This window comes from Anomaloglossus baeobatrachus, chromosome 4 (genome assembly GCF_048569485.1).
Source record: "Anomaloglossus baeobatrachus isolate aAnoBae1 chromosome 4, aAnoBae1.hap1, whole genome shotgun sequence".
NCBI classification, from domain to species: domain Eukaryota; kingdom Metazoa; phylum Chordata; class Amphibia; order Anura; family Aromobatidae; genus Anomaloglossus; species Anomaloglossus baeobatrachus.
The window spans coordinates 440,387,795-440,459,883 of record NC_134356.1 but is presented as its reverse complement, the minus strand read 5'-3'; the positions used below and the strand labels follow the sequence as shown (position 1 = coordinate 440,459,883).

At 45.0% G+C, this 72,089-nt stretch overlaps 1 protein-coding gene across 8 annotated transcripts; it reads left to right on the top strand.

Annotated features, from left to right (window-relative positions):
* Window positions 1-13,866: 13,866 nt before the first annotated feature.
* TPM1 (tropomyosin 1) lies at window positions 13,867-66,298 on the top strand. 8 transcript variants are annotated; one of them, XM_075345521.1, is made up of 10 exons: window positions 13,867-14,103; window positions 14,785-14,910; window positions 15,105-15,230; window positions 42,677-42,810; window positions 43,702-43,819; window positions 43,912-43,982; window positions 45,607-45,682; window positions 46,821-46,883; window positions 46,971-47,040; window positions 65,089-66,298. In XM_075345521.1, the coding sequence occupies exons 1-10, from the start codon at window positions 13,990-13,992 to the stop codon at window positions 65,169-65,171; spliced, it is 981 nt and encodes a 326-aa protein (XP_075201636.1). In that variant the 5' UTR covers window positions 13,867-13,989; the 3' UTR covers window positions 65,172-66,298. The 8 variants fall into 8 exon arrangements, with proteins under 8 accessions (XP_075201636.1, XP_075201631.1, XP_075201637.1 ...); XM_075345516.1 differs by lacking the exons at window positions 15,105-15,230; window positions 65,089-66,298 and adding exons at window positions 47,480-47,558; window positions 57,920-58,100; XM_075345522.1 differs by lacking the exon at window positions 65,089-66,298 and adding an exon at window positions 47,480-47,562.
* The last annotated feature ends 5,791 nt before the right edge of the window (window positions 66,299-72,089 follow it).

Below are 72,089 nucleotides of genomic sequence, written 5' to 3'. Positions count from 1 at the left end.
CTTCTCCCCAAGCTAGGGTCTGTGTACCCTGCCATGCCTTCGGTCCCGGACCGGTGATAGGACCAGGCTACTGACCGTCCTCCTTGACAGGTCCAGGCACCTTGCCTCAATCCCCTGCGACCGGGGGTCCGACTCCTCTAGGTCCAGATTACCATCAGCAACCTAGACAGCTTCTCCTGGGAGCCATCACTCCCAACCTCCTCTGAGCTCCTCTCAGCTCGAGGGTTACTTCACTTCTCTTCTCCTTCACTCCTCTACACTACTCACCTCCCCTCCCTGACCCCCCCAGGTGGGTGACTCTATTCCACTCAAGCCGTCCACTGGTGTGCCTGGTGGGTGTGGTGCAGTGTGTATCTAGGATTTGATTTGCTGTTGGAGGCAACACTGTAAGATGGGGACCCAGAACCATGAGGGGCTCGGATACTGCACGGAAGGTCAGTTTGTGCAGTACCCTGTGACGACCTGATAGTCCAGGGGCGTCACACTTTTATCTCATAGCAACTATTGTGTGTGTGGGTGGGCGGGCGGCAGTGCAGCAGAACTGACAGCATTATGAGAGGAGAGTTGTAGCTGCAAAGGTGAATGTAATTAGACATTGCTCAGTTTTGCTGTACTCCCTTCACCCACACTGTCTTCCATGAGATGAATGCTGAAAGTTGCATTTTCTGCTCTACTCTACTACCGCCTGTTTGTAATCATAGAGAGATCAGTGAGAGCAGACTGTTTGTTATTACATGTCTCATACAGGGGAAAGCATGTACTAAGACGTTGTGGGGCAATTTTATATTTTGCCTGTATGTTGCTGCCTGCTTAATGCTAGTCAATAAGGATGGGCAAACCCCCCGATGTTTGGTGTTCGGGAGACTCGCCCGAACGTTTTGTAAAGTTTCCGTTCGGGTTCTGATATAACACGAACTTGCGTCCGAACACCGAACTTGGACTTTACAGTTATGTGATGGGGCGGGGGGCTGTAAAATAAAGAATATAGTTAATAATAAACATTGTCATCATACTTACAGGTCCCGCGACGCCTCCTGCAGACTCTGTCTCCTGCCGCTTCTCCTTCTGATCATCGCTGTGCCCTCCCGGTAACCAGTAATGATGATAGGACCTTCCGTGACATCATACCCATGTGACCAGTCCCGTTGTATTACCTCGTTGGTTACAGACCGGTCACATGGCTATGACGTCCTGCTAGGTCCTGTCAGTGTATCTCGCCCTCGCCAGTACGCGGTGCTCGCCCAAGCATCTCAGTACTCGGTGAGCGCCGTGTACCGGCGAGATGCTAGGGCACATGGTCGGCTCTCCATCCCTGCATGTCGACGCTCTTTACAGAGTCAACCCACATGCAGGGATTGGCTGCCACAGACGGTGATGAATAGCAGCGTCAGGTGATCACCGTTGCTATAGTAACCCGGCGGTCAGGTTACTATGGCAACGGTGACGTCACTGCTTACCAACCTGCAGCTTCTCCTCACTCATTGAGTGATTAGACTGCAAGGGAGCAGCAGCGTTCTTCCTATCCCGTGCTGTCTGATGTAGCAGAGCTGCATGGGTTCAAGGAGAAAGAAGACAGAAGACCAGGATCGTGGAGGGGTGAGAGGGAGTAATAAACATGGAATCTCTAAGTGTGTCTGTGTATTTATTTCTAATAAAGTATTTTTTCTCTGTGTGGTGTCTTTTTTTTAACCCTTTATTAGAGATTCTTAATGGCCGGGTCAAACTTGCCTGACATTAAGAATCTCTGGCTTAATACTAGCTGGTAAAACAAAGCTGGTATTAACCCCTTGTTACCCAGCGTGCCACCCGGCACCAGGGCCGCTGGAAGAGTTGCATACAGCGCCAGAAGATGGCGCTTCTATGAAAGCGCCATTTTCTGGGGCAGCTGCGGACTGCAAATCGCAGCGGGGGGGGCCCATGAAATAATTAAAAAAAGGGCTTCCCTGTATTTTGATTGCCTGACATCACAGTACTGTAAAAATAAATGAGGTAATACAACATTCACACGTGGCTGGTCACATGGGTATGACGTCACGGTCACAGCAGGTCCTTTTAGCCAGAGGTGCTTACCAGGGGAACAGCAATGATCGGACGGATGCAGAAGCAGAAGCGCTGGGAGACAGAGTCTGCAGGGCACGTTGCGGGACCTGTAAGTATAATCATAATGTTTTTTTATTAACGTGCTTTTTTTAACAGCCCCTGGATCCAAACTGTTATACGAACTGTAACACAAACGTCCCAGAAAGCTCGTGCTCGGGGTCGTGTACACGAACACCATGTGATCGGTACGGACCCTGAACTTTACAGTTCGGGTTCGCCCATCCCTACTAGTCAACCTCATTTAAAGGAAGACATACACTGACAAGCAAAAGGGTAACAATGTTTTCAACTTTTGATTTTCAGGCTCAACTTTTCATCATCCACAAAAGCTTCAAATGTCAGACTACCTTCATTTTATAGACAATCATTTTGGTTATTTCATATATGAATTTGACTTGCAACTATTTAGCATTAGTTATGTAGATTCTAGAAATGTCACTTCATTGGTACTGTTTTGCTCTTAAAAATCTAACTGAAATTTTTTATTACTTTGTTATTATTTTGTAAATCCACCTTTGCCTTTTAACACTATCTGAATCCTTTTGGACATGATTACTCTAGATCAGATTCAAGCATGTCTCAACCAAAGTCTGATCCCAGGTCTCTTCTAAGGCCTAGGACACATGGCGAGTAAAATCGGACGATTTAAAAAATCGCATTCCACTCAGACTAATGTTACCCTATGGGGCTGTTCCCATCTGCAATTTTTTCCTCCCTTTGCTTATATGTTGTATGTCTTCTTGTGTAGGATATAGAGGATTTTAAATTTATTAAGTTAGACTCTGTTATCAAGGACATGATAGAGGCTCAGAAAGGAGCACATTATTCCTACAATCAGGACATCATTACTAGAGTTGAGCGAACCTTTGGAGGTTTGGTTCGCAGGGCGCACTTGAACCTTAGATAAGGTTCATTTTATGACCCTTACTTGAACTGAACCTCAATGGAAGTCAGTAATTGGACAGTTTATGTCTCCGCCCACATGCAGCCTGCCACAAGCAAAACACTTCCGGGGGCGGGGTTTTTCTAATTGTTTTTTGTGTGTGCACATTAAATTGGATCATGCTGATTTTAACCACAGTGAGAGCAATTCAAACACTGCACGTGGCTTGCACGGGGCTGAGCATCAATCATATCCAAGCTCAGCGCTGCTCGCTTGAGTGGTTTGCACTCGTAACACACTCACACCTTGACTCCAAACTTTGGTTTTTTTGGTAGTCGGTTTCTGAACCCAGACCTCGAACATCAGGTTCGCTCATCGCTAATTATGACTAGTAGAAGCCCAGAATGGGGGACATTATACTAGGAAGGGGACCAGGATGGAGACATTATACTAGGAAAGAGCCCAGAATGGGGGATATTGTGCCAGGATAGGGGACATTATTACTAGTAGGGGTCTAGCATGGGAGACATTATTAAGCGGGCTTTACACGCTACGATATATCAAACGATATGTCATCGGGGTCACGTCGTAAGTGACGCAAATCTGGCGCCGTTTGACATATTGTAGCGTGTGACAGCTACGAGCGTCTGTTAACGACCAAAAATACTTACCTTATCGTTGCTCGTTGACACGTCGCTCATTTTCTAAAAATCGCACGTCCTTCTCTGCGCCGGTTGTTCATCGTTCCCGAGGCAGCACACATCGCTCCGTGTGACACCCCGGGAACGCTGAACTGCAGCTTACCTGCAGCCGCCGGCAATGTGGGAGGAAGGAGGTGGGCGAGATGTTTACATCCCGCTCATCTCCGCCCCTCCGCTACTATTGGCCGGCCGCTGTGTGACGTCGCGGTGACGCCGAATGTCCCTCCCCCTTCAGCAAGATGATCTTCGCCTCCTACAGCGAGGTCGTTTGGAAGGTAAGTACGTATGACGAGGGTTTACAACTTTGTGCGACAGGGGCAAGAAATTGCCCATATCGCACAAACGATGGGGGCGGGTGCGATCGCAAATGCGATCGCACGAGAAATTGATACGTGTAAAGCAGGCTTTACTGAAATAGGCCCAAGTTGGGGGACAATATAACATACGGTATATATTTGTCCTGAATACGGCAGCCAGGATTGTATTTCTGTGCACCCGCTACACCGATTAGTCCACCTTGTGCCAATCATTGCACTGGTTGCCCATCGACCACGAAATACAATATAAACTTCTCTCTCCCATGCATAAAGCTCTCCACAGTTCTGCACCACCACACATATCTTTCCTCTTCCCTGTCTATCACCCTACCAGTGCTCTCTGTTCAGCAACTGATTTAAGACTAAAATCCTCAATAATCCAAATCTCCCCAAAACTTCTTTTGTGCAGCACTAGTTTTCTGGTTGCAGTACCCTGGACGATCTGATTAATCTCTTTAGACAGGCTTATCAACTCACTTCACTAATCTAACTCTCTTTCTATTCCCCTTCCATATTTTTCCTTAGACTCTGGTCCCTCTTCATGTGTTTCCACATCTTCCATGCAGCCAATAGTAGTTGGTACCTGTACTTAGACCGACACTGGCTGATGACTGATGACCAGCTCATACAGCTTTATATAATAAACAATATTTATTATAATGATGGCTGCACCATACATGACAAGCGCGTAAAACTTATTGTGTCCCCCCACCCCACTTCCTTATAAATAGTAAGCTTGTGAAAACGGCCCTCACTACCACTCGTCCTGTAAGTGATGACCTGTGCGTTACTTTGTAATGTCTCTATTGTCTGCACATGTACCTCTCAATTCCAACGTGCTGCGGAATAGGTTGATGCGATGTAAAAAAAATGATTATTTTTAAGAAGGGGCCCATGATGGGGAACATATATTTCTGGAAGGGGCCAGGGTGTGGGATATTTTTACTGGAAGGGGCCCAGGATGGGGAATATTATACCAGAAAAGAGCCATAGATGGGGGACATTATGCTAGGAAGGGGTCCAGTATGAGGGATATTTTGCCAGGATAAGGGACTTGATTGCTGATAGGGGTCCAGGATAGGCGACACTATTACTGGAAGAGGCCTAGGATGGGTCACATTACACAAGGAAGGGGCCCATGATGGGGAACATATGTTACTGGAAGGGGGAGATTCTTTCTGCAAGGGTACAAGGATGGGGGATATACAGTACAGACCAAAAGTTTGGACACACCTCATTAAATGAGTTTTCTTTATTTTCATGACTGAAAATTGTAGATTCACATTGAAGGCATCAAAACTATGAATTAAAACATGTGGAATGACATACCTAAAAAAGTGTGAAACAACTGAAAATATGTCTTATATCATAGGTTCTTCAAAGTAGCCACCTTTTGCTTTCATTACTACTTTGCACACTCTTGGCATTCTCTTGATGAGCTTCAAGAGGTAGTCACCAGAAATGGTTTTCCAACAGTCTTGAAAGAGTTCCCAGAGATGCTTAGCACTTGTTGGCCCTTTTGCCTTCACTTTGCGGTCCAGCTCACCCCAAACCATCTCGACTGGGTTCAGGTCTGGTGACTGTGGAGACCAGGTCATCTGACGTAGCATCCCATCACTCTCCTTTTTAGTCAAATAGCCCTTACACAGTCTGGAGGTGTGTTTGGGGTCATTGTCCTGTTGAAAAATAAATTATGGTCCAACTAAACACAAACCGGATGGAATAGCAGCCGCTGCAAGATGCTGTGGTAGCCATGCTGGTTCTGTATGCCTTCAATTTTGAATAAATCCCCAACAGTGACAACCAGCAAAGCACCCCCACACCATCACACCTCCTCCATGCTTCACGGTGGGAACCAGCCATGTAGAGTCCATCCGTTCACCTTTTCTACAAAGACAAGGTGTTTGGATCCAAAGATCTCAAATTTGGACTCCTCAGACCAAAGCACAGATTTCCACTGGTCTAATGTCCATTCCTTGTGTTCTTTACCCAAACAATTCTCTTCTGCTTGTTGCCTGTCCTTAGCAGTGGTTTCCTAGGAGCTATTTTACCATGAAAGCCTGCTGCACAAAGTCTCTTCTTAACAGTTGTTCTAGAGATGAGAAGGTGTGTCCAAACCTTTGGTCTGTACTGTATATTACTGGAAAGGGCCAGGATGGGGACATTGTACCAGGATGGGGGACATTATTACTGGAAGAGGACTAGGATGGGGGACATTATATCAGGAACGGGAACTGGATGGGAGATAATATTACTGCAAGGGGCCCAGGATGGGTGGCATTATAGCAGGAAGGGGGCCAGGATGGGGGACATTATACCAGGAAGGGTCGAGTTGGGGATAATATTACAGAAAGAGGCTAGGATGGTGGACATTATACCAGGAAAGGGCTCAGTATGTTGGATATTATTACTAAAACGGACCCAGGATGCCAGACATTATTACCAGAAGAAGCCCAAGATGGAGGATATTATACGAGGAAGGGGCCCAGTATAGGTGATATTAGTACATGATGAAGGACATTATTACATCATGGGTGAGGCGGACACATAATCCTTTATAGTATTTAGAACACCTAAGGGGTACTTCACACACAGCGAGATCGCTACTAAGATTGCTGCTGAGTCACGTTTTTTGTGACCTCATTAGCGATCTCGCTGTGTGTGACACTGAGCAGCGATCTGGCCCCTGCTGTGAGATCGCTGCTCGTTACACACAGTGCTGGTTCGTTTTTTTATTGTTGCTCTCCCGCTGATAAGCACACATCGCTGTGTGTGAAAGCGAGAGAGCAACAATCCTGAATGTGAAGGGAGCAGGAGCCGGCGTCTGACAGCCTGCGGTAAGCTGTAACCAAGGTAAACATCGGGTAACCAAGGTGGTTACCCGATATTTACCTTCGTTACCAGCCTCCGCAGCTCTCACGCTGCCAGTGCCGGCTCCTGCTCCCTGCACACGCTAAGTTAAGCGGTGTGAGCTGGTAACTAAGGTAAACATCGGGTAACCATACCCGATGTTTACCTTAGTTACCAGTGTCCGCAGCTTCCAGACGCCGGCTCCGTGCAAGCGCAGCGTCGCTTGCACGTCGCTGCTGGCTGGGGGCTGGTCACTGGTCGCTGGTGAGATCTGCCTGTTTGACAGCTCACCGGCAACCATGTAGCGATGCAGCAGCAATCCTGACCAGGTCAGATCGCTGGTCGGATCGCTGCTGCATCGCTAAAGTGTGAAGGTACCCTTAGTCTAAATTTTGCACCAGGGGCCATCAGACTCTAGTTACGCTATTGTCTCTAATGCTACTAGCAACCCACCAGTAACATGGGGCCCCTATGTTCAATTACATCATTCAACTACATTACACTCATTCACTAATGTATCTTTCTTCTATATAATAATAAATTGAGTATTTTGTTAAATGAATAATGAGATATTACTTCTATCTCTGTACATAGTGAATCCATACCTCCCAACCGTCCCGGATTCTGCGGGACTTGCACGACTTATCAGGGCTGTCCCGCACTCCCGCGGCTCACAGCTGATGTCCCGGCTCCTCCCCTCAGTGGAGTGAATAAATTAAATTAAATTATCATCGGCTCTGGATTTTCGGGGCGGCCGGGACTCGAACTCATGGAACTGTGAGTTCATTGTTTCAAAGGCAGCAGCTCTAACCACTGAGCTACTGCCTCTAATGAAACCAATAGGAAGATTTTGTTATCTTGACCTCTATACGGCAGGTGAGACACCAGAAGCAGGTTATTCAGCTGCAAAGATGGATGGAGGGATGAATGAATGGAGGGATGGATGAATGGAGGGATAGAGGGATGGATGGATGATAGAGGGATGAATGGAGGGATGAATTGAGGGATAGAGGGATGAAAGGAGGGATAGAGGGAGGGATGGATGGATGATAGAGGGATGAATGGAGGGATAGAGGGATGGATGGATGGATGATAAAGGGATGAATGGAGGGATAGAGGGAGGGATGGATGATAGAGGGATGAATGGAGGGATAGAGGGATGGATGGATGGATGATAGAGGGATGAATGGAGGGATAGAAGGAGGGATGAATGGAGGGATAGAGGGATGAAAGGAGGGATAGAGGGATGGAGGGATGGATAGAGGGATGAATGAAGGGATAGAGGGAGGGATGGATGCATGGATGATAGAGGGATGAATGGAGGGATAGAGGGATGGATGGATGGATGATAGAGGGATGAATGGAGGGATGAATGGAGAGATAGAGGGATGAAAGGAGGGATAGAGGGAGGGATGGATGGATGATAGAGGGATGAATGGAGGGATAGAGGGATGAAAGAAGGGATAGAGGGAGGGATGGATGGATGATAGAGGGATGAATAGAGGGATGAATGGAGGGATAGAAGGAGGGATGAATGGAGGGATAGAGGGATGAAAGGAGGGATAGAGGGAGGGATGGATGGATGATAGAGGGATGAATGGAGGGAGGGATAGAGGGAGGGATGGATGCATGGATGATAGAGGGATGAATGGATGGATAGAGGGAGGGATGGATGATAGAGGGATGAATGGAGGGATAGAGGGATGGATGGATGATAGAGGGATGAATGGAGGGATAGAAAGAGGGATGAATGGAGGGATAGAGGGATGAAAGGAGGGATAGAGGGATGGAGGGATGGATAGAGGGATGAATGGAGGGATGAATGGAGGGATAGAGGGAGGGATGGATGCATGGATGATAGAGGGATGAATGGAGGGATAGAGGGATGGATGGATGATAGAGGGATGAATGGAGGGATAGAGGGATGAAAGAAGGGATAGAGGGAGGGATGGATGGATGATAGAGGGATGAATAGAGGGATGAATGGAGGGATAGAAGGAGGGATGAATGGAGGGATAGAGGGATGAAAGGAGGGATAGAGGGAGGGATGGATGGATGATAGAGGGATGAATAGAGGGATGAATGGAGGGATAGAAGGAGGGATGAATGGAGGGATAGAGGGATGAAAGGAGGGATAGAGGGAGGGATGGATGGATGATAGAGGGATGAATGGAGGGAGGGATAGAGGGAGGGATGGATGCATGGATGATAGAGGGATGAATGGAGGGATAGAGGGATGGATGGATGATAGAGGGATGAATGGACGGATAGAGGGAGGGATGGATGATAGAGGGATGAATGGAGGGATAGAGGGATGGATGGATGATAGAGGGATGAATGGAGGGATAGAAGGAGGGATGAATGGAGGGATAGAGGGATGAAAGGAGGGATAGAGGGATGGAGGGATGGATAGAGGGATGAATGGAGGGATGAATGGAGGGATAGAGGGAGGGATGGATGCATGGATGATAGAGGGATGAATGGAGGGATAGAGGGATGGATGGATGGATGATAGAGGGATGAATGGAGGGATGAATGGAGGGATAGAGGGATGAAAGGAGGGATAGAGGGAGGGATGGATGGATGATAGAGGGATGAATGGAGGGATAGAGGGATGAAAGAAGGGATAGAGGGAGGGATGGATGATAGAGGGATGAATAGAGGGATGAATGGAGGGATAGAAGGAGGGATGAATGGAGGGATAGAGGGATGAAAGGAGGGATAGAGGGAGGGATGGATGATAGAGGGATGAATGGAGGGAGGGATAGAGGGAGGGATGGATGCATGGATGATAGAGGGATGAATGGAGGGATAGAGGGATGGATGGATGATAGAGGGATGAATGGAGGGATAGAGGGAGGGATGGATGATAGAGGGATGAATGGAGGGGTAGAGGGATGGATGGATGATAGAGGGATGAATGGAGGGATAGAAGGAGGGATGAATGGAGGGATAGAGGGATGAAAGGAGGGATAGAGGGATGGATGGATGATAGAGGGATGAATGGAGGGATGAATGGAGGGATGGAGGGAGGGATGGATGCATGGATGATAGAGGGATGGATGAATGGAGGGATAGAGGGATGGATGGATGGATGATAGAGGGATGAATGGAGGGATAGAGGGATGGATGGATGATAGAGGAATGAATGGAGGGATAGAGGGAGGGATGAATGGAGGGATAGAGGCAGGGATGGATGGATGATAGAGGGATGAATGGAGGGATGAATGGAGGGATAGAGGGAGGGATGGATGGATGATAGAGGGATGAATGGAGGGATAGAGGGATGAAAGTAGGGATAGAGGGAGGGATGGATGGATGATAGAGGGATGAATGGAGGGATAGAGGGAGGGATGGATGGATGATAGAGGGATGAATGGAGGGATGAATGGAGGGATAGAAGGAGGGATGAATGGAGGGATAGAGGGATGAAAGGAGGGATAGAGGGAGGGATGGATGCATGGATGATAGAGGGATGAATGGAGGGATAGAGGGAGGGATGGATGCATGGATGATAGAGGGATGAATGGAGGGATAGAGGCAGGGATGGATGGATGATAGAGGGATGAATGGAGGGATGAATGGAGGGATAGAGGGAGGGATGGATGGATGATAGAGGGATGAATGGAGGGATAGAGGGATGGATGGATGGATGATAGAGGGATGAATGGAGGGATAGAGGGAGGGATGGATGGATGATAGAGGGATGAATGGAGGGATAGAGGGATGAAAGGAGGGATAGAGGGAGGGATGGATGGATGATAGAGGGATGAATGGAGGGATAGAGGGAGGGATGGATGGATGATAGAGGGATGAATCTCTATTCATCCCTCTATCATGATGAATGGAGGGATAGAAGGAGGGATGAATGGAGGGATAGAGGGATGGATGATAGAGGGATGAATGGAGGGATGAATGGAGGGATAGAGGGAGGGATGGATGCATGGATGATAGAGGGATGAATGGAGGGATAGAGGGATGGATGGATGGATGATAGAGGGATGAATGGAGGGATAGAGGGAGGGATGAATGGAGGGATAGAGGCAGGGATGGATGGATGATAGAGGGATGAATGGAGGGATGAATGGAGGGATGGATGGATGATAGAGGGATGAATGGAGGGATAGAGGGAGGGATGAATGGAGGGATAGAGGGAGGGATGGATGGATGATAGAGGGATGAATGGAGGGATGAATGGAGGGATAGAGGGAGGGATAGAGGGATGAATGGAGGGATGAATGGAGAGATAGAGGGAGGGATAGAGGGAGGGATGGATGATAATGGGATGGATGGATGATAGAGGGATGGATGATAGAGGGATATATAGATACACGACAGATAATAGATAGATAGAGATAGAATCATAGATAGAATCATAGATAGATAGAATCATAGATAGATAGAATCATAGATAGATAGATAGATAGATAGATAGAATCATAGATAGATAGATAGAGGGATAGATAGAGGGATAGATAAATACTGTATCTCAATGTTGGTGAAAGAGTCAGATTCATTTGTTCCCATAAAACTACTATAAAGAAATGAGGAAAAAAATACAAATACAATTTTTTTTTTTATTTTCACCACCTTGGATTCAAACCAGCAACGTTCAAAACTTGTGTCCAGCAGCCTCCTAGCTTTCCTAGCTGCTCTAGCTGTTGAGCCACTAGGATTGATGATGTCAGAGGGAGGATTTCACATAAATGAACCTACAATGCAGCCTCTTACACAGCAGATTACACAGGACACAGCTACATTGTACAGAGCAGCATCTCTATGTCCTGTATTCTAGAGGGAGAGGAAAAGAGGATTTTTTTTCTTCTAATAAAGTTACTAAAAATAATAAAAAAAAATAGAATAATGTAATTTTATTGCACTTTTTTAAAAAATAATAAACATCACAAATCAGCAAATAACATGGACATATTTGGTGTCCCTGTAATCGTAATGACCTGAACAACACAGCGATCAGATTATTTATGGGGATCGGTAAATGGCGGGAAAAAAAAGGCGCAATTTATTATTTTTCTTTATTAAAACCCATAAAAAATGTAATAAAAATTGATCACTGAGGCCGTGTTCACACATAGCGTAAATGCTGCATTTTTTCTGCAGGTGTCCGCGCCACGAGTGCAATAACAATGTTCCCTGATTATTGCGTGTTTGCGGTATTTTTTATGCATTGTCCCTTATTTGATACATGTTTGTTGCTGATGTGAATCCTGAAGCTTATAAAGAAAGAAACACCAAATCCGCACAGTTCAGCGGCGTCTTTCCACGCACCAGGGGCGGAGATTTCAGGACGTCTCATCCACTTTGCTTGGACAATTAGTCCATATTCACATGTAGTGTAAATGCTGCATTTTTTTCTGCTGTTTTTTTGCACATTTATTCTGCTGTGTTTAATTGTCCAAGTAAAGTGGATGTGACTCCATGAAAAGACGCTCCTGAATTCTGCGGTTTTCGGGGGGGGGGTTCTCTGGAGGTTTCTATGTGGAGCTTAAAAAATGCAGCAAAAAGCTTCTCTGTACAATAAAAACACTTAAAAACGCAGATTCACATCTGAACCAAAAACGCATTAAATAATGGAGAAAAGGCAGAAAAAATGCAGCAAAAATGGAAAAAACAGAGAAGATAGTTATTGTGTAGTTTGGTGCAGACAGAAACAAAAAGAAACAGAATTTATGCAACGTGTGAACACAGATTGATAGGCACAAATAAGCAACATGCCATATAGTGACACAGAAATATAAAAAAATTCTGACTGCTATGAATATGAATGAACAGTCCGGGGCATCTGCTGAATGACCCTTACTGCCAAATGGGTGTGGCTAGGGGTGTGGCTAGGGGCGTGGTCAAAATTTGCCGCGGCGCACTGCGCACGCCGCATACTTTGTCCCTCTTTCCTTTCCTGAAAAGTTGGGAGGTATGGTGAATCATGTGTCTTGTGCAAACTACTGCTAATATAGTGTGGAGGTGGGCCCGGTCCTGTAAAGGGGCCCACCAGGGGATTCACCTGTTCCCTTGTGGGCTTTTTTGAGCCTGGTAACATCAATGTCCGAAGACAGAAATTCAGCAGTGGAGTATACAGTAGATATGACAGGACAGACAGCTTCACTTGTTTTTCATTAAACATAAAACATCTTCTTGCAGATATTGGTCAAAAATAATACATATTTACAGACTGATAAAAAAAAAATTATTGTAACATTATATATGTAATTCTGTAACAGAGTATGCAAATATTGTATGTAATAAACTCTGGTATTACAATGAAATCACTTCCCATTGTTAAACAATAAAACTGTGTCCAATGAAGTTTATATTGATAACAACCAGGGGCAGACATATCATTGGTGTAACCTGTGTGGTTGCACATGAGACCAAGAGGTAAGGGGGGCCATTTTCATCTCCAAACCAGGTGGAATTGTGCATAATAATGAGCTATTGGACTGGCTACAAAGGGCCTAAATATTGTCCTCGCACAGGGGCCCTTTTCTGTCTGTGTCCGCCAGTGATAAGAACAATAGTACATGTGTCATGAAGCTGGCTTTGATTGTGCAGAGCTTTCAGAAGTGACGGTTATGTATAAATTCAGCATTATGGACGCCTACAAAGTAATGCCCTCATCATCAGTGCTTGTGTCATTAGAAAGCTGCACTTCTCTCATCTCTAATCCCAGGGCTGCCTGCAGGAAGAATATCATTACTTGAAGACGTTATCCTGAGACGTCCCAAGTACAGAGACCTCCCCTTACAGCTTCATGCCTAGAGGTTTAGAAATAGGAACACACTGCTCCCCAGCCCCCTCCTATCCTCCCAATGTATGCCTCTGCCCATCACACCCCTTATATAGTCAAATGCAGTCAAATGGTCCGCTGCAGCGAATAGAAGGAGCTAGCCTTAAAAAAAGCCAGCACTGGGACAGGCTCCCAAAAAAGTATTGGGTATCCTAAGGAATGTGCCTGCCCCCCCTCTGCCTTCCCTGGTACATATTTCTGAGGCTGGAACAGCTGAGAGTTTGCACTCCAGCCCAGGGCTCAGAATAAGAGGAGCTGAACCTCTCTCTGCATCCTCTCAGGTCCTGTTCTCTGTCCCGTTTCTCTGTGTGACTACCCCCAAACCAAACACCAGCCATGGACGCCATCAAGAAGAAGATGCAGATGCTCAAACTCGACAAGGAAAATGCCTTGGACAGAGCAGAACAGGCTGAAGCCGACAAGAAGGGAGCAGAGGACAAGAGCAAACAGGTCTGCTTGGAACCTTTACTGCACTTCCCATGGCAGTGCCAATAGAGGACATCTTATGCCACCCTGGTCCTGCCTGTAGCCACAAGAACTTCAGTCATAATGAATACATAGTTCATTCATAGTCCTGGGAGAAAAGCTCATCACATGCCAAGTTACTATATATTATCCTCATTTATGGGTAGATGCTACGTTATTAGTATGAAAGTTATTGGAAAGACTGTTTTCCCTTCCTGGGTTGATGAAACTGGCAATTTCCCAATTATAGCAACATGTAGATATCTGTTACATGTCCAGCAGTACAGATTTGTGGTTTCATTCTCCTCACCAGTAACAGAAGAGTTTGGAAATATTTTTTTTTCTAGTTCTGAACTTTCTGTGGGCAGGGTTATCACATTTAATGATTAACGGTGGAATGAAAAGGCTTGTTCACAAAGGTGAAGGTGTATAGCAAGAAGGGACAATCTATCACTGAAGGTTTCTAACGTGGTTACCATGCTTGGTTATATGCAATTCCTCTTTGTGAATAAGCCTTTTTATTGTAAGTCACATAATTAATACACACTTTTTTTCATGTTAGAAAATAATTACAGTTAAATAAACCAATATTATATTAGTATATTATATATTAGTATAGTTTAAATATTTTTATTTTTTTTCTCCTCTAAAACTGAAACCACTTAGTTAGAGGAAGAGATTGCCCAACTGGAAAAGCAGTTGCGGGAGACAGAGGATTTGAGAGATAAGATTTTGGATGACCATCACCTGGCTGAAGAGAGCCTCCTAGCTGCAGAGGAGAAGGCTACTAAGGTATAAGGCTGAACAAGGTCAACCTGTCTAACTATCTTCTCTCTTTATCTCTCTCTCCTTGTGGTACCTGTTCTATCCTATCCCTCTGCACCTTTGTTGCCTGCTGCCACACCCTGTTGCCCCCATGTCACTGCCCTCGTCCATCAACCCACTACCCCCTCCACCCCTGTGGTACCTGTACAACCCTGTCTCAGCTGGAGGATGAACTTGTAGCACTGCAGAAGAAACTCAAAGGTACTGAAGATGAGTTGGACAAATATTCTGAAGCCCTGAAGGATGCCCAAGAAAAGTTGGAACTTGCCGAGAAGAAGGCCACTGACGTAAGTTGCGGTTGAACAAAAGTCCCCCAATTGATGCATAGTCCATGTTTTTTCTGCTATGACACTAGCTCTGCACTGGTTCCATTCAGATGTTCTTGCCCTTAATTATTCTGCATGCATCACAAAAGAGCACTGTACAGTTAGTTTTTCTTTTTCAATACTATTTGAATATACAGTAAATGTCTATAGTGAAACCTAAATGTGTAGAATGAGGAATCGGCTCCTTTAACAGAAACAGCGCCACTCTAGTAAGTTGGCTTTGCCTGGTATTGCAGCCCAGCCATATCCTTTTAAATGGAGTATAAAGTATATAAACTGGAAGCTGGCCATCCTATGCCTCAGTTAGTTTGTAATTCTGTAAATTACATATACGTGTGTGTGTGTGTGTGTGTGTGTGTGTGTGTGTGTGTGTGTGCGTGTGTGCGTGTGTATACACTGTATGTATTAGAAGTTGTATAAGTTGGAGTGTGTGTATGTAGAAATATATGTACTAGCATTTGTTTACTAAATTTTCCTATTTCTTTGAAGCAGAATGTGTTAATATACAGTTAATATGACTATAGATAGATACAAAGTGGAGGCCAATTTGTTACTGCCCAGTACATCCTATTATGGGAAAGACTGTCAATGACACAATGCCTCCACTGCCATTTCTCACTTGGGAGTGGTCAATAGGATACATTTCTTAAATGTATAAAAACATATATTTTTTATGTTGGTTTAGTTACAAAATCTCATTAAGTATCTGTTTATTACTATTACTATTTCAGGCCCCATAATTTCTAGTACTGGTCTTCTGTTGCCCTTTAAAGCTACTCAGCAGTTTAAGATCACCAGTCTCCTTCTGTAAGTGTCCAGTATCTCATAAAAAAGGCCATAAACTGCTAAATTTGTGCAATACCAATCTTGGAGGGGTAGGCAGAGCTTTCTTTGGCTTCAGCTGTGTCTATCTGTACAGGCTCCAAGGCAGTTGACAGCTTAGAGAAAAATATATAAAGACTTATGGACCTGAACCCTTACAGCTTGGACATGAACTATTACAGCTGGATGATAGCAACCATTGTTGGCTAATAAGGTCACAGAGATGAGAATCTTTCTAGTTGATGAAAGCCATATAAATTTTGCAGTGACCTCTTTCTTCCATGCTGTCATACATCTGCCAAGGAGAAATCTAGTCCTTACTGTAAAGGAAGGAGGAAGATGATACTTGCTGTCCCTGCAGAGTGCAGAGATAGGAATACACTTGGTTTATATATAACTCCAAGCTTTATATGGTATACACTCAAGACTCTGGCCCTCAGCTGTCTGCTCCCTGTCAAATGTGAAATAACTGTGCAGGGGAGGGTCTTACACTATACAATCACAGCATACATGAGGGCCCTGTACATGATTTAGGTTCTTCCTACCATCTAATCAGCACAAAATAAATATAATTACATATATAAGATTCATATTGAGCCACAATACAAATCTACTGAATATATATATTTTTTATATATATACATATATATATATTCAGTAGAGTTGTATTGTGGCTCAATAGGAATCTAATATATATATATATATATATATATATATATATATATATATATATATATATATATATATATATATATATATATATATATATTAGATTCACATTGAGCCACAATACAACTCTACTGAATATATATATATATATATATATATATATATATATTATATATATATATATATATATATATATATAAAAATATATTCAGTAGATTTGTATTGTGGCTCAATATGAATCTAATATATATATATATATATAAATATAATATTTACTTGGTGCTGATTAGATGATATATATATATATATGTTATACATGTTAAATGTTACATATATTTATTAATATACATAATCTATATGCCTGTGCCGTTACCTACTAAGGCATCCATTTATCTATCTACATGTGCTAATATATCTATATGTTTACCTGTCTGTTTATATAGGTGTATTTGTTTATGTATCTCTATCTATTCTATCTTTCTAATGTAGAGATTAATCTCACTAATCTCAGTATGAATGAAAGAGAACATTCTTTAATAATTAGTTCTAACAATGTTTCCAAACTAACGTGCATCCCACATTGCTGGTGTATAGCAGCTGGCATGGTGCGAGGTGTAGTGTGCAGGTCTGTGATACAATGGAACATTCTGTATTGTGGGGAGCCGTAGACTCATATGGATTCCAGACAGATATTCCTTATAAGGAAAAGTATGTCGACTATTTAGAAATCACTCTCTATGCACAATCCAGACAGCGAGAGCAGATTCATTTGGAAGTTTGGACTAAGAATAGTTATTGGTGTTTATTTAACAAAGTTAAAACTCTTGTAGTGACTTGTCTTCATGAATTGGTTAATTACAGGAAAGCCTAAAGCTATAGCAATGTAATATCCCGAATTAAATATTCCATAGACACGCTTCACACTGTGCCAGGATGTTACCTGTAAGGCAGGTATTGAAAGCTGGCACTGGCACAATAATGAAGACATACACTAATTATAAATACATTACAACACTTTATTTTAGGTTTTCACTTTTCATGTAAGGTGTATATTTTTCAGTCACTAGGAAATGTTGTGTGTGTGTACATATAACAATGAATAGTGGATGAATCCATGATTTCTGACTTCTCTACTACGCTCATGAGTAATGCTAGGCTAATCCCAATATTACACTCTATTCTCTTACAATTAAAGAGAAACTTTTACATGAGTACAGGAATCCATGATCATTATTATGTCTTAACTTTATCTTCCTTTCCGCAGAAGTATAAATAATTATGGACCACTTGCCCCTTATACCACAATGTGAGTGGCCATACTAAATCTCCATAAGAAAAGAGAAATCCAGAGTTATCACCCACAAACACACATTAGGCAACTTTGGCTGCTGCTATTGAAGCATAAGGCAAGTGAATAAGATTGCATTGTAACCCGCAAGGTATCACGTCAAGCAAGTTCAAAGAAATACAACTTTCTCAGACTTGCTTGTCTCAGTCACAGTACTTTGCAGGTAGCAATGCCACCTCTTCACTCTATAGCAGTCTTTGGCCACACGACCTGTGTTGTGGCCAACATCGGTGTAGTTACAGCCTTAATACAATGCATAATTACAATAGGAAACTCAATTTCTTATTACTAAAATTTTCTCTTAAAGGAGATCTTATTAGCAGAATTTCACCTCCCAAACTATATGTACATGTAGCTCTTTCAAATTGGAGTCCAGCAATACCTTTACATGATCAGGCCGTTCCTCCATTACTGAGAAATCAGCATTTGACTTAATATACAAATGAGGCTGATGATCTAAAGGTTCTGTCACTCCAGCTCTATTCCCGGCACCAGAGCTGCCTCCTCCAGCTTGTAAGATGTCCTCTATGCCAGAGGTCCCCAACTCCAGTCCTCAAGGCCCACCAACAGTGCAGGTTTTTGGGATTTCCTTAGTATTGCACAGGTGTTAATGTAATTACCTGCCCAGGTGCTGGTTCCAACAGCAGTGCAATGCTAAGGAAATCCTGAAAACATGCACTCTTGGTGGGCCTTGAGGACTGGAGTTGGGGAACCCTGCTCTATGCTGTGTGATTTTCAGCAAAGGAGCTGTCAGTCAAGCAGGAGGAGGCAGGGCTTTAAAAGAGCTACATGCACATATTAATAGATTGGAGGTGAAATCCTACTGACAGATTCCGTTTAGAGGGGTTATCCAGCTAAAATCTTATGAACAGGTAGTTGATAACTACCTGCGTCTTCTGCCCTGTGACAATCTTTTCAATTGTCCTGCTTCTTTTGACCTCACATAAACATAATAGCTCTTTCTCTTCCAGTCTGCTGTGTTGATGGGGCATCACTGCCGATGATATGCTGATTGACAGCTGGGTCCCTGCACTTAGGCAGAGAGGAGCTGGTTGTCAATCAGCATGACATTGGCAGTGATGCTCCATCGACAGAGCAGATCAAAAGAAAAGAAGCTGCTCTGTCAACGTGATGTCTCCGGAAATCAGGAGAATCGTGTGTCTGGAACAGATCGTCACAGGGCAAGTTCTTTGCCCCATAGCAAAACAAACCCCAATCTCTTAGGCTATGTGCCCATGGGACTATGTACCCGCGGATTTTGCCGCAGAAAACCTGCAGATTTATCTGGATTTTGTAGATAAATCCGCAGGTTTTAGCAAGTACAGACACTCCCCATGTTATCCTATGGGACATGGGGAGTGTGTGTGTCCATGCTACGGTATGTGCGGCTGCGGAATGTGCGACTGCGGATCTCCCGCAGCCGCACGTAACTGCATGTCAATTATTCCTGCGAAAATACCTACAGAAATCCTACCTCTCCACTATGGAGATAGAGGCCAGGACTTACGCAGGTAAATCGCACGAATGTCCGCAGATTTACCGCAGCTATTTCGCTGGAATCCCGCAGCTATGGATAGCTGCAGATTCCGGGGATCAGCTGCGGGATACCTGCGGACGTACCTGCGCATATATCCCGTGGGCACATTGCCTAAAGAAAATGCAAAGGATAACGTGCTCAAATGTTGCAGTATCTTTACATTTATAGCAGTTTATATCACTGGGGATTTTCATACAGAAATCCCACAGCAGATGCCACCTGTGTGCACATTACCTAATGGTTCACTACACTTCTCAAAACAACTGTTTATTCATAGTATCATAGTTTCATAGTTTTTAAGGTTGAAGGGAGACTCTAAGTCCATCTAGTTCAACCCGTAGCCTAACATGTTGATCCAGAGGAAGGCAAAAAACCCCAATGTGGCAAACCAGTTCCAATGGGGAAAAAATTTCCTTCCTGACTCCACATCCGGCAATCAGACTAGTTCCCTGGATCAATACCCTGTCATAAAATCTAATATACATAACTGGTAATATTAAATTTTTCAAGAAAGGCATCCAGGCTCTGCTTAAATGTTAGTAGTGAATCACTCATTACAACATCATGCGGCAGAGAGTTCCATAGTCTCACTGCTCGTACAGTAAAGAATCCTCGTCTGTGATTATGATTAAACCTTCTTTCCTCAAGACGTAGCGGATGCCCCCGTGTTCCAGTCGCAGGCCTAGGTGTAAAAAGATCTTTGGAAAGGTCTCTGTACTGTCCCCTCATATATTTATACATTGTGATTAGATCCCCCCTAAGCCTTCATTTTTCCAGACTAAATAACCCCAAGTTTAATAACCTGTCTTGGTATTGCAGCCCACCCATTCCTCTAATAATCTTGGTGGCTCTTCTCTGCACCCTCTCCAGTTCAGCTATGTCCTTCTTATATATCGGGGACCAGAATTGTACACAGTATTCTAAGTGCGGTCGCACTAGTGACTTGTACAGAGGTAGAACTATATTTTTTTCATGAACACTTATACCTCTTTTAATACATCCCATTATTTTATTAGCCCTGGCAGCAGTTGCCTGACACTGTCCACTAAAGTGAAGTTTACCATCCACCCATACACCCAAGTCTTTTTCTGTGTCTGTTTTACCCAGTGTTCTACAATTAAGTACATAATCATAAATGTTATTTCCTCTACCCAAGTGCATGACCTTACATTTATCTACATTAAACTTCAATTGCCACTTCTCAGCCCAATCCTCCAATTTACATAAATCTCCCTGTAATATAAAATTATCCTCCTCTGTATTGATTACCCTGCAGAGTTTAGTATCATCTGCAAATATTGAAATTCTACTCCGCATGCCCCCAACAAGGTCATTTATAAATATGTTGAAAAGAAGCGGGCCCAAAACTGACCCCTGTGGTACCCCATGTGGTATATTAAAAACGTATACCCTGCAGTTTACTATTGTTTCTATTGCAGTCAGTAGAAAAGACTTAGAGCTGCATACATCTACCTGTATGTTCAGCAAGACTGTATCATATGGTCCCAGATGCAAATGTAGGTGCCTAAGGCTGGTTTCACATTGTGTTTTTACCTACGTTCAGTGGTCCTGTCAAAGCTTTCGTCCCAACCCCTCCCGCAAAATGTATTTCGGACGCATGCACCAACGGGGCTACGTCTGGGTGTCCGCCTACAGAAAACGTATATGCCCGAAAATGGTGCAAGACAGAGAACACGCTGACTCCAACAGCTCCATTAGTCAATGGCCCCGTCGGTGCATGCGTCCAAAACACATTTTATGGGGGGGTTGGGACGGAAGCTCCGACGGAACCACTGAATGTAGGTAAAACGCAACGTGAAGGGGCCCTAAGTCCTCATTCAAAAGCCAGTGAATCACATACATGTTCTATCTGCAATTTTCACAGATAGAATACATACCCATTGTAGTCTATGGGGCTGTTCGCATGTCCGTGTTTGTTTTTTTTTGCAGACTGTGGGCTCCTGAAAAAAATAGTCATATCCAGTTTTGATCTGAGTCACACATCAAACTCATCAATGCAAGTCTATAGGTCCGTAAAAAAATCACTGATTGCACACATTGCCATATGTCTTCAATCTATGCCCTGTCTATTTTCAACATTGTAGAGAATAAAGGGGGCTTTACATGCAGCGACATCGCTAGCAATGTCGCTGGTGAAAGCACCCGCCCCCGTCAGTTGTGCGTCATGGGCAAATCGCTGCCCGTGGCGCACAACATCGTTAGGACCTGTCACACGGGACTTACCTGCCTAGCGACGTCGCTCTGGCCGGCAAACCACCTCCTTCCTAAGGGGGCGGTTCGTTCGGCGTCACAGCGGCGTCACTAAGCGGCCGCCCAATAGAAGCAGAGGGGCACAGATGTGCGGCCGTAACATCCCACCCACCTCTTTCCTTCCTCATTGTGGGCGGCCGCAGGTACGGTGATGTTTGTCGTTCCTGCGGTGTCACACATAGCGATGTGTGCTGCCGCAGGAACGACGAACAACATCGTACCTGCAGCTGCAACGATTTTATGAAAATGAGCGACATGTCAACGATCAACGATAAGGTGAGTATTTTTGATCGTTAACACTCGCTCGGAGCAGTTACACACAACGACGTCAATAAAGACGCCGGATGTACGTTACGGCGATATATCGTTAGATACGTCGTTGAGTGTAACGGGGCCTTAAGAGAGGCTTTTCAATGTATTTATTTTTTAATACAAAAAAACAATCAGTGATGGTAAAAACTGAGACACTGAACAAAGACTGCTGAAAATCGAACCAAAAACACCGATTAAAATCTTTTTTTAGTTCAGTAGAAAAATCCATGACGTCTGAATGAAGCCTTAGCATGTTAAAATGTCAGGGACACAATTACTAAAAATAATTTGTGACGTGAGCTCCTACTACAGGCTACAAGTACTGTAGATTGTAATAAAGCAGCAACTAGCGCCCTCTGCAGGAACAGTGAAATAATACACTGAGCTGAAATCCCATTACAAATAAGCACTATAACACTGGGTTCAGTTTGGTTCTGCTCTCACTCTCTGCAGTTTTTTCCGATCAGGTTTTAGATTACTCTTTGTCCGAATATTTATTTTACACAACTCTGTCCAGAAAAAAATACAGAAACCTAGAGGAAAAGGAGAGGGGGAAGGACCATAATAACCTTAATGGATCCGTCACAGACCCTATAAAAGCATATCTTGGAAACAGAACCTAACTGCACCCTTTCTAACAGTTTAGTGTCTTCAATATAGTATCTGGGGGAAAAGTTTCTTCACGATATTATTTGACAAGCTTTCCAGCAAGTCAATGATGATTCCAAAGTTCATAGATAAAAGAAAGATAACACTGACTCAACAGTACAGCCTGAGTATATCCTGTGATAGTCTGCAAAGAAAGGAAGTAAGGCTATGTTCGCACGTTGCGTTTTTTCCCGCGTTTCTGCAGCGTTTTTGGCTGCAGCGTTTTTGTGCCAAAACGCATGCGTTTTTGTTTTCCAGCAAAGTCTATGGGAAAAGCTGAAATCCTGTCTGCACTTTGCTTTTTTTTCTGCAGCGTTTAATTTGCATATTTGTGGTCAAAAACCATGCTGAAAAAGAAGCAGCATGTCAATTGTTTTTGCCATTTGGGTTTTGCACTGCAAAGCTGAGTTTTTGACCAAAGTTCTGCAACAAAAAGGCTGCAGTTTGAACTGCATAGTGTGAACAAGAAACCCAAATTCCCATAGACTTTGCTTGAAAAGCAGAACACAACCATTTTGGCATTAAACGCTGCAGTTGAAAAAGCAGCAAAAAAGCAGGTAAAAAGCAGGTAAAAAGCAACGTGCGGACATAGCCTCAGAGTGACTGCCCACACATTAAACAAAGGCCCCTTTTTCCCCGACGCAAAGAAAAGACCACATTAGAAATTTAAATAACTTTATTGGAGAGTAAACAAAACTTACAACTACTCTCATCTTTTAAGACCACCATTTTGGAAGGGTAAGGTCGCAGCTCCTGACATTGACCACCGGAAGTGTTGGGGTTATGCCGCCGGACTCCCGACACATGTTACCCATAGCCGATCTTCCGCCATCCACTGCAACTTACAACATCATTAATCCCAACAACAAACAGCAACATAAAAGGGGAGGGAGGGTGGGCAGCTCTCGATCGCAGATCAAAGAGGCCGGAAGCACTTCAGTCACAGGAATATATACCCCCAAGGGGGAGGGGGGAAGGAGGACTGCCTCACATCCGGAGGATCCGGGAAGGGAACAAGCCATGGAGAATTAACCCTTTACAATGCACCAGGGAAAAGAGGGCATAACAAGCCACAACCAGGCTGGCCAGTCAGGGGCTCCCCGTCATATAAAGCCGGGCTCCCACACACCGGTCTTACAGAGAAGGAACATATGAAATAAATAGAGTAACATAAAGTGGTTCCTTTCTTTTAATGATTAATAATGTTTATATCTTATAGGTTGAAAACGTGTCTCCACTGCTATGTATCATAAATTCACTAGTTTTAGATTATAATTGTAATCCAGTAATCCTATTTATCTGGTCATCATATATTACTTTCACTGATGTATCTAAATCTTTATTATTTATACTGTACATCCTTTCTTTCTCTGTAAGGCCTCCTTCACATGTACATACTTCCAGTACATGTGGGGTTTTTTTCACAGATATCACATGTACCCATAATAACCTATGGAGATCTTCACATGTCTGCGTTATAGCACCTATCAGGCTATGTGCCCACGCTGCGGATTTACCGCGGATTTTGCCGCGGATTTGCCGCGGATTTGCCGAAAATCTGCAGCAGCGGCACTTCCAAGCCATTTCAATGGCATTTTGGAAATGCTGTGCCCATGCTGCGGATTTTTCCGCGGATTTTGATCCGGAAAAATCTGCAGCATGTCAATTATTGTTGCGGATTTTGTTGCAGATTTTTCCCATGCAAGTCAATGCAAGGTGTAAAATCTGCAAGAAATCCGCAGGTCTGTTCCCACAGGCTCTTTTTCCTGCGGATTTGGTGCGGATTTCGCAAACAAATCCGCAGGAAGTGATGTAGGATAGTTCAGGAAGAGGAAGTTTCACCATTTTGTAGTGTAGAGTAGTGGCAGTGTAGTCGTGTTGTGTCCGGACTCTGGATTGCCAGCTAAAAGCAGCTAGTTACAGGCTGCTTGCTTTTAGCTGGCAAAACAGGATCTCAGGTCTTTTTTCACAATTCTTTTTAAAAAAAAAAAAAAAAATGTGCTCCGCTGTATTTTCACTGTCCAGCCCGATGCAAGCGAGCAACTGAGGGCTGTGCTTCTCAGCGGGATAAGGCTGAAGCATTCTCTGCCCCTCCCGCTGAGAAAAACAGTCCTCAGCTGCCCCTGAAAATGGCGGCTCCGTTGTGAAGCGCCATTCACAGGTGCTGTACCGAGGCTCATCCAGCTGCCCTGATGCATTAGCTGGCTGGGTAATATAACGGTTTTAATGCCAGTTTTCTGCAAACTGGCATTAAGCCCGAGGTTCATAATGTCATGCCTGTGTAGACACAGCCATTATGAACCTCCGTTTGGTAATAAAGAAAAGAAAACACTTTTTTAAAAACTTTTATTTGAAAGAAAAACACACACACATCCCTGATTGCCATCTTTATTACTCCCTGAATCCCCGACGATAATCCATGACAACTCCGAGCCGGGCTCCGATATGCACCCGGCTGACCCGGGCACTGACGTCAGCCAATGACAGCAGCCGTCAGTGTATTATTAAATGCTGCACAGCTCTTTTCCGGCAGCTGGCAACGTCTGATATCAGAGCCCTGGTCAGCTGACTTAATTCGCGAGCGCAGGCGGGTCAGCTGACGATGTGCACTCATGTGACCCGGACACGGACGTCAGCCGGTCCCAGCAGCCGTCAGTGTTCGAGATGCTGCAAAGCTCTCTTCCGGCTGCTGGTACCGGCTGACGTCCGTGCCCGGGTCACATGAGTGCACATCGGAGCCCGGCACATCAGCTGATCGGTGTGCAGTCAGCTGACCCGCCCGCGCTCGCGAATTAAGTCAGCTGACCAGGGCTCTGACGTCAGATGTTCCCAGCTGCCGGAAGAGAGCTGTGCAGCATTTAATACACTGACGGCTGCTGTCACCGGCTGACGTCAGTGCCCGGGTAAGCCGGGTGCACATCGGAGCCTGGCTCGGAGTTGTCATGGATTATTGTCGGGGATTCAGGGAGTAATAAAGATGGCAATCAGGGATGTGTGTGTGTTTTTCTTTCAAATAAAATTTTTAAAAAAAGTGTTTTCTTTTCTTTAGTACCAAACGGAGGTTCATAATGGCCGTGACTACACAGGCATGACATTATGAACCTCGGGCTTAGTGCCAGTTTGCAGAAAACTGGCATTAAAACCGTTATATTACCCAGCCAGCCAATGCATCAGGGCAGCTGGATGAGCCTCGGTACAGCACCTGTGAATGGCGCTTCACAACGGAGCCGCCATTTTCAGGGGCAGCTGAGGACTGTTTTTCTCAGCGGGAGGGGCAGAGAATGCTTCCGCCTTATCCCGCTGAGAAGCACAGCCCTCAGTTGCTTGCTTGCATCGGGCTGGACAGTGAAAATACAGCGGAGCACATTTTTTTTTTTTTTTTAAAAATAACAGTGAAAGGGAACATGGCACCACATTTTTTGGCTGTAAGCTGCGGCCACCACCACTGGGCTATTATATACAGCCTGTTAAAATGCTGTATATAAGAGCACAGTGGTGTTGGCCGCAGCTTTTTACAAAAAAAGTGGCGACAGGTTCCCTTTAAACATTTCTGCCCCTTTATTACAAAATGGGAGAAGAAAGGAGGGTTGGGACAGGAAATGACAAAGAGCCTTTTTTTTTCCTTCAAAACAGACTAAGCTTTATTCAGAAACACAATAGAGTACAATGGACAAAATCCGCATCAAAATCCGCAACGAAATCCGCAACGAAATCCGCGTCAAATCCGCGTCAAATCCGCACCTATGCTAAGGTGCGGATTCCGGGGGAAAGCTGCGGATTTTGATGCAGAAAAATCCGCAGGTACTTTCTCCCGTGGATACATAGCCTTATTATGTGTCCAGGTGAACCATGCAGAGACATGTCTGTTATTTCCGTCAGTACAGGTGACAAGGGCCAATACAAGTGTATGGGTCTGTGAAAAACACGTACAGTACACAGTGAGCATCCATGTACCATCTGTGGCATCTGTGTGATGCTTGCGTTTAACATTTTAAAGTACAGAAGCTTTGGAATTTCATTCTTTCTTTATCCATACCGGAAAAACACAGATCGCACACTGATGAAACACTGATGGAAAATACAACTGAAACTGGTACTGTTTTTTCACATACGTGTTTTATACACACATGTGAAAGGGGTCTAAGGGTGTGTAACAGAATACGATATGCTCGGAGTGTAACTGATCTCATTCTTGAATCCGTAATTTTCATAGACGTGTGAATGGACCTGCGACACTCTATGGGTCGAAGTCCTCTCCGATAAATTATCGGAAAGCGATCGGACATTCATTTAGATGTGTGAATGCACACACTAAAGCGGGCTTTACACGCTACAACATCGCTAGCAATTGCTAGCGATATCGAGCGTGTAAGCACCTGCCCCCGTCGTGGATGCGATATCGTGTGATCGCTGCCGCAGCGAACATTATCGCTACGGCAGCGTCACACACACTTACCTGGTCGTCGTCGTTGCTGTGACTGCCGAACAATCCCTCCCTCAAGGTGGAGTGACGTTCGGCATCACAGCGACGTCACCGCGACGTCACTAAGCGGCCGGCCAATCAAAGCGGAGGGGCGGAGATGAGCGGGACGTAACATCCCGCCCACCTCCTTCCTTCCGCATTGTGGCCAGTGGCAGGTAAGGAGACGTTCCTCGCTCCTGCGGTGTCACACACAGCGATGTGTGCTGCTGCAGGAGCGACGAACCACATCGATAATCAACCATTACCGATTTTTGGTTTTGGGACGACCTCTCCATGGTGAACGATTTTCACCATTTTTGAGGTCGCTGCTAAGTATCACACGCTGCGATATCGTTAATGACGCCGGATGTGCGTCACTAACAACGTGACCCCGACGATAAAACATTAACAATATCGTAGCGTGTAAAGCCCCCTTTAGGCCATATACACATATTCAGGATTTGGTGAGTATTTTACCTCAATACTTGCAAGCCAAAAGCAGGAGCGGGTGATAAATACAATACTTTTCCTCTGATTGTTCCACTCTTGGTTATGGCTACAAATATGGACATAAAAAACTCACCAAATACTCAACATGTGAACATGGCCTGAAATGTAAGAATATAACAATCCATATTATCCCGATTAACCATTTATGCTCATTGTATTAATTATACTAATAGACGTTGATTGTTATGGGCGGATTATTTTTTTTTTTTATTAGTATACAACCCTTAACACTTGTATGTTGTCCCTCCACGAGTCCTTCTAATTTTCACACAAGTGGATTTTATTGCAATTTTTGTTGTAAATGACATAAAAAATAATAAGGTAACAATTAATAGGTACTATCTGTCCAGCTTTCTGTCTCACTGTCTACTAAGGCCTCCTTCACACATCTGTGTCTCTGGTACGTGTGGTGTCCGCTTTACACACGTGCCGGAGACACGCATACACGTAGACCCAATAAAATCAATGGGCTTGGTCACACATCCGTGTATTCACACAGATTGTGTGTCCGTGTGGAGCATATGAGTGTCCATGTGTGCCACACGGCGACATGTCCGTTTTCTGTAGGCAGCACAGGTGTCACACGGACTGCACACTGATGTTGTCTGTGTGATGCGTACCAGATAAAACACAGGTTACATAAAAATAAAGAATTTTTATACTTACCTATCTCCGGCTCTGCTGTCTCTGCTTCTGCTGTTGTTTCTGGGCCCACTCATTATGCTTATTGCGTATTCACTGCACTCACCACTGACCAGAAAGTAACAGCAGCGCCGAAGACAGGTAAGTATACCAGCTTATGCTGTCTGTGTACTATCTCAATGTCATACGGTTAGCACAGGGACAGCACATGGAATACACATACGCAACTTCACCACAGACCATGCAAAACGTTCGTGTTTTGCACGGATGTGTGGAGTCCTACCACTGTCCGGTAACCACACAGACGTTCATATGCAGCAAACACGGGCATTAATTGATGTCATTTTGTCACCTATTGTCAGTGCTAGATGACTGTTCCGTAATACTGGATATTAGGGTAGGCTCACACAACAGTATAAAAAATTGCTCAGATTTTCATCCAGAGAAGTGGGAGAATTGTTTTCTCACTTGTTATCCGTGATCTGTCCTTGTGCAAGACATTTTTTTAAAGTAACAGTAAAGGGTGCTTTACACGCTGCGACATCGCTAACGATGTATCGTCGGGGTCACGGTGTTTGTGACGCACATCCAACGTCGTTAGTGACATCGCAGCGTGTGACAGCTAGGAATGACGATAAACGATCGCAAAAACGGCAAAAATCATTGATCGTTGACACATCACTCCTTTTCATAATATCGCTGGTGGTGCATCACGCTGGTTGTTCATCGTTCCTGCGGTACCACACATTGCTGTGTGTCACACCGCAGGAACGATGAACATCATCCTACCTGCGTCCACTGGAAAAGAAGGAAGGAAGGAGGTGGGCGGCATGTTCCGGCCGCTCATCTCCTCCCCTCCTCTTCTATTGGACAGCCGTTTTGTGATGCCGCTGTAACGTCGCTGTGACGCCGAACACATCTCCCCCTTGAAGGAGGGATTGTTCGGCAGCAACAGCGACGTCGCTGAACAGGTATGTGCGTGTGACGCTGCCGTAGCGATATTGTTCGCTATGGCAGCGATCACCACATGTCGCACGAATAACGGGGGCAGGTGCTATCGCTCGCAACATCGCTAGCAATTGCTAGAGATGTCGCAGCGTATAAAACCCCCTTTATTAATCATTTATAGGACCATTCACAAATTCCTATGCTACCAAATCTGAATATATCCATAAAAATAGGATGCATACTGTGGCATCTGATTTTTTTCTTCATGTACCCATAGACTTAAATGGGTGAGTGTCATCCAATATCAGTGTATAATCGCCAGCATGCTGGGATTTTTTCACAGGCACTGTCAGTGAAAAAAAAATAGTCATCAGCACCTCCTCATCAAGGAACATAGGTCAGCACACTATACTATAAAAAAATCGGATAGCACTCATCCGATGGTTACGTAAGCATGACCTGCACATTACCACCATCTAAGGCTGCTTTCACACATCCGGTTTTTGCTATGCGGCACAATCCGGCACTTTGCAGGAAAAACGCAACCGGTTTTTTTTTTGCTGCCGGTTGCGTTTTTCCTGCATAGTCTTTAATTAGTGTCGCATTGTGCCTTGCGTTCCGTCCGGTTTTTGCCGCATGCGGCAGATTTTCCCAATGCATCCCTATGGATGCCGGATGCGGCGCGATGCGGCAAAAAACGCATCAGGCCGCCGCATGCGGTATTTGCCACTGCGCATGCTCAGTAGCATGCCGCAAGCGGCAAAAACCGGACGGGCCGCATGTAAAAAACTTATGCAAAGGATGCGGTGTTTTCACCGCATCCGTTGCATAGGTTTCACAGCCGGATTGAGTCGCACGGCTCAAACCGGATGTGTGAAAGCAGCCTAAGTCCTCAGTCAGACGTCTGTTTTGCCATACAAGTTCTATATGTGTTTTTCATTAAAGCACGTACCCATTCTATATTATACTCACAGGGCACAATCACATGCATGCTCTTTTCACTGCTATATGAGTTTTTTACCTCAGTATTTGTAAGACAAAACCAGGAGTGGAACAATCAGAGTAAAAGTATAATAGAAATGCATCACTACTGCTGTATTTATTACTCACTCCTGGTTTTTACTACAAATGCTGAGGTAAAAAAACTCACCAAATACTCAACATGTGTATGTGGCCTAAAAAACAGGTGAACCACTTCTGTCTTTTTTGCCAACTCCTGGTTTTGGCTACAAATACAGAGATAAAAACCTCACCAAATATTCAACGTGTGCACATGGTCTAATAGAGACACGTGCACCACTTCTGCATTTTTCACCCTCTCATGGTTTTGGCTTACAAATACTGAGGTAAAAAACTCACCAGATACCCATGTGCACATAGCCTGTCAGTGTTGCCCATATTCCCCAATCCACTTTCTAACCGAACTAGAAGGGAAAGGCCCAATTTAGCGGCCACTAGGTAGCTGAAAAACATGGTGGCATCAGGTTTTACCGTAAATTGGCAAGGTTTTCACATAGACTGGTTAAAACTTTGCAATACTGTTGGCAAAACTGCTGTGAACCAGCAAAATTGTGGGGCCATTAACAATCAATGTGAAAACCTCGCCAAAGTACAATTCCAGTGTGGCCTTCCCAGCGAGCGCTATGTCTGACCTTCCCAGCAAGGACTATGTGTGGCTTTCCCAGTGAGGGCTATGTCTGACCTTCCCAGCGAGGACTAAGTGTGGCTTTCCCAGTGAGGGCTATGTCTGACCTTCCCAGCGAGGACTATGTGCGGCCTTCCCAGTGAGGGCTATGACTGACCTTCCCAACGAGGACTATGTGCGGCCTTCCCAGTGAGGAGCTATGTGTGACCTTCCCAGGGGGCGCTATGTGTGGCCTTCCTGTGAGCACTGTGTGTGGCCTTCCCAGGGGGCGCTATGTGTGGCCTTCCCAGGGGGCGCCATGTGTGGCCTTCCCAGGGGGCGCTATGTGTGGCCTTCCCAGGGGGCGCTATGTGTGGCCTTCCCAGGGGGCGCTATGTGTGGCCTTCCCAGGGGGCGCTATGTGTGGCCTTCCCAGGGGCGCTATGTGTGGCCTTCCCAGGGGGCGCTATGTGTGGCCTTCCCAGGGGGCGCTATGTGTGGCCTTCCCAGGGAGGACTATGTGCGGCCTTCCCAGTGAGTGCTATGTGTGGCCTTCCTGTGAGCGCTATGTCTGACCTTACCAGTGAGTGCTATGTGTGGCCTTCCTGTGAGCACTATGTGTGGCCTTCCCAGTGAGCACTATGTGTGACCTTCCCAGTGAGCGCTATGTGTGGCCTTCCCAGGGGGCGCTATGTGTGGCCTTCCCAGGGAGCGCTATGTGTGGCCTTCATAGGGAGCGCTATGTGTGGCCTTTCCAGCGAGCGCTATATGTGGCCTTCCCAGGGGGCGCTATGTGTGGCCTTCCCAGGGGGCGCTATGTGTGGCCTTCCCAGGGGGCGCTATGTGTGGCCTTCCCAGGGGGCGCTATGTGTGGCCTTCCCAGGGGGCGCTATGTGTGGCCTTCCCAGGGGGCGCTATGTGTGGCCTTCCCAGGGGGCGCTATGTGTGGCCTTCCCAGGGGCGCTATGTGTGGCCTTCCCAGGGGGCGCTATGTGTGGCCTTCCCAGGGGGCGCTATGTGTGGCCTTCCCAGGGAGGACTATGTGCGGCCTTCCCAGTGAGTGCTATGTGTGGCCTTCCTGTGAGCGCTATGTCTGACCTTACCAGTGAGTGCTATGTGTGGCCTTCCTGTGAGCACTATGTGTGGCCTTCCCAGTGAGCGCTATGTGTGACCTTCCCAGTGAGCGCTATGTGTGGCCTTCCCAGGGGGCGCTATGTGTGGCCTTCCCAGGGAGCGCTATGTGTGGCCTTCATAGGGAGCGCTATGTGTGGCCTTTCCAGCGAGCGCTATATGTGGCCTTCCCAGGGAGCGCTATATGTGGCCTTTCCAGCGAGCGCTATATGTGGCCTTCCCAGGGGGCGCTATGTGTGGCCTTCCCAGGGGGCGCTATGTGTGGCCTTCCCAGGGGGCGCTATGTGTGGCCTTCCCAGGGGGCGCTATGTGTGGCCTTCCCAGGGGGCGCTATGTGTGGCCTTCCCAGGGGGCGCTATGTGTGGCCTTCCCAGGGGCGCTATGTGTGGCCTTCCCAGGGGGCGCTATGTGTGGCCTTCCCAGGGGGCGCTATGTGTGGCCTTCCCAGTGAGTGCTATGTGTGGCCTTCCTGTGAGCGCTATGTCTGACCTTACCAGTGAGTGCTATGTGTGGCCTTCCTGTGAGCACTATGTGTGGCCTTCCCAGTGAGCACTATGTGTGACCTTCCCAGTGAGCGCTATGTGTGGCCTTCCCAGGGGGCGCTATGTGTGGCCTTCCCAGGGAGCGCTATGTGTGGCCTTCATAGGGAGCGCTATGTGTGGACTTTCCAGCGAGCGCTATATGTGGCCTTCCCAGGGAGCGCTATGTGTGGCCTTTCCAGCGAGCGCTATGTGTGGCCTTCCCAGGGAGCGCTATGTGTGGCCTTCCCAGGGGGCGCTATGTGTGGCCTTCCCAGGGGGCGCTATGTGTGGCCTTCCCAGGGGGCGCTATGTGCGGCCTTCCCAGTGAGTGCTATGTGTGGCCTTCCTGTGAGCGCTATGTCTGACCTTACCAGTGAGTGCTATGTGTGGCCTTCCTGTGAGCACTATGTGTGGCCTTCCCAGTGAGCACTATGTGTGACCTTCCCAGTGAGCGCTATGTGTGGCCTTCCCAGGGGGCGCTATGTGTGGCCTTCCCAGGGAGCGCTATGTGTGGCCTTCATAGGGAGTGCTATGTGTGGACTTTCCAGCGAGCGCTATATGTGGCCTTCCCAGGGAGCGCTATGTGTGGCCTTTCCAGCGAGCGCTATGTGTGGCCTTCCCAGGGAGCGCTATGTGTGGCCTTCCCAGGAAGCGCTATGTGTGGCCTTCCCAGGAAGCGCTATGTGTGGCCTTCCCAGGAAGCGCTATGTGTGGCTTTCCCAGCGAGCTCAATGTGTGGCCTTCCCAGTGATCGCCATGTGTGGCCTTCCCATGATACTGTCACTTTTTGTCTACACATTTTATTCAATAGACCCAGAATACTGTGCTTGCAAGTCCTGGTCCTTTAGTAGGCCACACCAGTGATGGTTGGGGAAGGCCACTCCTCGTGACCACCGATTATCAATTCTTTACGCCTAGTTATGCTGTGCCCATACATCTGTGGTGCAGTCTTTTATTTTTTACCCCAGAAACAGGATTCCCTAGTGTCTCTAGTGTCTTTGGGGAAAAAAACAAAACTTGCAATCATATTTTACTACAGATACTGAAGCGCATTACTCTTTTTTTTTTTTCTTTTTTCCAAATAAAGGTCATAAACTGCCTCTGCATAAAATATACAGTAGTGAAACTACAAGTCCCAGTGTGCCGTTAGGCTATGTCCGCACACTTTGCGTTTTTACCTGCGTTTCAGCTGCGTTTTGAACTGCAGCGTTTTCATGCCAAAATGTATGCGTTTTGATTTTCCGGCAAAGTCTATGGGAAATGGGGATTTCTTGTCCGCACTTTGCTGTTCAAAACGCTGAGTTTAATTTGCATCATTTTGGGCAAAAACTCAGCGTTCAAAGAAGCAGCATGTGAATTGTTTTTGCCATTTGGGCTGCGTTTTGCTAACATTGAAGTCAATGAGAAGTTGTAAAAAGCAAGTAACATCCAAATTCCAGCGTTTTACCTGCTTTTTAGGTGCAGAAAGAATGCGTTTATGACATCAAAATAATGGAAGGATATGTCCCTTTACACACACACATAGTCCGACAATTAAATTAATGAAAAATATTAGTTTATTGTTATTTTAGCCATAAATAGTATAAAACCGCTATAATTATATTAAATATTACTCTTTACGTTTTGATATAAATAATTATATTTGTTTTCTTCTTTTTTTTTTCCTTTTTTCTTAGTGTTTGTATGTTTAAACTTTGTTTAGCAGGGTCTTTATGTTCAAAACGCATCTGAGTTTAAGCAATAAAAAAGCGCTAAAACGCGATAAATACGCACACGTTTTTATCGCATTTCTTTGGCCAAAAGCAACTTTGGCAAAAGCAATTTCTGCCAGAGGATGCGTTTAGAACTGCAACTACCTCGACGCAAAGTGCGGACATAGCCTTATAGCTAAAAACTGGAAGTTGTAGCTTCACAGCTAAAACACAGATTGGAGACTACTGCCTTAGGCCAGGCTCAGATGGCCGGACTAAACCTTGTGGACCTGACTCTCAGTGTGCAGCTCCGTGTGCTTGTCCGCATGCACACTCGTAAAGGAGCTGCCTGATATTCTCATGCAATAGTCTGCTCCTCCATAAATCAGACCAAGGTAGTGCCTGCTGCGATTTTTTACATGGTGACTGTTGCTCCATGTGGGAAATTGAGCTATAATAGATGCGTATACTCTCCATGTGCGGTCTATGGTGCACACCTCCATACAATACTGTCTGAGCGACCCCATAAAGGGAGTGGAAACACTACTTTCACACTCACTAAGGCTATGTTCTGGCAGAAATTTTTCAAAGAGTTTTTTTTAGCGGATTTGTTACTAAAATCTTCCTCAAAAAAGCTTAGAAAAGTCTTTCAATTCTTTTCTAGGAGGAACTCACTTTGCTCTACAAGAAGGGGTTTTTTTTTGGGGGGGGGGTTAGCTTTTTTTCAATGAGAACTTTTGAAAGACCTGAAAAAAGTGCATATTTTTTTTTTTTTAAAATGGATCTTCATAGAATATACTCTAGGTACTGTCAAATCACAAAGGCTAAAAAAAAGTCCTCCAAAACCCTATAGGGAAAAACCTTCTTTAAAACTCCTCCAAAAAGGAGGGTTTCCTAAAGTGGTTGCCTGTAGGAAAACTAGTCATTTTGGAACACTTAAACCCTCCACGTGAACAAAGCCTTAAACCCTTTTGTCATTTGGTGCATGTTCTTGTGCGCCCTGCACAGCTGGCATGGGAGGTACACGCAAAGGAAACTTGTGGTCCCGCAGGGAGGTGGGGACAGATTTTGGGATTCAGTATGCATTTCTCATACGCCACTTATACTAAGGGGCTGACGGTCACATTACAGACCGCAAATGTAAATATTCCCTATAGTAAGAATAGTTGCATCTCACAATGTCTGCCTGGCCACGATGCTTTATGCAGCTTTCTCCTCATATAAGGCTATGTGCCCACGGGACTCTGTATCCGCGGATTTTTCTGCAGCTAAATCCGCAGCATTCCCCCGGAAACCGCACCTTTACATAGGTGCGGATTTGGTGCGGATTTGACGCGGATTTCATTGTGGATTTTGCTTTTTTTTGACATTCACTTGCATGGGCAAAATCCGCAGGTAAATCCGCAGGAATAATTGACATGCTGCTGATTTTTCCGCAGGGAAATCCGCATTATTTCCGCTGCGGAAAAAAACGCAGCGTGGGCACAGCAGTTCCCAAATGCCATAGAAATGGCTGGGGAGTAGCTGTGCTAGAGATTGTTGAAAAATTCGCGGAATTTCCGCGAAAAATCCGTGGCAAATTCCGCGCATTTTCCGCAGCGTGGGCACATAGCCTAACCCTAGAAGCATAGTCATGTCCTAAAAGTAACATTTTAGTAATACAGGAATACTTACGGTATTCAGCTATCCTTACCTATACTAATAGTCATGTGGACTATATTAGAACCCCCAATAGCCACTAATGGTCACTTGTGCTATATGTGAACCTCCAGTATCCACCAATAGTTATGTGTGCTGTATGTGAACCCCAAATATCCAATACTAGTTATGTGTGCTATATGTGAACCCCCAATAGCCACTAATAGTTACATGTGCTGTATGTGAACCTTCCATTTGTCGTGTGTGCTATATATGAACCCCGAATAGCAATTAAGTCATGTGTGCTATATGCGAGCCCCCAATATCCACCAATAATCATGTGTGCTATATGCGAGCCCCCAATATCCACCAATAATCATGTGTGCTATATGTAACCCCCCAGTCACTAAGTCACGTGTGCTATATGTGAACCCACAGTATCCTCTAATAGCCACGTGTGCTATATGTGAACCCCCAATATCCACCAGTCACGTGTGCTATATGTGAACCCCCAATATCCACCAGTCACGTGTGCTATATGTGAACCCCCAATATCCACTACTAGTCACGTGTGCTATATGTGAACCCCCAATATCCACTAATAGTCACGTGTGCTATATGTGAACCCCCAATATCCACTAATAGACATGTACGTGATCTATACCTGAACCCCCAAAATCCACTAATAGACACGTGTTCTATACGTGAACCCCCAATATCCACTAATAGTCACGTGTACCATATTTGAGCTGCATGTATCCACTAATAGTCACATGTGCCATATTTAAGCCCCCTGTTTCCACTCAGTCATATGTGCCATAAGCCTCCAGTAGCCATTCTCCAGGCTGCAGTTGTCACCTGTGGAGTGCCCTGCTATGCCGGAAGACTAGCACCAGGTGGCAGTAGCGCCCGTGCTTGCTGGATGTTTGGTGGGCATCATTAGTACCTGTGGGGGGCTCATCACAGTATCACCCCCACACTTCATGCACTGGAGGGCACACGTAGCCAGTACCGCACCCACCGAGAGCTGCGCCCTCCACCACTCCCCGAGCAGTCGCCTGTAATGATAGGGTTAATTGTAGGGGCAGGAGCTATGTAAGGAGGAGACTTCCTGTGCACGGACTGAGGAGCCGGAGAATTACCGGGGGCGAATCCTTCTCACAGCGTGCGATTCGGGCTGAGTAGAGGCCGGAAGTGGTGCGCGCGCAGGACGAATGGCCGGTATGACCTCCCTGGAGGCCGTGAGGAGGAAGATCAAGTGCCTGCAGGACCAGGCGGACGCGGCGGAGGAGCGGGCAGAGCGGCTGCAGCGGGAGCGGGATGTGGAGAAGAAGCTCCGGGAGGCGGTAAGAGGCGCTCCGGGCCGTGCCCCCTGTGGTGGGCAGCATTGAGTGCCCGGTGTATTATGTGCTCCTGTCTGATGTGAGGCTTTATAGGGGCAGCCTGCGAGGAGGGGGTGTTCACCCTTCTGTAGGGTCTCATCCCTGTCCTTAGGCGCCAGCAGTGACACCGCTCCTAAGTGGTTAATCCGGTGGCTGCTCGTCCCAAGAGCTTGCAGTCTGCTGTGGGTAGTTCCCTCCAGGGAGGGGGTGCTGGGCCTGGCTGGGGAATGAATGCAGCAGGGCTTATCTGGAGGACTGTTAACTGCTTGTGTGCCAGTACCTGGGTGTGGTGCTCTACAGTGTTTACCTGTAGGCTGAGTGTGGGGATGAGGTGGCCAGCAGGTGTATGTCTGCGGTATGGTGAGAGTGTGTGGCCGCCCTGCCTACGGTGTGGCGGCGGGTGAGGGTGCGCGTGTGGCCGCCCTGCCTACGGTGTGGCGGCGAGGGTGCGCGTGTGGCCGCCCTGCCTACGGTGTGGCGGCGAGGGTGCGCGTGTGGCCGCCCTGCCTACGGTGTGGCGGCGAGGGTGCGCCTGTGGCCGCCCTGCCTACGGTGTGGCGGCGAGGGTGCGCCTGTGGCCGCCCTGCCTACGGTGTGGCGGCGAGGGTGCGCCTGTGGCCGCCCTGCCTACGGTGTGGCGGCGAGGGTGCGCGTGTGGCCGCCCTGCCTGCGGTGTGGCGGCGAGGGTGCGCGTGTGGCCGCCCTGCCTACGGTGTGGCGGCGAGGGTGCGCGTGTGGCCGCCCTGCCTACGGTGTGGCGGCGAGGGTGCGCGTGTGGCCGCCCTGCCTACGGTGTGGCGGCGAGGGTGCGCGTGTGGCCGCCCTGCCTACGGTGTGGCGGCGAGGGTGCGCGTGTGGCCGCCCTGCCTACGGTGTGGCGGCGAGGGTGCGCGTGTGGCCGCCCTGCCTACGGTGTGGCGGCGAGGGTGCGCGTGTGGCCGCCCTGCCTACGGTGTGGCGGCGAGGGTGCGCCTGTGGCCGCCCTGCCTACGGTGTGGCGGCGAGGGTGCGCGTGTGGCCGCCCTGCCTACGGTGTGGCGGCGAGGGTGCGCGTGTGGCCGCCCTGCCTGCGGTGTGGCGGCGAGGGTGCGCGTGTGGCCGCCCTGCCTGCGGTGTGGCGGCGAGGGTGCGCGTGTGGCCGCCCTGCCTGCGGTGTGGCGGCGAGGGTGCGCGTGTGGCCGCCCTGCCTGCGGTGTGGCGGCGAGGGTGCGCGTGTGGCCGCCCTGCCTGCGGTGTGGCGGCGAGGGTGCGCGTGTGGCCGCCCTGCCTGCGGTGTGGCGGCGAGGGTGCGCGTGTGGCCGCCCTGCCTGCGGTGTGGCGGCGAGGGTGCGCGTGTGGCCGCCCTGCCTGCGGCGAGGGTGCGCGTGTGGCCGCCCTGCCTGCGGCGTGGCGGCGAGGGTGCGCGTGTGGCCGCCCTGCACTTCTAATGGAAATGACTTCTATATGTAGTATTTCCACTGGGACTTGTAACTGTACTGTCTGGCCACCTCTTGTATGTGGGTTCTGGTGCCCACAAGACTTGGCACCCAGTGTTAGGCTCTGTGCGCACTAGTGCATTTTACCTGCGGATTTGCCGCGGAAATTTCTTGAGAAATGTCTGCAATCTTTGTGCAGACATTTCCCAGCAAATTCTATGAGAAAAAAAAATAGCTGTGCGCACGCTGCGGATTTTTCTCAAGAAATTTTCCTTGAGGAGAATTTTCTCGAGAAAATTTCTTGAGAAAATGAGCATGTCAATTCTTTTCCGCAGGTACCCTGCGGATTTCGGCAGTACACCCTGCAAAATCCGCAGGGAACCACCCACGGGAAAATCGCGGCAAATTCGCGGCTATTCCGCGGCAAATCCGCATGCGGATTTGGTGCGGATTTTTTCCGGAGGTCCGGAAATCTTTCACTCCCAGAAGTTTCTCAAGAAATTTTCTTGAGAAACTTCACATTTCTAGTGCGCACATAGCCTAATAAGGGGGTAACATGCCGGTGATATTACACTGCTGCTTATTTCTCTTTTCCAGTCTCTGATCTCTTATCCATTGATGGGGATTAATCTTGTACATTTATTCTATTTCCACCCACAAGATTCTTACTAGAACCCTTCAGACCCACGGAACGTGTGTGTGTGTGTGTGTGTGTGTGTGTGTGTGTGTGTCCGTATCCGTTTCCATGCCCGGCTGGCCCTGCAGTTGGATCTGCTGTTCTTGGGCGTTTTTCTTTGAACTTTCTTCTCCTTATAAGGCTTTTCTCCGTCTTGTCCTTCCCTGCTGAGGCCACAAATCCTCCAGTGACACAACAGGAAGGACTACATTGCAGCCAGGCTCGGCACATTCTTCTGCATTACTAGAGGGAAGCTGTTACCTATTCACCCACCCGAGCAGCCGTGGTCCCTATAGGTGTAGTTAATAGGCTCCGATATAAAGTGTGTCCCCTGAGAGCTGATGACCTTGTAAGCAAATGGTTAACACTTTACACAATGCCTTATATCAGTGGCATGCAAATATTTAGCCACTGTGTTGCCTCTTTAGAGACTGGCGCTTTTTAACTCTTTTAATACCTATATTTATTTTTCTTAGCTTGGTTTAAGTTCCTGAATTTTAATTTTTTTTTTTTTTTTTTTTTTTTTTTTTTTTTTTGGGTGACCATGATGTAACCAAAGGTTTCTTAATTGCAGGAGACAGGCTGGTATGCAGGACTGGCATTTGAGGGAAGGGAGAGGTAACTGGGCAATTTCAAAATTAGACCTCCCCGGAAAATGAGCCCTAACCCATCTTTCAGAGCAAGGAATAATACAAGACCCGGTCTCTTCAGAGAAACACACGTTTTACCAGTCCGATTCCCATTATTTTAGCTCTAATCTTTCTGCTCTATATTAAAGGGGTCGTGGCTCTGGGGAATCTTTGTGGCTGTGTCCTTAGTTTGCACTGTACCCTGTGAGCTGCGCCCCCTTGTAAAGAGCATAAAGTAGCACTAAATAGAAAAGCCAAGAACAGTGTGAATAATAGTCCGAGCAGCGGAAATAAAATGAGGGCACGATCTGGCCTCTTGTGACCTGGTGACGGGTTCTCTATCTGCAGTGAGTGAGGCCTTGCTGTAGCTAAGGGTGTACTTTGTGTCACTTGCCAGGTTGTTTTCCTTATCTTACTACTACAGGTACAAAAATCTATCATTCACTTAATGATTTCAGGTTTGGCTGCTCTCGAGTCACCTCTCACACTACTGTCAAACCGGTAGAGCGGACTCGGGATGGCCTTACCTGTAAAGAGCAATGTACTGCCGCTTGATGTGTCAGCGCCCTGCAATTAATTGCAATCGCGTTAGGTCTGTCTGGCAAGTAGACAAATAACTGCTAATTTTATAATGGCAGCAATATGGCCCGGGGCTGGAAGTTCTGCTATAGGTAGTATCGCCTTTCTTTATAGGGCTTTGTTCACATGCTACGGTTTTGCCGCACACTTGCCAACCAAAGCCTTACTAGTGATTTGGTGGATGGTGTGCAGAAATTACTGAACTTAAAAGGCGTGACTGGATAGTAGTATATTTATCCTACAGGTTCCTTTACTGGATGATCCATACAGCCGAGCAGTATCAGATCTATTGTAGTGGATCTAAAGCAAATGGGCCAGAACCCGTTGTGTGTGCACTACTTCTGTGCACTGTCTCTAGCGCCTCCTCTAAATCAGGGAGTGAGATTTCGGGAGGTCGGCAGCGGGGCTTCTGTATACCCTCATAGTTGTAATGTGTGTCCTCCCATCTGGAAGCTAACACATTGACAAATCTATGTGAAAGCGGTTTTAGTTCAGCAGGGGTTAATGGCCTACACATAGCGGTGTAGGGCGGGTGCTCCGCAAACACTTCTTCAGACCCAGTGGTAAGGCATAGAGGCTTTATCCTGTATGTGGCAGGAGGGCCACATCCCATCTGCTCGGCTCCTTGCTGGGGATTATTGCTCTGTGCGTAAAGCTAATATTCTCCGCAGATCCATTATCTACTGTATGAACAGTTACACACCGGATGTGTTTATTGCCTTTTTTTGAAAAGGGAAGTTAACTCAGTTGTATCTAGTTTTGGAGGTGTGTGACCACATCCTACATATCCACACACCCTGGTGTATCATGTGAACCGTAAACACAGTTGATGCCGATGTGACACATAGTTGTCACATTTTTTTCTTTTTCTTTCCTCCCCCATCATTTTGTAAAGTTATTACACTATTTTAATGGTCACTCTACTCTAATATTTTCCATTTTGCTGAGGTCTTTGTTGAAGTAAAGTCTCAAAACTGCATAGATCATCCAAAGTAAAGGCCCAGTCACACACAACGACTTACCAGCGATCCCGAAAACGATGCGACCGGATAGGGATTGCTGGTAAGTCGCTGGGAGGTCGCAGGTGAGATGTCACACAGTCAGATCTTACCAGCGATGCAGGAACAATACAGGTCGCAGTAGCCACCTGTGTAACGATCTCTGCAGTCACTGTGACCCTGTCACACAGTGTCACACACAGCGATGTGTCCTGCCCAGCAGGACATCACCTTTGAAGAAAATGGCCTGGACCATTCGGCAGCGACTAGCGATCTCACAGCAGGGGCCTGATCGCTGGTAGGTGTCACACATAACAAGATCGCTAACGGGATCGCTACTGCGTCACAGAAACCGTGCCTCAGCTGCGATCTCACTAGCGATCTCGTTATGTGTGACGGTACCTTAAGGCCGGTGTAGAAAGTTGCCATATGGTCCCTCCTGGTAATCCCTACAGAATTCTGCTGACTGAGCACCACTGAATAATATTACTATACAATCTATAGTGTGTATGTACGGTATGTGTTTTTATAATTAGTGGTGCTCAGTCAGCAGTATTCAGGAAAAATATTAATCTATCAATCGCTGTCCACAAGTGACTTATTGTAGATGGTAGAGCGTATGAAAGCGAGCAGCGTATTCATTCGTCGTGGCTTTGGGCAGGAGAGGAGATCTCTACCAACACCTTGTTCCAAAATGCTGTTCCTCAGTCTGGCCAGAGAAAGTCGGAGATTGTAAGGAGCGAGCGTCCGTAAACTTGCGGTATAATAAGCCAGTGCATCACTTTAATCATTAGTTCTTGCAGGTATACAATGCTCCTATTGTAGCAGTCCGCAGTATCTGATATTATAGCAGTTGTGTTCTGTGCGTGGCAGGAAATGGGCATTCTAGTTCCAGCTTTGTGGGCAGCATTTATTACCCTGACTGACTGCATTATCTTTCTTGTGCTCACCTAGGCTGAAGGAGATGTAGCCTCATTGAACAGGCGTATCCAGCTGGTAGAGGAGGAGTTGGATCGTGCTCAGGAGCGTTTGTCCACAGCCCTTCAGAAACTGGAGGAGGCTGAGAAGGCTGCAGATGAGAGTGAGAGGTGAGATTTTTATTTATTTATTTATTTTTTTCCTCATTAGTAAGACTTCCTTTTTAAAAGCAGATCTGTGGTCAGCTTATGCAAACGTCCTACTATATTTTAGTCTCTTATACCTTTTATAAGGCTGGTGCATACGTCCAAAGATGTCAGAATGGCTGTCTCATCCTTTTTTAAAAAATTAAAAATAAAATAAAATTCTGAATAATCTAAAAATGTAACATTTTAGTAGCATAAAATACTTGTTTTAAATTGAGGATTATTCATTTATTCTGAAATGGTTTGCAAAGTAAGTACATCAGTCTCATCCAGGGCTTGTGTGACTTAATGATGTCACCACGAGCCCCGTGTCCAATCAGCAGCGGTTTTACTTTCCCCGCCTTCACAGCCGTCAACAGGAAGTGAATAGCAGCCGCAGCGCTCCACTTCATGTTGATTAACTCAACCAACGGCGGAGAGACAGAAGCCGTTGCTGATTGGACGCGAGTGCCAGGGTTGGGTGTATAGGCTTTATTTTACCGGGGGAATCATGGAATCAGAAGGGGTTGGACAATCCCTTTTTTAAAGCGGTCACAAGCACCAGTTGCTTGCCTGTCTTCAAAATTGAGGCGGTAAAAAGACGTTTTAGTGATATGGAATATGCTTTCCATTTAATACAATTCAGAATGATTCATTCATAAGTTTTCAGACCAAATCTGGTTTCTGAGGTTCAATCATTACAATAAACTGCTGAATATTACTCTCTCGTATTGTTTGCAGTGTAAACAACCATTGTTGCTTCTGTATGGAGCGTTGCATTGTTTTCAGCATTACACACACCAGATATTCTGGACTATTGCTGTGGTTTACACAGTGCAATTTGTGATCACTGATGGGTGTCCTGTTGTATCTCAGAGGCATGAAGGTCATTGAAAACAGAGCCCTGAAGGATGAAGAGAAGATGGAGCTGCAAGAGATCCAGCTGAAGGAAGCCAAGCACATTGCTGAGGAGGCTGACCGCAAATATGAAGAGGTGAAGACACAAAGGCTTAACACTTAATTACTCTTCTAATATATGGCTTGTTTAAATGCTGTACTATAACACAAGCCCCTTCTGTGTAATAGGTTGCCCGTAAGTTGGTGATCATTGAGGGTGACCTGGAACGTGCGGAGGAACGTGCTGAACTGTCAGAGAGGTGAGTGCCTGCATGTCTCCATCAGCTGTCTGCATCCTCTGCACCTAATATACACCAGAACATCATCCTGAAGATGCTCACCACATCAATGCATTGCATGCTTTAGGGCAGCCTGAAGACCCTCTGAAGTTGGTGTTATCTGTTGTGAAATACACACGCCCCGCTTTCTTTTCTGATGTCCCCCTTAAATCATGGTTCTCACTAGATAGGAAAATAACCCTCTTGAATGAGCTGTTCAAGTGTATTACCACTTAGGCAACATACATTAGTTTTCCATCCATTACACTTGTTTCCTGCACCAGGGTCACCGACTCTGCAGGGAATTTTGTAACACTGCCTCATTCAAGAAAGGGAGCACTGCTGTGCAGGGAAAATCAAGGGGATACGCTACTAAACTAGTGATGTAGTCCATTAATTCTCAGGATTGATGGTGCTCCTAAAAGTCGGCCTCCTCCCATTATGTTAACATCCTAGCAATATGTTATCACTTTATAAGATAATAAATCTTTATTTCTATAGCGCCAACATATTCCGCAGCGCTTTACAATTCAGGAGGTTCATATATAAACAAATAAGTTATAGAAAATACAATATTTAGAGTATGGGAATAAAGAGACAACCCTGCTCGATAGAGCTTACAATCTGATGGGGAAAACCCCTTTAATGTGCCAGACTTTGGACAGCTCTGCCCAGAATCGGGTTGTAAAGACATTAGTTTCCAGAATGTCTTCTCAATGGTCACACACTGTATACAACCAATGAATCAGATCTGATGCCTGTAGTATTGTGTATGACCGAGGCCATAGAGCAGCAATGCACATGCTAATGTAGGCTACCTTCATATGTGGACATACACGTTCATGTCACCCCCACTTCAGAACCGGTAACCCAACTCCTGCTGACCACACAAGTACTAGATATTCTGTGTATGCTTTATCCCACTGTCACGTGTAACAATGTGTTTTTCTTTGCATGCTCCACATATTGTGAATGGCTTGTGTGCTCCTTCCTTATTTCATGCACGCATTAATAGACAATACCGAGTGCTTGATGATCAGCTGAGAATAATGGACCAAACGTTGAAAACGTTACTAGCCTCTCAGGAGAAGGTACTGCTGCCAGTCCGGGCCCTGTCTTTATCCGTGGCTGTGGGCTTCACCTCTTACCTTGCTGTACAGCAGTATTTTCCACACTTTCCTCACTGCAGTGCTCCCCTGTAACCTGTTAGGGTTTTATTTTTATTTTTTTTCTTTATTGGTATGTGACTCTCTCAAGCTGGAAAAAAAGCTGTATTGTCTACATGTAAAAGATGTGATTTTGTACGGAGGGGTTACGATAATGGCACCGGATTTCCATGTAATGTAGTTTTCTTTTGTGGCTATTTAATTGCCAGAATTATACACTAAGTTATTGCTATGCATCTTTTACATTTTGGCACAGCTTTTTTTTCTTTTTATATTGGCTCTGTAATTCTCCTTTTTTTGATCCGGTTTGGTTTTTCATTCTTTTCTCTCCTTTCAATCTCCTTTTTTGTTTTTTTTTTTTGTTTGTTTTTTCCTCCTTCGTCTTTCATTCCTTGATTTATTCCTGCCACCTCTGCCTTACACCTCACCCATGCAAATAGCAAATGTGCCGAGCTTGAGGAGGAGTTGAAAACTGTCACCAACAACCTGAAATCTCTGGAGGCCCAGGCAGAAAAGGTATGATGGCAATATGTTCTGACCCAAGCAGAGTGGCGACTGCAAACTATAAAGATGGACCCAGCATGCTGTCACGTCAGACGTCTTGTTACTAGGACATAACCAAATTCATGCCCCTCAGAGTGTTAGCACAGTTTACGCATGTTAGTCCCTCCTTAATACATTGCTTGCCAGTAAAAACATTTTGTTTAGAGTAGCCAGGGATGCAAATTATTAGGCAAAGTATATGTAGCTTTGTGACAGATGCTGAATCGTTGATGTCTGATAGGAAGACGCCAATTTGAGTTGGATTTTATCTTTTACGTAGTTTTAGAATGTGGATTCATGACCACACTTAGGGGTACTTTGCACACTACGACATCGCAGGTGGGATGTCGGTGGGGTCATGTCGAAAATGACACACTTCCTGCGTCGCTCTCAACATCGTAGTGTGTAAATCCAAGATGATACGATTAACAAGCGCAAAAGCGTTGTAATCATATCATCGGTGTAGCGTCGGCGAATTCCATAATTACGCTGACGCGATGGTCCGATGTTGTTCCTCGCTCCTGCGGCAGCACACATCGTATCGTAGGAACATCTCCTCCTACCTGCGTCACCGCGGTTCCCGTCGGCTATGCGGAAGGAAGGAGGTGGGCGGGATGTTTACATCCCGCTAATCTCCGCCCCCTCCCCTCCTATTGGCCGCCTGCCGTGTGACGCCGCACGACCCGCCCCCTTAATAAGGAGGCGGTTCGCCGGCCACAGCGACGTCGCACAGCAGGTGAGTGCATGTGAAGCTGCCGTAGTGATAATATTCGCTACGGCAGCTATCACAATGATATCGCAGCTGCGACGGGGGCGGGGACTATCGCGCTCGGCATCGCAGCATCGGCTTGCGATGTCGTAGTGTGCAAAGTACCCCTTATTCTAAGCCTGCATAATCTCGTAGGGGTAATATTTCCTTTGCACATAAAAGAAAACAATGAAGAACTTTTAAATGATAGGCCAAACTTTGACGTAGACCCATTTACCTTAATGGTATGCAGTATGATGGGCGTGTACACTGTATCCTTGGTGCTTTTAATATCCCCTCGTTCCAGATCTGACTCTTCTTCTTGATCTGTCTTCTAAACATGGTTCTGTTTTCTCTTTCCAGTACTCCCAGAAAGAGGACAAATATGAGGAGGAAATCAAGGTTCTTACAGACAAACTGAAGGAGGCAAGTCCTGCTGCTGTGTCTTTATGGTCTATCATTGGTACTGGTTAACGAGCTGGAGACTCATGTTCTCTGTCTTGTGTCCTTCAGGCTGAGACACGTGCTGAGTTTGCAGAGAGGACAGTAGCCAAGCTGGAAAAGACCATTGATGACTTAGAAGGTATGATTATTTTTCTTTTCATACAGAAATATACAAAAGTATATCAATATGCAGATGTGAACATAAACAAATATAGTTTAAAATCTTTAATTTCTTAAGTCTTGTGAAAAAATCCTTGGAGGTTGTTTCTGTTCTTTTCTGCTGCTAATCTGTCTTTCTTTTTCTCCTTTTTCATTTATGTATACATTTGTATTTCCATACCGGGTTCTTCGCTGCTTCTCCACCACGCTGTCTGCTTCTTCATCCTGTACCTTGATGGTGGTTGCGAATACTGGACGCCCTTCCACCCTTTCATTCTCACCATACCTTTATTCATGTCTTCCATTCCTATTGTTTCCCGTTCTCCTTCCTCCACAATGTCTTGTTTTTTTTCCCCACTCTCCATCCACCCCTTTTGTGTCTTCCCCTTCAATCTCTCTCCAACCTTCACTCTGAGCAGATGAACTGTATGCCCAGAAACTGAAGTACAAAGCCATCAGTGAAGAACTGGATCACGCTCTCAATGACATGACCTCAATGTAAATTTCCCTTTCTATGTTTTCGCTTATGTTCTCACCCTCTCTGCTCGCTTAATAAAACTCACGTCCTACCCTCACACCTTCTTTTTTTACTTTTGCTCACTTCTGGCTTACTTTTTACTTCTACTTACCTCTGTTTAAACAACTGGCTTATTTTGAGGTCTAGTTCTATCATGGCATATTAGAAAAATCTGTAGCATTTTTAAAAAGATGTGAAAAAAACCCTACCTGGTTTTAGAGGTGCAGGATCCATAGTACTAGTGAAATTAAATGTTTGAACATTTCATTTTTTTTCCTTGAGCCTCAATTTCCTTTGTTTGAAAGCCAGTATGTTCAACAGATGTAACCTTTTTGCTTCTTTTTACCATAATTTATTTTGCTTCTTTTTTCTCTACATAAAAGCCTCATATTTGTCACTGTGTGCTAATGTGGGGGACATAAATGTAATGCAAACATCAATGGCTCCGCTCAACCTATACATAAATGGTGTAAACTACATGCTTATATGGTCACCACCTAAAACACTGCCGTTAGAATTTACAAATATACTTGCAATATTCTATGTAGAAATTAGAACGTATTGTGGGACTTGGTGCAAATCCCATAATGTTGGAGGTTTGTACATGAGATTTTAAAGCATAGTGCATTTTCTCCAGTATGAAATTAAATATCTGGGTACTTATTCAGGATTAAATTTTGTCTTTGGAAGCTTTGAAGTCTACATTATATGACCATATAGATATCATGACCTAGAACATGTATCTGTGAATATGTAACTTTTCATTCTCAAGTTACATAAGACTTATTAGAAAGTGTCAATTTTGTATTGGCATTTAGGCATAAAGTAAGCTGCTATACACATATGATAACAATCAATTAAAATCTTATAGATACTAGAAACTACTTATAACATTAAGTTAAAGGGAACCTGTCACCTGTGTAAAATGCTATTAAGCTGCAGGTTAAGGCTAGTTTCACACATCCGGCTTATCGCCGGATTCGGCGCACGTCAGTACAGTGTATACAGTACAATGGCAGCGCGACAAGCGCGGGTCACATGCTGTCATGTGACCGGAGCGTGTGACCCGGAAGTTGCGGCGCTGCCATTGTACTGTATACACTGTACTGGCGTGCGCCGAATCCGGCAAACCGGATGTGTGAATCGGCCCTAATAGAACTTTAATCCTGCCCAGCACCTGCACATTGATCCACCTCTGACAGGAGGAAATTAACTTTAATCACGGGGGCCATGCTGATGCGGATTCAGTCACTGCTGTGTATGGAGAGTGGCAGCTGTAACCACACCCCCCGCACTAACTGACAGCTGTTCAGCATTAGTAGAAGCTGTCAGTGGGAGGGGGGCTTTACAGCCGCCGCTGTCCATACACATAGTGCTAACAGAACCTGTACCGGCAGCGCCCTGTGACTGAAGCCTGAAATGCTGCTGGGAGGATTCAACTTAATTTCCTCCAGGCAGCAGGGTTCAATGTGCAGCAGCGGGCAGGTTTCAAACACTATTAACCTGCAGATTTCCATATCTCCAAGTTAATAGCGTTTTTACAGGTGACAGGTTCCCTTTTGAAGCTGTTATTTTTATCACACCGAATATATGCCATGCACACAGTTTTTAATATAGAATATAACTTTTCGTGAAGCTTCTGATACCTATTTCAGTTATATAAACGACCTGAATCAGTTGGGTGGAGCCATTGCATGCAGCTCTTTTGCTTTTTCTATTACAGGCAGGAAAACTAATAACTCTTAATATACACTTGCCTCTCCACTTCGACTGAAAGCTAGTTTCACACAACGGTTGTTTTTGTGAAAAATGCCACTTTTGTGACATTTTTGTTTTGACAGTGTGTTTTTGTTTTTATACCAGTCCAGATGTTACTTTTTAATGGGGGGCTGTCTAGTGAAGACTAGTTATCACCTGTCAACTGTATAGGTGGTATAGATTAGTGATGGTCTTACTTGTGGAGCCCACAAAGATTGGCAGAACAGGGCACTGTAATTCCCTGTTAGAATAGTGGTGGTACATATGACAGACCGCCACCATTCCTTTTCCATGGGACTTCTGGAAAAGGCTTGGAGGTCCTAAAGGAAATGAATAGAGCAGCAATTGGGCATGCTGATAGTCAGCCTAACTCTGGTAATTGCTAGGTGCCCACGGGAGATTGTACTTGCATACTCTTCTGCAGGTATTTCCGCAGGTTCACGCAGAAACTCCCCAGAATCTGCAGCTATCCATTGCTGCAGTATATCTACGGCGTTGTTGCGGTAAATCTGCCAAAACAGTGCGGATTTCGTGCGGAATTTCTATCGCTTTCCCGCCCTGTATCTCCATAGTGGAGGAGCGGGAATTCCGCAGATAATTCCGCATGAAAAATGGGCATGTAGTTATGTGCGGCTGCGGGAAATCTGTAGCATATTCCGCAGCTGCAAATACCGCAGCATTGATACAGCACTCCCCAAATCCCATAGGATAACATGGGGAAGGTCTGTACTTGTGTAAACCCGTGGATTTATCTGGAAAATTTGCGGGTTTTCCGCAGCAAAATCCGCAGTTAATTTCTCCCGTGGGCACATGGCCTTATTGTCAGCACACACAGCGAGTAATATGGAGCAAGTGGAATGCAATGATAAAAAAAAAAAAAAATCGCATTTCACTCGGACCAATATTACTCTATGGGGCAGCTTCCATGAGCGATCATTTTCTCAGCCCTAATCAGACCGAGTAAACAGTCACAGAATGCTGTGGGTGGAATGCGATCTTGTTTCACTCGCACCCATTCACGTCTATGGGGCGAGAAAATAATCGCATTGCTCTCGCATTAGGCCGGTTTCACACATCCGGCTTTTCGCCGGTTTGCCGGATCCGGCGCTCTCCCGTACAGACAATACAGTACAGTGACAGCGCTGTAACTTCTGGGTCACATGCACCGGTCACATGACAGCATGTGACCGGCGCTTGTTGCGCTGTCACTGTACTGTAGTCACTGTATGGGAGAGCGCCGGATCCGGCAAACCGGCGAAAAGCCGGATGTGTGAAACCGGCCTTACACCGGTGTAACGCGAGTGCAATGTGATTCTCGCATCATCCGGCAACTGAGGAGATGGGAAGATAAATCCCTCCGCAGCTGTGGTCTGATCGCACGATCGGACCACAGTTGCATGACACTCTGCTCCTGCTGTGCTGTGAGCGCGAGCAGAGTGTCATGCGAGGATCGCAGTAATCCCCGTGTGGCCTCAGCCTTAGATGACCGCCTGCCGGGGACATGTATGGCAGTCACACCAGTTCACACAAGTTGACCTCACTACAGATGTGCACTGAAATGATCAATACTGACTTCAGTGTGCATAGGCTGTCGTTATTCTGGGCAGCATAGGTTTAACACAGGAAGCTGGGCTACTGGAGACGTTGATCGTTTGTGCAAAGAAAAAATAATTTCACCTGATGGAGGAGCATTTTTTCTCATTTGTCAGGTGATCGGCATCCTGTTTAGAATGCACGATTATCGTAAAACGAGCGTACCTAAAGAACGCACCTTAAATCTCTACATAGTCGCTAAAGAAACTCCACAATATTACCGGATGCCTCCCACAAGTGTTCTACAACACCAGGGAGGCACACACAAATAATGCAAGTACTAAAACCCTACTGACACTGGGCACTTATGATGCCCCTCTCCAGGGATCTGATACACATCAGATTGTCTGGTGGGTTTTGTTGTTTTTTGACTACACAATTAATTCTTTGTGTGCCAGGTCTTTTAAAACACAGTTGTGTGTTTTGCGTTTTTCTGCTAACCACATCCTAAAGTAGAAGGACCGCACTAATGTTAGTAATTGTCCATAGCTGTGATAGGGTGGTGTGCAGAAGTCTTAATATCTATCATAGAGCTTGGGTTACACTGTATGTAGCTACTTGTAGGCATTGGAGATTCAAGATGACATCCCTGCCCTTTAATCAGTATTCACAAGTTCTCTACTGGGCCATTCTTCACTTCTTCGACTGAAAAAAATGTGCCAGCAACATCTCTCCTCAATATTAGAGCTTCACTTGGAAATCTACAGAAAGGAATCGAATATTTTTTACTTTTTCTGTCAAACTGAATTTAATTGGGCAATTTATGAAGAGGTTTGTCCATGATTCTGGTACATATAAAAACTGCAACATATGTACCTGAATCACTGAAGTGTGAAGGGGACCTTAAAGGAAACCTGTCACCAGGTTTTTTGCTACCTCATCTGAGAGCAGCATAATACAGAGACCCTGATTCCAGTGATTTGTCACTGAGCTGTTTGCTGTCATTTTGATAAAAATCAATGTCTTCTCTGATGCAGTTATACAGAGCTCATGAACATGCTGGACTACCTGGCAGCACACCAAATAGTCCTCTAATGATGTACTGCTGAGTAATCAGTGATTTTTATCAAAACTACACTAAGCAGCATAGTAAGTGACAGATCGTTGGAATCAGGATCTCTATTACCACATTATGTTGCTCTCAGATTAGGTGGCAAAAACCTGGTGACAGATTCCATTTAAAGCGTAATTGTCTAATTTTGTATTTCATAAACCTTATTTTATCAGACAGATTTGCTTCTTCCTCTGCCAGAATTGATCAGTCATTATCAAAATTCTCAATTCTGAGGTAAAATCTGTATTCAGTGAAGGATTTTCCCATTAGTGAGAGATGATGGGAGGAGCTAGACAGAGCTCCGCCCCTTCCCTCTTTTACTTTCATAGACTCTCATCTATCTCCGTAATGGGAAAGTCTTCACTGAATATGAAAATTCTCAATTTTGAGGTAAAATCTGTAATGACTGATCAAGAATGATGAGTGAGCGTGCTCGCCACAGCTTGTTACTCGATGCTTCCGTTTCCCATTATACTCTGTACTCTAAGCATCGGGGGTTCTCTGGCACGAGTAATCATGTAACAAGCAGTGGCAGGCAGAAGAAAAGCAGATTTGTCTGATAAGATATATTAGTTGCTTATTTTCCGGTGTACTATTAATTTATGAAATCAAAATGTAAAGGGACCCTGTCAGGTGCAATATGCACCCAGAACCACGGACAGTTCTGGCTGTATATTGCTAATCCCTCCCTAACCGTCCCTGTATACACTAGCATAGATAAAGGGATCTTTAGAAAAAGTATTTCTAAAGATCCTATATGATATGCTAATGAGTGCAGGGACTAGTCGCATGGGCGTTGGCTCCTGCACTCAATCTGCCCACAGGGGTGTGCCATCATGCTATTCAGTGCCAATTGCCTGGTGACATTAGCGGTGACACTTATATCTGTGTCCTGTCCGTTGTCTCCGCATCAGACGCCGGGCACTGCGCATGATTTGAAATCCCAGCAGTTTCGGTCATGCGCACTAGACCCCTGTCAAGCTGGGACGTGTACACCTGGCTTCATAGTGTGCGGGAACCTCTGACCACGCGTCACTGCCCAGCGTCTGATGCGGTGACAACGGACACAGGTATGCACGTCACAGCTAATGACGCTGGGCATTGAATAGCATGTTGGCACACCCCTGTGCGTGTACTCCCATGCTAAGAGGAATGAGCTCAGGAACGAACGCCCTTGCGACCAGTCCCTGTGCTCATTAGCATATGATAAAGGATCTTTAGAAATACTTTTATTCTAAAGATCTCTTTAGCTATTCTACTAGATACAGGGACGGTTAAGCCCCCGTCACATTTAGCGACTTACCAGCGATCCCGAAAACGATGCGACCTGATAAGGGTCTCTGGTGAGATGTCACACAGTCAGACCTTACCAGCGATGCAGGAACAATACAGGTCGCAGTAGCGACCTGTATAACGATCTCTGCTGTCATTGGGACCCTGTCACACAGTGTCAAACGTAGCGATCCGTCCTGCCCAGCAGGACATCGCCTTTGAAGAAAATGGTCCAGGACATTCAGCAACGACCGGCGACTTCACAGCAGGGGCCAGGTCGTTGCTGGATGTCACACACAGCGACATCGCTAGCGAGATCGCTGTTACGTCACAAAAAACGTGACTCAGCAGCAATGTCGCTTAGTGAGACGTGGCCTTTAGGCAGGGATTAGCAATATGCAGCCAGAACTGCTCGTGGCTCTGGGTACATGATGCGCCTGACAGGTTCCCTTTAAAATGACCATTAGGATTTAATAAATAAGGCGCATCTTACAATGGGCACATCTGTTAGAAAGGGTACTTCGGTCAGGGACTGGCATACATTTCTGGCTATCTTTTGCTGCAGTTCCTGGCCTGGTCACCCCTGCCTACTGAACTGACGCTGGCCAGAAATGAAATCTAAAACTACACAAGTTGCAAAACCATTTTTTTTGCAACGTTTTTGGATGTTTTTCACTAGAATTCTGGCATAAATTCGTTGGTGAATTGTGTCAAGTGTTTATAGTCAAGCTATCCATTATTTTCATGGTGCAGATAGAAAAGCTGTGGTGGCCTGAATTATTCGGCCTCTGTTACCTGCCCTAGCCCTTAATTTCACATGGGTTTCATGGCTTTGACTTAAATACCAAGCTGGTATTTGGATCATGACAACTAGTTTTAAAGAACCAGTTACATACTGACAGCCACGCCTCTTAGATCATGGATAGGTCTGTGCACTGAAAAGGTTTAGATACCCATACAAACTAAAGCAGAGCCGTATTAACGCTGATGTTAAGAGTATGCCATCTCCTGCCTGCTTTGAGCTTGATCCTCTGTATACATGAGGAATAAGCTGTTGCAAACCTTTTTAAGTGCACCTACCCACCTGCACGGTTTCCCTTTTTCCCCCCCACCCCCAATTTTTTTTTTTTTTTTTTTTTTTTTGGAGACCGCTTATGCTTCATAGAGGCAGAGATGGGTGAGAGGATACACTTAAATGATGATCCCCACAATGATGCATCGGGTGCCTGTGCTTGGTGTGAACGCTCATTCTGTGCGGATAGACGGCCTTTCTAAACTACACTCCAATTCTGCAGAGACAACCATACATGTATATGGGGAAACTGACGGAGCAGTTCAGTCGACGGCTACAAAGTGAATGGGCACGTTGTCTAAACATACTGACTATACCAACTTCAATTCAAAACATTCAACTTGAAGCCTTTTACAGAAAACAAAACCCTGATATGCCTCAAACATAATTTTATAATCTAGCCTGCAAATAGGACTGTCATTTCCCCCACACCAGGAAACGGTAAAGGACGTCTGCCTGCAGCGCTGATCAGGCTGGTAGTTGAGTAATCGTGACCGTGCACTGAAGATAAGCTACATCTGTACGTGATGTGGACATATTTAGAGGACATGTTAGTTAGAACTGCACTTTGATTTTATAGGATTGAATTGAACAATCCTAAAATGTTGTAACCCCAATTGAGAAGCTTATTATCAAACGCCAGTTCTCCTGTGCTGTGGTTCCCTCGACCTCCCGCTCCAAGCAACTGCAGTAAAGCTCCATTCAGATGGATGGTTTTTGTAGTTCACTGTATGGCAGGTGGCTGAGAGCATTAGCGTGAAATGAAAGTGTCCCTAATGTGCTGTAGTCTGTTTTTTTTTTTTTTTGTTTTTTTTTTTTGGGTGAGTGTCTTTGCTGTCAGAAACCACTTACTATAACTCTGTGCCCAATCATTTAGTAAGGGTGGAGGGAGCCCTTTTTAAATGCACACTGTTTAGGAACGTCACTAGGATTTATCATTTTAGTCCCTTGGTATGTGATCCTGGCCTGCAGGACTGTCAGTCTGCCAAATCACACATCAATCTGTCAGCACACCTGTAGATAGCTGTTGGCTGAAGCTCGCTTAGGTGACGGCTGTTCCCCTCCACACCACGGGTGTGCGCACACTTACGCATATATATGTAGCTGCTTGCCTCTTCTGAGAACAACTTACAGGATGGTGTCATCTGACATGCCAAATCCCTACTTTTTCCTACATACCCTCATAACATATAAGGGTCCCGTTAGACATGGCAACGTACCAGCGATCCGACCTGGCTGGGAGCGCTGGAACGTCGCTACATGGTCGCTGTTGAGCTGTCAATCTGGCAGGCAGATCTCCAAAGCGATCAGAGATCAGCGACCCGTGCAACGACGGCTCCCTGCACACTCAGAACCGGTGCTAATTTGTCTCCCGCCGTCAAACACGACGATGCGTGCTGCACAGCGGGAGACAACGAGGAAAAAATGGTCCTGATCGTTTTGTCACATTCGGCGACCTCTCAGCTGGGGCCTGCTCGCTGCTGCTTGTCACATAGCGAGGTCACTGATACGTCACAAAATCTGTGACATTTCAGCGATCTCTGTGTGACAAGGGCTTAAGAAGTGTGGCCAGCCATCTAATGTTTATGGCTCCCTTTAGTATCCACATGGACCTCTTACAAGGAGATCAGATATCTAAAGGTGGTGTCACACATAGCGACGACGACGTCGATGCTAAGTCACCATTTTCTGTGACTTAGCAGCGACATCCTGTCGCTGTGTGTGACATCCAGCAACGACCTGGCCCCTGCTGTGAGGTCGCCGGTCGTTGCTGAATGTCCTGCTTCATATATTATTATTATTATTAATAATAATAATAATAATAATAATAATAATAATAATAATATTTATTTTTTTATTTTTTTTGGGACGTTGCTCTCTCGCTGTGAAGCACACATCGCTGTGTGTGACAGCGGGAGAGCAACGAACTGAAGCGAGCAGGGAGCCGGAGTCTGGCAGCCTGCGGTAAGCTGTAAACATCGGGTAACCAAGAAGCCCTTTCCTTGGTTACCTGATATTTACCTTAGTTACTAGCGTCCGCCGCTCTCACACTGCCAGTGCCGGCTCCCTGCACACGTAGCTGGAGTACACATCGGGTAATTAACCCGATGTGTACTGTGGCTAGGAGTGCAGGGAACAGGGAGCCGGCACTGGCAGTGTGAGAGCGGCGGACGCTAGTAACTAAGGTAAATATTGGGTAACCAAGAGAAGTGCTTTCCTTGGTTACCCAATATTTACCTTAGTTACGCTTCCACGCGTCGCTGGGGGCTGGTCGCTGGTGAGATCTGCCTGTTTGACAGCTCACCAGTGACCATATAACAACGCAGCAGCGATCCTGATAAGGTCAGATCGCTGGTCGTGATCACAGCTGGGTTGCTATGTGTTACACCACCTTTAGCAATGTCCTAAACGTATTCAGAGTCAGTCTAGCAAACCGCAAGGATGTCCTGCAAATAAGTAAGGCGTAATGGCCAAATCTAATAGGAGGTGATGGAGTAGAGAACAAGATGCATAATATTTCATTTAGGTTTACGGAGTAGATTCTAGGTAGGGTAGGAAAACGTAACTCCAATTTAATTACGTTGGAATAGTTCCTCTGCTGTCTAACATGGCAGTCTTACTGGTGGGCATGTATTTCACGCAGCATTCTAGAACAGTGAAACTTGTCACCGTGGAAATGCAGTCCAATCTACAGGCGCCATGTTATAGAGCTGAGGAGATCCAGTATAACGTGTTCATCATTTCCGCCTCCTATTGGAATTTTTCAGTCCAGCGAGTGGTCCGATCATTGATTTTGTATGCACACTTCTACCTAGAAAGCTGTCCGACACAGTCACTTACTTGGGTGGTCCTATCAATGGTCATCGCTGTATGGACACTTGCATAGAAAGCTGTCAGTCACTGCTGGGACCAAAAATCCCAGAAAGGGCTGAAGTTTAAATGATTAACCCAGAGTATATGGAATCTTATCCCACAATTCTATATCCATCCTCTCCACACCCCTGCTCAATAGCTTGGCATCGGCAGATGGGACTGTATTTTCAGGTTTTTCCCTTTACACACTCCACAGACCTGATCACTTGCATTCCATACATTTATTAGCATTGTTGTTTTCTCTATGTACTGAAAATGCATGGCAACCACATAAAGGCACTAACGTTGGTTATAGCACCCTGACGCATGACCTCGCTCCTGCTTTCCTTTTATTTCTGTGAAGCTTTTTTTTTAGGTTAAACTCTCACCTCTCAGTTTTGTGCTTTTAACTAAATCAGAAGGGACATATTAATTTTACCTCTTGGTACTAACATTATTTTGGACCAGAAAAGGCACTAAACCTGCAGTGTGACCACGGCCTAACTCAGTGGTTCCCAAACTCCAATCTTCATGGCCCCCAACAGGTCCTGTTTTCAGGATTTCCTGACTATTGAACAGGTGATGAATCATTATCAAGGCATCACCTGTGCTATATTAAGGACATCCTGAAATCATGACCTGTTGGGGGCCGTGAGGACCGGAGTTTGGGAAATACTGGCTAACTGTTCTATTACTTTGACTCTCTTGATTTATTTTATTTCTCTCCCCTCTCTATACAGATAAAGTGCTCTGTTACCTATGGTCATCTCTATCCTACCTGGGCTGGATACATCTCTCTATGCTGTCCTATTATTCTAGTCTCTTCGGGGAACTCTTACATCCATCTTTCTGTAGTAATCCTCCAGTCACTTTTCTGCTGTACAGACACTGTGTAAAATAAAAGACCCACTGTGTATTTTCTCTCCGCTTTCCTGCATTATTTATTGAATGCCTTTAATAAAACTGCAAATCTGTACTTTTGCTACGTGTAGGACATCTCTCTGTATGTGTTTTTATACACTGCCTACACAACCATCTATTAACGTGATGTTATCACTTTTCTGTAGCTTCAGTCTGAATAATTACTCTTGGGTACAATCTGCAAGCACTCGGGTATGGCAAAGAGGCTGCTGGGTCATCAAAGGAGTCTTGCTTGCTTAAATAAATGAGTGGTGGGGAAGACTTGACATAATGAAGAGGGGCTGCAACCACACAGTTCACTAGCTATTGCAGCTCCCTGTTTTGATGGCTAATAGTGATGAGCGAGCACTACCATAATAGTGTACTCTTAACTAGAAGTCGGACACTTAGATGGGCATGACTCGTGTACCAAGTATAATGTAAGTCAATGGGGACTATAGCATTCTTCTGGAAAAAATACTCGTGTTCCCCATTGACTTCCATTATACTCTGTACACAAGTCGTGCCCATCAGTGTGTCCGACTGCTTGTTAAGAGTACACTATAATGGTAGTACTTGCTCATCACTACCAAAGAATGCTTTCCGGGCTCGGCCTCCATGATCACATCACTGACCACATAGATGGAGAAAGTGGTGAGACTGCATCAGAGCTAATGCGGATGTAGAGAGCTTGCTTTACCACTCGACTGCCAATCAGGAGTAGTAACATGTTCCTTGTAATCATAGGTGTGGGGGTTTTTTTTGTTTTTTTTTTTTTCTTGGTTATACATCTTAATCTTTAAAAACATGAGTTACTTTTTCATTTCCCCCTCGAGTAATACTCACATGTCCTTGGCTTTATCAGAAGTAACCTGGAATAGTGTATGGGTGCACAAGGACTTGGAGAACAGTGTTTATGGATAAGCGCTCCACTACAACTGACTGGCTGCAGAAGAAACCAAGTGGAATAGCACTGTTTGGTGATCTCTGCTCAACAACCCTTCACAAAGGAGAAGGGAACAGCAGCAGGACTTAGAACAGAATGGCATAGGAGCGCAGCATCTTATGTTCATGTAGAAAGGCTGATTGTGGCTGTTAAACAACCGGCGATCAGCTAAATGTAAACTGAATTGACATGTCAATTGTTTTTGCCATTTGGGTTTTGCCCTGCAAAGCAGAGTTTTTGCCCAAATTTCTGCCACAAAAAGGCAGCATTTTGAACTGCATAGTGCGGTCAAGAAACCCAAATTCCCATAGACTATCCTTGAAAAGCAGAACACCTCTATTTTGGCATTAAACGCTGCAGTTGAAAAAGCAGCAAAAAAGCAAAGTGCGGTCTTAGCCTTAGGATTTATACCAGATCAGAATCCCAATTTGCAGACACTGTGTTTCGGGGTGATTTGCCCCTCGTCAGTGCAAAGTGTGGGTATCTGATCTGGCTGCTCTCTAACAATATAATTCAGAACGTCTTAGCTTAGATATTTTTATTTTTTGTGTGTGTGAAAAACTATAGTTACTATGCAAAAGGTACTAATGCCCCAATATTAGTTAAAGTTGGCCAGACTAGCCAGGCAACTGATGTTAATGGGAGCTTCAGATGTCTGGGGTGAAAAACATGCAGCATTTTGAATCTGAAACCCCCCCTTCATTGCTGGTAGTGGTGACGGCAGCTTGCGGTCCTCTGCGTAGACAGCATACGTCTTGTAGATATCTGGGCCCAACAGAAACCTGATGTGTATAGCCACCTTCCTACACTCTCCTGCTCTTTACTGATGCATCTTCCTGCTGTCACTGTAATCCTATACCTCAGTATTCTTGGAGGATTATTATTGGCTGGACCCTAATCTTCACAGTGCGTCAGTAATGATTCTGTACAGGAACCAGATGTTGCCTCTTTGAAGGTCTCTTATCAGTACATGCAGCTCCACCCAGCTGTCTGTAACCCCTTCCTTGTCATTTGAACACTTGCATTAACTTACAAGACATTTTAAAGACGTTTTCCAGCTTAATATAAGTTCTACAATTACTTTTTTTTAAGCAGTTTTCCCTTTTTTAGAAAACTGGACATGAAATGTTTCTGATTGTATAAAATGACCAAATCCAATGTGACGCTCCCTAGCCTGCGTATAGTGTTGACTCTCCACTGCTGCTACTAAGTGTCAGCTGCATCAGTGATGTCAAGTTGCTTTCTCGCATCACCGCTGCAGCCAATCTCTGACAACGGAGCGGCGGTGAGGAGACGCCTCCTTGTGCTCCAGAATGGACACTGGTTCATACAAAATATCTGATTAGAATCTTCAAATCCCTTGATCCCCTATAGCCCCTTATGTGACACCCGTTCTCATTTTTATATGGTTTCAATTACTTGGCTACTGAAATCTAAAGGGGGGGGGGGAGGTAACAAACTTTCCATAGTTCAAGCTGTGCTTTGGGCCGGCTTCTTCCTGTCTGATGCATGGCTGACAGCGGAGTTCATGTGAAAGTTCATTCTGACATTACACTAATTACTTCAAGTTGTAGACCATTGTACGGTGACAAAGCCTGCCCACCCCATTATGAGTGTCCTTTGGATACAACGTACACACATCGCCTCTAGAACGCAACAGCAAAAAGTACATCTGATCTCTCGGATTTCTTTTTAACAATTTACCTGGCAAAATATACCAAACCTTCAAGTCAGGATGCAATCTCTGTAAATAATCTCCGATTGCATCCTAGAAGTAACCAACCTTGTTTCCTCCCAAACTATGTGAAGGTAACTCTGATCGAGCAATAAAACTTATAGCTATAGGAAGAAAATCACAAATGCTTTAAAAACCCAGTGGATGTATGATCCAAACTGGTATTTGTATAGGAATAGTCATAATAATGGCTCACTATGAAGTTACATTAGTGTACTTAGAAAAAAAAAAATCTGTTCTCCATTAAATTTTTAAGAAAGTTGCGGTACTTGTTATAAATCAGGTTAAAGGGGTGGTTTATCCACTTTCATTACTGGCCACATTGATATGATGAGAAACAAGGTTTCTCTCAAATACCTTGTGTTGCCAATAATGTCTGAGCCTCATCCCCTTCACGTGACCTCTGATGTCTGGTGACGTCACCAGAGGCAGGCCGCAGTCTTCTTGAGTGACTGGGCGGCGTTTCACTACACGTCACAGCCCAGCATCTTGCGCGCTCCCTCATTCGCTACAAGCAGGAGTGACGCTGGGCTGTGATGAGTGGTGAAACGCTGCCCACAGCCCAGTCACTCAGGAAAACTGTGGGCCGCCTTAGTTAACGTGACATCACCGGACATCAGAGGTCGCGTAGCCCAGGGGTCACGCGAAGGGGGTGAGCGGATCACAATAGTGCCACTCACAGGCACTGCTGGCAATGCAAAGTATTTGAGAGAAACCTTGTTTCTCAACAGATTAATGTGGCCAGCAATGAAAACGGGTGAACCACTCCTTAAGTAGAGTTCAGTGTGATATTGCATTGATTGTTATAGCAAGGTCCTACTGTGACTATCCCTATACAATGCCAGCTAGCACCATGCACTAGTTTTTGTAAAGCACTTCTGATTGTTATTACAATAATAAGTTAAGAGGGGTATTCTAATCTCCAGGATCCTATCCCAATATGTAGTGGGTGTAATAATATTAGTAAATAGCTCCGATTAGAAATTTAGTAAATTTCACTTGATTAGCGATGTTGTTTACCTCATGTGCAGGGCATTATAGTACACCTATGGCATATTGGGATAAGATCTTGAAAATGGGAATAGCCCTTTTTAAGTTTTATTACACTCAATGTGCAGCGTAAATTAGTAGCTGCATTAATGGTGCGAAAAGGTTATATAACCCTTTCTTCGACTGTGGTCAAAGTGCATTAAATAAGGTGTATGTGGCCTACTCTTAATCTAATAAATGTTAACTTTAATGATCATGAAGCGTTGTGGCATGAATGGTGCTATATACATGAGTAAAATAAATAGCCCAGCACCATATTGCCCTACGTGTTGTGCAGTGTGTTCTGTGGGTGAACATGGTGTAGGTCCACATCATCTAAAGTGTTTTTCCCACTTTGTGTATAGACATGTAGGCAGTATGTCTCCGGTGTAGATACCGCACTGACGATGCTAAAAATCAATAATTCTAAAAATGTCAGTCTGGTGTTGTCCACACACGGAGTTACACTGAGCAGACGTGAGCTCTGGTGACTCTTGAAGCAATGCCACATGGCTGTTGTGCAGCTTCCACCCACAAAAGGTATTGTATTCAGGCCTGCCATGGTTTGTGTTTTCATTTAACCAGATGTAACCTGTACGTGTTTGTATCGGCTGTAACATTAATGGTGTGCTGTGAAAATATTTGTGTAGCATGTGTTTTTGTTTTTTTTTTTTTTTTTTTTTTTTTTTTTTTTTTTGTTCCCTAAAAGTAATACGGAGTTTATATGGAAGCCTAAATATATATTTGTTACAGCAGGACAGAAATATTTATGGCTTATACTAATCATGTCATGTGTTTTAGTCCCAGAACATCCCTGTGCTTTCCAGTCTGTCAGCTGTCTTTATTATTCTCCCCTTTTACTGTTTTAAAGCATATTTTCAATCTGTCAGCAGGTTTTTGCTATGTAATCTGGATGTAATGCTATGTAGGGGCAGAGAGCTTGAATCCAGCAACGTATCGCTCGTATTGGACTATTTGGTGTAGTTAGGATAGAATCCCAGGTCACAGTTATAGATGTAGCAGGGGTCTAAATGCTGGGCTCTCACTCCACCCACACCCCTGTGATTGGCAGCTGCGTATGTCAGCAAGCTGCAAATCAGTGGTGGGGACGGGGTTACAGACTAGCCTGATTGCCCTACATGTGATACCCCGTCAGGTAGTGATAATCCTCTGCTGATAGTCACTGATTTTTGTATTGAAATTACAGCACACATCCTAGTAGTGACACATCCGTGGAATTGGGCGCTCTGCCACTACATTATTCTGCTCTCCTTTTTAAAAGGAAACTGTAAGCAGGTTTTTGTCATACTAATATTAGATATGTATGGCCTATACACGGATATAAACACGGCATAAAATGTTAAGTAGCATTTGAAGTATAGATGTCTGATTATTAGACTGCTAGTCAGTTTTTCAGGTTGCCATTGGAAACAATTAACCACTTCTGTGGGATTTGGATGGCATATGCAATGCAGGAACAGTGGATTTTAGGTGGTTCTTGAACCATTCAAAAGTTTGGACATAACTCCTATTCAGTTTTTCCAAGCAGCAAAACTGGTGACTCTACTAGAAAGGCAATATGGATAACATATGCTTTAAACAGATTATGGTACTAAGGTATCACCTAGTCAAAGGATGGGTAATAACCTCTGTACCACTAGGATTTCCTCTGATCACCAGAATGGGACACTCATACATGTTAAAATGGAGCACAATGCACTTGCTTGACCTCCATTCCTTGTGACTGCCAATGAAGGCTGAGTACAGCGCTGCGGCAGTTATATACAGAAGTGCTAAATATGGGCACTACCGCTCCAGAACGTGGCACTTTAATCCCTTCTAGAATGGTGACCTGTGAGGATCCCAGCTGTCGACCCTCACTGATGCTGGACTTGTCACCAATCCTTTGGCTAGGTGATGACGTCTTCCTTCCTCAAATATCCCTTTTTATCGAACGCAACCAATATTTACTAACCTAGAAGACACATAACATGACTTATCCCTGTAGGTTGTACTATGTGCATTCGTTGTTTGTTTCTTGTGTACACATCCCTTCTCATTGTATGGAAATATAATTTGCAATACTTCTGAATAAATGAGGTATGAGCAGTTTTAGCTAGTCTTAAATGTTCTAATGTAAAGAATATGCATAGTGTGTAGACAGTTTGGTAATTGCGGCTTCATCGGAATTATTTAAAGGGAACCTGTTACCAGATTTTTCACTATTAAACTAAAACTAAAAAGTATCACCTTTTGCAGCTCCTGGGCTGCATTCTATGAAGGCGCACTTTCTTCCCTGACTGCACTTGCAGACCCCAAAAATAACTTTCTAAAAGCTGACCGCCACGTATGCTAATTACCTGTGTGGCTCAGATGGGCATCCTCCCCCTTTTTTTTTTTTTTTTTTTTTTTTCTTGACTGACGTGATGACTCATCCGTCATCATCCATGTTGCTCTTTCAAATCTCGCGCCTGTATTAAAGGTAGGAGGAAAGCAGGTTTAAATTCCGCGCCAAACCACAGGAATGCAGAAGATGTTTTATAAAAAAAAAAGGGATTTTATTTTCTCAGGTTTCACGCGTTTCAGGGACATATCTATCCCCTTCCTCAGGACAATGTACAGAGAATACTATTCTCGCGCCTGTGCAGTCATGTCCACTTGCGCAGGCGCGGTTCGCTCTGCCATATCGCGGGAAGAGCAGAAAACATACCTGCCCTTACGCGCGTGCCAGTGAGCTAAATGCGCAGGCGCGAGGATTAGGTCTGGTACGAGGAAGACGCAGTGACCCCATACACAGCACCGGCCATAAACTCGCATTCCTAGAATGCAGCCCAGTAGCTGCAGAAGGGGATACTTTTAGTTTAATAGTGAAAAAACTGGTGACCGATTCCCTTTACGTTTTTGTATCTCTATGAAAAACTTCTAATATCTCTGATCCACGTTACGTCCTGATACAAAAGTACATAAGTTTGAATCTACAGTAAGAATTGAAACGCATTAATCTCAATAGAAAAGGTTCCTGATTGGTTAAAAATGGGCTTTGTTGCCATTCTTTCCCATATTGTAGGTGTAGTGGTTGTTCACCGACCACCCATAGTGGATGTGTGGGGTGTATTTGTTTTATGGATTACTACATTCTGTCCATGTAGAGGACTTGGGGTGTTTTTTAATAATGCATGTATGTGGAGTGTATATAATATATATTTGGTTTGTTTAATCTAGTTTTGTGTCCTAACATCGTGTTCCTGACAGTCCAATACTTTAAGAATAAAATGTAACTTTTTCGTTTATTTTCACAGAAAAAGTGTCACATGCAAAAGAGGAGAATTTAAATATGCATCAGATGTTGGACCAAACACTTCTAGAGCTGAACAACATGTAACACGGTCTGCTGGCGTTTACCTGAGACATCTGGTTTTCTGAAGACACTGCTTGACAAGAAGCCCGTATAATTGCAGTTTTTAAAAGCAAAAAAACAGCAAGGCTGGGATTGGAATGGATTAATTTTTCTTTCTTTTTGTTTCCCCCCCTCCTTCCCTCTTACAAATGACTAAAGAATAAATGGCGTCTTTATGTCAACAGATTAATCTGGGAAGGGCTTGATTAAAATGCAGTTAGCCATTGTGCCAAGTATGGGTGGCCTGTTAATGGCCCAATTTTTGTTGTGTCCAAAACGAGTCTTATTTTTAACGGTTTGTTAGGGGCGCCTGCCTGCTAATTAATATTCAGCTAGTCCATACTATTTTGTCTTAACAACAAAAAAAAATCCTCAGCTATTTCCATATCTGGTCCTAACTCCTGTACCTCTAGAATGTATAGTCATGCCAGGAGATTGAGGAAGAAGGATATCCATCACAGGGCGCTGACTATTGTTTACATTATAGGGAGCGAGTGAGAATTCATGGTATATCCGAACCTTTGGACCAGGTCCTAAAACCTTCATTTCTCTAATGGTTATTTTTATGTGAACATATAAGGTACATTTTTTTTTTTTTATAAGGTGATTAGGACAAAGCCAAAGCTAGATCTCAATTTATATGGGAAAAATATATAGTCCTTAAAAAATAAACAGTATGGCGCGTACCTAATATTTGCTATAGAAAGGGTTATTGGAATTGACATACTGTTCTAATGATTGATTGTTTATAGACTTTAGATTATTTAAGCTGTTTCTAATTTAAAATCTGACATTTCAGAAGCTGGTTAGTGTAGACGTAACGTCTTCAGTGTAATATCGGCCTAAGAATTATCTGACCTCGGTCCTGGTAATTTATATATGGTCTAACTGCATTCCTCCTCCCCGGTTATGTATAACTGAATGCAGATGTTCTACCTAGTCCACAATAACTTAAAATTGGGAACAATTAACTATCAATGCGGACATAATCTTTGCAATGCCTCACTTCTATTTTTTTTTTTTTTTATTTTTTTTTTTACACAAGTTTTAGATTTGAACCAAAACTGTAAAACCTTGTAATATGAAATAAAAAGCACACTTGAAATTTTCTATATTTTTGTGTCTTCCTAAGCTTTGCTGCCAGAGTAGTTCCTCTCTATTGCTGTTAGCTTCACACTATATACAGTACATTGGTTCAGACTGTTCACTGTTTACCGGTGATGTTGAACAGCACATAATCTTAATTTACTATAACCAGAACTGTAGAGTCGGTAAGCCAAACCTCCGACTCCTCAATTTCCCTGATTCAGACTCCCTCATACATGACTCATTTTTGTGATAAATTCACTGTAGTAGAATGATAACATCAAGCTTTTAAAGGGAAAGTTTCAGGTCCACTATGCACCCAGAACCACAAGCAGTTATGGGTGCATATTGCTAATCCCTGGCTAAGGCTGGTGTCCCACTTGCGATTTACCGTGCGTATATCTCGCGCGAGTTTCACGGTGCATCACCCGTCACGGACTCGCACGCCGCTCACAGGAGCGGGTTGGCTGCATAGAGATACATGCAGCCGACCCGCTCCTGTGAGCAGAGTGAGAGTCCGTGACGGGTGAAACTCGTGCGAGATATACGTGCGGTAATCGCAAGTGGGACACTGGCCTAATGGTCGTGCTCACCTGTCTGCTGCCATCACGTCCGAGTCCTTGATTTCGGCTGTATGCATTACATGGGTTTGAAGCAAGGACTCGTACACACGACTTCATAGTACGCATGACCGCCAGAAATACAAATCCTGGCTTCAAACCCATGTAGTTCGCATGGCTGAAAGTCCGGGATCATGCGCACTGAGCCGAAATCCAGGAATCAAACTAACGCCCAGGGGACTAGTCACTGGCCTCATAAGCATGATAAAAGATCTTTAGAAATACTTTTTCTAAAGATCTCTTTATCTATGCTAGTGTATACAGGGATGGTTAGGCAGGGATTAGCAATATGCACCCAGAACTGCTCGTGGTTCTGGGTATATATTGCAACTGACAGGTTCCCTTTTAATCATTATTATGATGCCATAATCAACTCCAAGCCTAGATCCTTTTGATCAGGAATAGCACAGACATAGAACATTTCATAACTTCCCAAATTCTTTAAAAAAAAAAAAAAATAGCACATTCTGCATTGAACCACTGGACCCAATTTATTATACAGTATATTTTAGGAGTCTGAGTCGGTCAATTTTATACAAACTCCGACTCCACCAAAATGGACACGGACTCAGACTCCACAGCCCTGTCTAACTTTTGGTTGGCCTAGCATGTGTTTATAAAAGAGGGGGAGAGTATTGGGCTTTAGTCTCCATTGCTGTGAAAGAGCCGGCCATGCATGCAACATCTATAAATGTTACCGAGTCTTTGAAAAGATTTGAGTATTCTTTCGAAAGAAAGTCATAGCCAACATGCACACATTGGGTATTTTGAGTTTTCTACCTCCAGTATTTGCCAAAACCAGGAGTGATGGAAAAATGCAGTGGTGAATGTGTTTCTATCATACTTTTCTTTTTCTTTTTTATTATATTCATTTATAAAGCACTATTCCATAGCGCTTTACATACATCAGGGCCACTGTCCCCATTGGGGCTCACAATCTAAGGTTCCCATCTGTATGTCTTCGGAGTGTTGGAGGAAACCGGAGTACCCAGAAGAAACACACACAAACACAGGGAGGACATTAAAAACTCCTTGCAGATGTCCTTTGGGGGGATTTGAACTCAGGACCCCAGCGCTGCAAGACTGCGCTGCTAACCACTTCATCTCTCTCTCTCTGACTGTTCTACCCCCTGGTTTTGGCTTACAAATACTGAGGCACAAAAAACCTCAAATACCCAGTGTCCATGTAGCCTTAAAGGGACAGTTTTGAACAGTCATTCTGTGCTTTATGATGGGGCTAATAATTTATATACACCTTCCCACGTGCTTGTTTTCATGTATCTCCCTTCTCTGCTCCATACAGCCAGAACTGTCACTTAAAGGGAACCTGTCACCACTTTTTGGCTATAAGCTGCGGCCATAACCACCAGGCTCTTATATACAGCATTCTAACATGCTGTACATAAGATCCCAGGCTGGGGGTATAACAAATACTTTATAATACTTACCTAACGGTTGCACGGTGGGCCTTATGGGCGTCTCCGTTGTCCGGTGCCTCCGCTTTCGTCCATCTTCGTCTTCTTTCTGAAGCCTGAGTGCATGATGCGGCTACGTCATACACACTCGCCGGTCCTGTGCAGGCGCACTACAATACTTTGATCTGCCCTGCTCAGGGCAGATCAAAGTGCGCCTGCTCAGGACCTGAATGTCAGCGAGTGTGTATGACATCGGACCTGTCATGCACAAAGATGGCCAAAAGAGGCGACCGGAGATGCCCATAAGGCCCACCGTGTGACCGTTAGGTAAGTATTGTAAAGTGTTTTTTATGTTATACCCCCGACCTGGACTCTTATATGCAGCATGTTAGAATGCTGTATGTAAGAGCCCGGTGGTGGTGGCAGCAGCTTATAGCCAAAAAGGTGGGGACAGGTTCCCTTTTAAAGGGAACCTGTCAGCAGAAATTTGCCCAAAACCTAAAAGATTCCCCCTCTGCAGCTCCTGGGCTGCATTCTAGAAAGGTCCCTGTTATTATTGTGCCCCATGTGAGATGAAAATAAAGACTTTATAATGTGGTATCTTTTTGTATTCAGATACTGTAAATGTGACACGGGGGCGGGCTCTCTGCCGTCCGTTATTCTGCCTCCTGGTTCTGTATGCCGCCCCCATCGCTCCTTTCCATAGCTGATGCACCGCCCACTGCTCCAGCCATCCCCGTGCATGCCCAGTGCCAGTCTCACGGGACTGAGCAGTGTGACCGCTGGTGACGTGTGCGCAGGCAAGTGATTATGGGCGGGGCTGTGATTGTTATCAGCAAGTACCCGCCCATAATCTCGTGAGCGCACAAACCTCACCAGCGGTCACACTGTGCTCAGGGTAGATGCTAGACTGTATGGGCTGCTTCCAGGAATGACGTCCCTTTTGTCACGTGATAGTATTTTGAACACGCCCCTATCACGTGACAAAATCTTTTAGGTTTTGGGCGAAATTTCTGCTGACAGGTTCCCTTTAAAGACTGTGGAGATTGAGGGATAACAAGCAGACAGGAAAATGTATGTGACTAGCTACACCGTACTGCATCGAGCGCCTGTACCTTGTTTGAACAGTTATTTTGTGCTGACAGTACCTATAAAGCTTTTCTCTAGGAGATGCCAACTGATAAATTTGGCAGGATTTGTGGTTTGGTTTTGGGTTTTTTTTTTTTTTTTTTTTTTTTTTTAAGAATTTCACAGAAAATTCCCAAAGATGGACTTATTCATTGTGTCCTAAGTGGAGTTGAGAGAGTACCTAACTACTCATACTCGCTATACTCATGAGTACTGTCTAATACTCACATTCATTCCGAATAGCGTGTGCAATGCAAGTCAATGGGGAAAACTCGCAAAATAACGAGTAACCCGATTGCCATACTATTCTCTACTCGCACGAATAGTACGGCATTCAGGTTACTTGTTACATTGCGAGTATTCCCCATTGACTTGCATTGCACACATTATTTGGAATGAATACGCGAGTATTAGACACTACTCGTTATGAGTATAGAAAGTACAAATAGTTAGGTACTCCACTCTAGTCCTAAGGGATGTCTAATCAGAAGAATTTGCTGGAAGGTTTCCCTCTTCCTCCAGGAGCCAGAACGTAACACTAAATGCATTGGGCAAGTAATAACTATGTCTGCGTGTATTATACAACGTAGATAAAGGAAGATTGTTTTGTTTTTTTGTTTTTATGTAGATAAAGGAAGATGTAGCTTTTTGTAAAGGAATAATCTGCAAGAAGGGAACATGAAGGGTTAATCCAAGTTTCTTATGCTGTAAACGCAGTCCCAAGAGGCTTTGACAGTATTTATCTCAATTGTGGTTTTTAGCCGCCTGCTGTTCCACAATGCACAAGAATCCATCTTACTTTTGGCTTTTTTAATAGTATTAAGCATGAAATAAAACAGACTGCTTGTTTCCGTTCTACACTCGCTTGCGCAGTCTTCCTGCTCAGATTGGCTCTCCATGGTCTCACCGTTTTGGCAAACGTCAGCCTCCCTTTCTATAACTAAGGCCCTCTTCTGACATCCATGAGTTCAAAACGCTTGGCATGAATTTTCACATGTACTGGAGAGACTTGTATACAAAGGTACTCATTAGAGTCCATGGTTCTGGTTACTTATCCGTGTTTTTCACATGTACCATGTGTCTGTTAACCACACGGAGACTGTTTAGTTTGTCTTTTTTTTCCTCTCTCCTCTCCCCTGTGTTTTCCTCTGCAGCATGGAGCGCACTGACACATACGAGTTAAGGTAAATACATATAGCACGTGGAGGCCATTGGTGTGCTGTCTGTGTGAAACGTGCTAGAATTAAATGCATTTAAGAAATTACTGATTTTTGTATTTTTAAAGATGTGCAAAGATAATAAGTGATGAATATAGGCAGCACACCAAGCAATATGTGCCTTATTATCCCGCAGTGGCAACATTCATGAGCTCTGTATGACTGCTGTCATTTTAATACAAATCAATGTCTGTGATGGAAATCTAGCAAACCGCTCAGTAAGTGACACATTGCTGGAATCAGGGTCTCTGTCTCTACATTATGCTGCTCTCCCATGAGGTAGCAAAAACCTGGTGACAGATTCCCTTTAACCCTTACAGCACTACAAGCAAGTAGATGTCATTGAAATACCAGACACGCCCGAGATCTCCCCTGGGCAGGACACACTCATGCATGACAGTTGCACTATTTACCAATCACATTAATTTATTTTATATTTTGATCAGCCATTTCTAAACCCAGTGATACAAAATGTGTTGTTTTTTTTTATTTTTCATGGGGGTGATTTGAACTTTTTGTGGGGTTTGTTTTTGGGTTTTTTTGGCTAGCTTTAGGGCTCTTGTCCACTTGCGATTTTCATGTGCGATCCGATTAATAATAATCGGATTTCAATCGCACCTGTGTTAATCTATGGGGGCAGTGTCCTTTTTGTTTTTTTTTTTCTCTCAGCACGAATCATTCTCTCAGTGAAATCGCAGCATGCTGCGTATATCGCACCAGACTTGCTAATGCAAGTCTCTGGGTGCGAGAAAAATATCGCAATGCAGATGGCATACGCATGTCACACAGATCCTTGATGAGAAAAATCTGCACACACGCATAGCACTCGCATGTCATACGGATGCTAGGTGAGAAAAAAAATGCACACCATACGCATGACACTCAATTCACTTTTCTCGGCGAGTATTGCAGACTTTTTTAATCGCAAGTGGACATGAGCCCTTAAGCTGACACTGTCCAATTGCTACTGCTGTTCAGAGTGATGCAAGTTAAGCCCATTATCCATCACGATGGAGCAGTAGAATAGATAAAAAAACAAAAGTCACACACCTGCAGGGGAAAGACCTTATTGGAGCCAGTCTGAGGGAGAGGTCAGGTGTTGCGTCTACGTCATCCTGATGCCTGTGACCATTCTCCTTGGACTCGGAGATGATGATTTGCCGGAAGGGATGTTGTGGGCAGCCTAGATAAAATTCCACAATTTACATAATTGAAAAGCTGCTTCTGGGGATGAGACCACAAATTTGGAATCTTGTCTAGAGATCATTAACTTGACAGGGAAACCCCATTTGTATTGGAATCCATGATCTTGTAGAACCTTAGTAGCATTGACAAAAGTTCTCCTGGAGAGGGTTGTGTCCGAGGGGTCCGAGAACAGCAAGATATCTCTGAATCGGTCTGGTAGACTTTCTTTTATGTAAAAGAAATTAATGCGGA

Bases quoted from the DNA above. Each gene is read 5' to 3' on its own strand.
- TPM1 (XM_075345521.1), top strand. From the start codon at position 13,990: ATGGACGCCATCAAGAAGAAGATGCAGATGCTCAAACTCGACAAGGAA. The intron at 15,231-42,676 runs GTAAGTTGCGGT...GTGCTCACCTAG, and splicing joins CCGAGAAGAAGGCCACTGAC to GCTGAAGGAGATGTAGCCTC. The intron at 46,884-46,970 runs GCAAGTCCTGCT...TGTGTCCTTCAG, and splicing joins TTACAGACAAACTGAAGGAG to GCTGAGACACGTGCTGAGTT.